The 72,089-nt window shown below is 39.6% G+C and overlaps 1 long non-coding RNA gene across 3 annotated transcripts; it reads right to left on the reverse strand.

Moving 5' to 3' along the window:
- Window positions 1–9,925: 9,925 nt before the first annotated feature.
- On the reverse strand, window positions 9,926–41,234 carry LOC114231655 (uncharacterized). 3 transcript variants are annotated; one of them, XR_008558364.1, is made up of 5 exons: window positions 41,146–41,218; window positions 31,309–31,451; window positions 30,522–30,701; window positions 25,008–25,110; window positions 9,926–10,225 (listed from the first exon to the last, which is right to left on the reverse strand). It is a non-coding gene; the product is annotated as an uncharacterized LOC114231655 (long non-coding RNA). The 3 variants fall into 3 exon arrangements; XR_008558365.1 differs by lacking the exon at window positions 31,309–31,451 and having other exon boundaries at window positions 41,146–41,227; XR_003617633.2 differs by lacking the exons at window positions 30,522–30,701; window positions 31,309–31,451 and having other exon boundaries at window positions 41,146–41,234.
- Window positions 41,235–72,089: the final 30,855 nt, after the last annotated feature.

Below are 72,089 nucleotides of genomic sequence, written 5' to 3' on the forward strand. Positions count from 1 at the left end.
TTCTTCACCCTCTTCTTAAAATAGTTGTATAATTATTTTTAGTCACCTTAATCATTACCTTTATAACTCAATGAACACACAAAAACTGTTTCTTATGCCATCCACTTTTTTGTCCCTTTTATTTCAAAGTAATTTAGATTTACAGAAAATTTGCAAAGATAGGATAGAGAGATTCCATATGCCCGTCACCCAACTTTCCCCAAGGTTAACATCTTATTTGAACTAGTTCATTTATCAAATGAAAGAAACTAACACTGGTACAATACTATCAACTAAATGAGAGACTGTATTTTTCTCAGTGTATTCTTTTTGTTTCATGATTCAACCCTGGATGCCACATTATATTTAGTCAACTTGTTTTCTGACTTTCCTCCAATCTATGAGAGTTTCCAGGTCTTCCTTCTCTTCTTTAATCTGAAAACTTTCAGAGTAATGGTCAGTTTTTTGTCTGTTTTATCATGATTATACTGAAGTTATGGATCTTAGGGAAGCATACCACAGATACCCTTCTCATCATATCAGGGGTACATAATATCAACATGATTTATTACTGTGGATGTGAACCTTGATCATTTGGATAAGGCCCCATCAGCCTGGCTCCTCCATTGTAAATGGCCATTTTTCCCTCCCATGTGCTGCTCATTAGAAGTGAGTCACCAAGTTCAGCCATTCTCAAGGGTAGAAGAATTAAGCTTCAACTCCTGCAGCCTTAAGTACCAAAAGCTTGTGGGTGTATGCTAAAATCACCACAAAAAATATCTGGTGGAAGATACTTTGAGATTATATGCAAATATGGCCTTGAGATTCTCCCGCTACTTTAAAAATTGTCTGTGGATCTTGCCTGCACTAATTATTACTGTGGTATTCTAATGGTGATTTTCTATTTCCTCAGTTCCTTCTATATTTATAAATTAGAACTCTTCTATAAGGGAGATTTGTTTCCTCTCTTCTATTTAGTCATTTTGTATGGGTAGATTTATCTAAACATTATTTATATCAGTATGGGCTCATGGATATTTATTATTTTTCTTTGGGTTATAATTGAATAATATAATTTATTTTCTCACTTAAATTGTTTCAGCATCAACTATTGGCAGCTCTTTCAGGTTAACTAGTATGTCCTTTTGACATGCCCCATCTTTTTTTAAGGACAAGATAGTTGAGACTCATGTTTCCTACTCTAGCCATAGAATCAGCAGTTCTATGAGGGTTCCCTGGTTCCTTGTATTAAAGAAGGGCATTTAGAAACAAATATCTGGGCAGTAGGTGTACTTATTGTGAATGGGGTAAAACTACTTGTAGCCTCTTTCAGTGGACAGAGCTAGAAAATAAATTATGTGTACTAACACATGCATATACAAATATCTATATTTATTTCTGTACCTATCTCTGAGTGTGTGTGTGCATATGTGCTTACATGAGTTCATACTAATATCTCAGACTCTAATCTGGCAACATATATTTCATGTTAGCATTTCCAACTTGCTTATTTGTAACTTTCTCCAACAGTGAAAGTGACTGGACTTTTATAATCTACAACATATTTACTTATTTACTGAATCCAGTGTACAGATGTAGTAGTTTAAGAATTACTAAATCATATTCCTGTAAGAAACAAATTTATAAGCGAGAATTTAGTGTTTGTGTACAGATCATTTTTATTTTGGCTTAGAAAATCTAACCTTACAGTGTTTCAAAGTTATTTAGCTTCTTCCTTCGCCATCCCCTTCAATGAGCTTATACCTTACAGCTACTGTAGAGTACTATGATTTGTGGCAAAGTCATGTATCCACCATCACAGTGCCATATAAAAGAATTACATTGCCCTAAAAATTGCCTGGCAACTCATTTGTAGTCTACCCCTCCCCATTCCTCATTCCTGCTGACCATTGATCTGTTTTCCACCCCTATAGTTTTGCCTTTTACAGAATTTTATATAAATTATATCAACAATATGCATATTTTGGATCTCACTTATTTCACTTCACAAAATACATTTATAATTCATCCATACTGTTGAGTAAATTAACAATTTGTTTTTGTAATTGCTGAGCAACATTCCATTGTGTGGATGCATCCAGTTTGTTTATCCATTCACTCATTGAAGAACTTCTGGATTGCTTCTACTTTTTGGCAATTATGAATACAAGTTTTTGTGTGAACATAAAACTATAATTCACTTGGGAGTGTGGCTGTTGGGTCATATGGTAAGTGTGTATACACAGCATAAGGAATTGCTAAACTTTTCTAAAAAAGCTGCACCATTTTGTATTTCCATCAGCAATGAACGAGTGTTTTCTCTCCCATGCTAGAATCACAACACACACACAAAAAATCAATAAATATTTTGGGGGAGTATACTTTGAGACTATGCAAATATTGCCTTAGAAATTATTGTTCCTCATTGTCTTTAGTGCTTAGTATTGTCAGGGTTGTGGGGTTTTATTTTTAATTTTAGCTGTTCTAAGAAACAGATTTTATTATAGTTTTACTTTCTATTTCCCTAAAGGAATAGCCAGTGAAGCTGCCTGGGTGTACAGTATTTCTTTGTGGAAGATTATTAATTATTTATTATGTTTATTTAACATACTAGAGGCTGGTTGCACAAAGATTCATGCAATAGGCCTTCCTTCCTCTGGCTGCCAGCATGGGTTTTCCTCTGGCGCCAGGACCTGGGCCACAGCAGAGCCAAGCCTTCAGCCTTCAGGCTTGGCTCCAGCCACAGCGGAGCCTTCAGTCTTCAGTCTTTGCTCCGTGCCTAGTATGCAAATTAACCCGCCATTTTTTGATTGGGTTAATTTGCATACTCACTCCTGATTGGCTGGTGGGTGTTGCGGAGGTATGGTCAATTTGCATCTTTTTCTTTTATTAGTGTAGAAGATATAGGACTGCTCAGGTTATCTATTTCCTCTTAAGCGAGTTTTCATAGTGGTTTGAAAGGAATTGGTTCATTTTAATTAGCTGTAGAATTTATGGACAGAGATGTATTCTTAGTAATCTCTTATTATCAGGCACTCTGACTGTCAGTTTGAGATCAGAGAACAAGAGGAAGAGACATGAGGAATGTATGGGGAGAGGTTTCTTTCCTGCTCTGTCATGCATGACAAATGCTTTCCTCTATAAGTGAAGTCCTAGTTCTGAGACTTCTTCTGCTGTTTCATATTTACCTGGCCTTTATTAACTCTATTTCCCCTTTAAACCTTTGAATGTAAAGAGGTAGTAACAATGTCCTCTGATGCTAGTCTCTGGGTGTCTCGCCATCCTTTTTTTCCCCCCTTAAGCCTGCCCATCCCTCTGTAACTAGAACCTCATTAGAGTCTCTTCATTTGAGTTACCTAGGTAAATTCTGTTTCTTCCTGGGTTGTGATTGATATAATCGGTGACATAATATCAATTAAAAGCAAGGTTCCAGCACTTTTCTCAAAGAAGAATGATGGAGAGAAAGACAGGGAAAGGGGTCTTTCTGTTTTTCTGGATAAAGGCATGGACCCTGAGATATTGTCAAAGACCAATAGTTTTTTTTGAGCACCATTCCAGCTCTCCTTTTCATTCCTGTCATTTAATCAGGTTTAGGTAATGAAGATTTTTTCCCTCTGTGTAATTAGGCAGATGGTAAAAGTGTCATGAGGTTGCTTTAGGTGAGATGGTTGCTACCTCTTTGACAATGTACCTCAGCCTTCCCTTGACACAAAGATCTGACATTTGCTCAACCTATGCAAGCCCTAGAAAACACCACTATCCTATTTTCATCTTTAAACTGATTGTCAAGTTGAAGCTCCTATGTAGAAATTTTTAGCTACCCTTACCATTATGTCTTCTCTGACCTACCCAAGATTAAGCGATGAAAATTTTACCTGTAACATCATTAGCAGGACCCTGGGACAGGTCATGTACCTGCCTGGTGTTGTAAATTAAGTACCTTCTACAAATACCAAAACTCAGATGTCAATAAAACTGACTGCTGACTTAGGCATGGTACAAAAAGAATTAAACAGAAGGCAACTTGCCTTCTATAAACTAAAGATATAACATGAAAACACAAATCAACAAATTGTCAATTAACTATTAGTGCAGTTACTGTTATTTGTCATTTGGTGGACAGAACAAACTGCTTGTTAAATATAATTACCACCAATCTCCTAAGAAGAAGCAGAAGCTTCTGAAAAAAACAAAAACAAACAAAAACAAAAACAAAAAAACCTGAGGTGTTCTTTGATCGAGAAAGAGGGAACTTACCAAACTGGGTGGAGAGATTCTTCAAGGCTAAAAGTACATGTGGGGGAAAACCTTGAGACTGACTTAAGATGAAGAGTCAATTTGTTTCAAACGGAAAGAGCAAAACAGAAATAGCATTTTTTAAAAGTAAACTGTAAGTAAACATAAGAAGTGATCCTGAACACTGATGTTTTAATGTTATAAAGAAAAAATTTAAAAGAATATGAAATACTTCCAAGTAACATAGTAAACTGTTTTTCTAAGTAGGGATGTTTATAATCCTGATTTCTATAGTATTTTAAAATGTAGTGACATCACTTTAACAGTAGTCAAGAGAGGACTACTACCCACTGCTTTTGATTATCTTTCCCCCTGTAGCTTATCCATAATTATATAAACTTTTATTATAAAACTCAACATGTGTAAGGAGGTAAAGTTTGATCCTTGAAACATTGCTCAAGGAAATACTGTAATGAAGACAAATTGGTAAATCTTAAAATGTAAAATAATATTTTTCAAACCTCATATTTTTGTTTTACTTACATATTTGTATATGTAGTTACTTTAATATTTCAGATAAATTTTAAAAGTTAAATGTATAGTATAAAAATTATTCCTTTCATCACTGCCCACATTTTATATACATTGATACTGTAGTATATTTTCTTGAATTTTTTAATAAAAGTAATAAACCATTACAGGAAAAATGAAGTTCATTAGTATTACCTCCTCAATCCTGTTGAACTTTCTCTCTCCACAAAGGTTATAGCCATCTTGAATCTGATGTCTGACCTTTCATGTTTATGCTTTGTTTGCTGTATTTTTTTTTCAGTTTTTGTATTTCTATATATATAAAAGCCAAGTGATCAGAATGCCAGAATGACTGGAATGATTGGAACGACCGGAACAACCTATCGCTATGATGTGCACTGCAGCTGGCCAACCTGTTTGATCAGGGGGTGGCCCCTCCCCCTGGCCAGCCCTGGCCGGACCTGGAGCAGGGCTGGCTGGCCAACCTCCTGCAGCCCCACCCCCCCCACCAGTCCAGCCCGATTGGCCCCCATTGGGGCGGGTTGGCCAGACCCCACCCATGTACAAATTTGTGCACCGGGTCTCTAGTTTACATATAAAAGTAAATAATAAATATAAATATTTTTCTTTTTAAAAATATGCATACTGTACATATCTTTCTGCAGATTTTTATGCATCATTTTTGAGAACTATTGATGTTGATACATATAAACTTTTTCATATAGTAATATACCATATAATTACATCCTATTTTATTTACTCATTCTTCTACTGCTGCTATGTGCAACTTTATACATATAGCATTGTTCATAGATGAAATAATCTCTTTTGGGTATTCATCTAGAAGGGAAATTATTGGGGCATGTTATGTAATTTTTAGTTTTGCTAGAAACTGCCAGGTTGTCCCACAAAGTGGTTGTAGGAGTGAACATACTCTCCATCAGAATATGAGAACTTCAGAGTTACCACATTCTCTCCAAACCTTGACATTGGAAAGCTATATTTTTGCCAAGCTTGTGTGAAAGGCAAATCTCATAGTTATGTCATTTCTTGATTTCTAGTGAAGTTGAGTATATTGTCACATGTGTATTTCCTATGTGCTTTTGTATCTATGAATTGTCATTTCATGTTTGTCCCTTTCTAATTTATTAGTAAACTTTTTCTATGTTTTTCTGGATACTTATCTGTTTTCCCATAATCTACATTACAAATGTCTTGCTGTAATCCTTTAGCATTAACTCTGGTTCCTTTTGCCCTGCATATGTTTTAAATTTTTATAATCATTTCTATCAGTTTTGCATTCAAGATTAATGGCTTACATATATTGCATAAGAAATTATTTTCTATCTTTTGGTTGTGAGGTTTAGTTCCCAATAATTTAATTTTCCAATTTAGGTCTTTATTCCACCAGGAATCAATTTTCATATGTGAGGTGACAAAGAAATCTGATTTTTCCCCTTTCATATAGAAAGCAACATGTCCTAATTCCAGTTATGGACAGGACCTACCTTCTCCCTATTTTGAAGTGCTGCTACCATCACCTAAGGATTTTTAAATATCCCTGGGTATTTGGGGGCTCTTTCTTTTTTCTTATTGATCTAAATCAACAGTAAATGACACGGTATCCTGTGTGTTTTTGTATTATCTTAATAGTATTGCTTTTTTAAAAGTTTTTTTGTTTTTTGTTAATAAAAAAAAGGCCTTAGCTATTTGGGGGCTTGCACACTTACACATGAATTTAGGCATTGGTTTTTCAACTTTGTCAAAACAATTCTGTTGGGATTTGAATTTGATTAAAATTTAAAGATTAGTTTGGGTTCTTCCCATATTTAAAATCTGTTCTAAACATCTCCACAAATTCAGGAGAGTACTAGAGGTTAGCCAACCCATAGATAAACTGTAATTAAATTATAAATTTAAATTTATTTTAGCCATGATATGTTGAAGAGAAAGGGAGGAGTGGAATCTTTTTAGTGTATAATAAATTCATGCAGTTATTTTACCAATTTGGCTAAATCATACATGTGATCTTCAATATTTCCATCATCCCAGACCTGTCAGTGAGCTGTAAACAGAGTCAGAATAATTGTATAATCAATATTTAGAAGAAAATAATTATTAAGCAGTATATGCTTATTGAACAGCTACTTTATTCTCAGCACTGAGCCCAAATGTACAATACACAGAATGTTAATTTCAGAATTGCTAGCCTATGCCACTATCAAAAAATGAAACTACCAAATCAATAAAATACACTTTTACATTTCTTTTTGTTTGTGGGCTGAGAATTTAGGGTCAAAGCAGTGTGCTTAAAAATGGATTTTTTCCCTCCTTTGATGTAGTTATGCTATGCATAGGAACTATAGTTAAATGTTTGTTTTTTGGTTTGTATTCCACTTTATGTTTTCTTTTTCCTCATCCTTATTGATCGAGGTTTTTGATTGTTTGTTTTGTCTTGAGTATGTAAAACATTAAAATGATTTCAAAACTTAATACTCTACCAAAAGTTATATACAGGAAATGTCACCCCATATCCTTTAACCTCATGCCTACCATCCTCTTCTAACAATCACATTAGTTTCTGCTTCCATCTGCTTCTTTTTGCAAAAATAAGTAAATAGATGGTTACTTGTTTCATAGACAAAAAGGAAGCATACTATATATCTCTTTAATTTTGTCACTTACCAATATATCCAAAAAATTATTCTATTTGAATTCAGAGAGACCTTCTTTGTTATTTTTTTATTGCTTAATATTACTCAATTTTATAGATAAAGCATAGCTTATTCAAATAATCTTCAATGTTAGGTATTTAAGGTGGTCCCACTAATTTGCAATTATAAGCAACACTGCAATGAATAACCTTGCACATATGTTTTTTGTGTTGTTGAAGAGCTATCTTCAGGGCAAATTCATAGGAATTGATTGCTGGTTCAAAAAGTAAACATATATGTAGTTTCTTTAGTATTTGCCAAATTTCCCTTCAAATTACATTTCTATCAGCAATGTATGGGGATCCATTGAAGGGTCATAGCATGAGAGACCAGTCAGATTGGTGATTCAGAAAGACCATTTTGTATAGCGAATGTATTACAGGGGGACAAAATTTGGTTAAAGATGCCAGAGAGAGAGAGAGAAAGAGAGAGAGAGAGAGAGAGAGAGAGAGAGAGAGAGAGAGAGAGAGCATGTGCAAGCGAGCACAGTCAAATTACAAAGCATGATTTCTAGCCATCTTACTATAGCTGGCAAAGAGTCTTAGGTTAACTCTGAATAAAGTGGTTAAAATCAGAAGTTTTCTAAACCAGAATAAGGGACATCATGTGTTGGAGGGGGATTGGGATGGTTTATTATTATACCTTTATAGACATGCAAAAGTTTATGTTATTACTAGAGGCTCAATGCATGAAATTTGTGCAAGAGTAGGCCTTCCTTCCCCCAGCTGCCAGCACCAGCTTCCCTCTGGCACCCAGGACCCGGGCTTCCCTCATAGCCTCGACTTCGTCTGGAAGGTCCTCCGGAAGGACATCTGGTCTAATTAGCATATTACATTTTTATTATTATAGATCCTATTTTTATGAAGGGCATACCAACAAAAGGGAGAAATCAAATACATTTTGAGTCAAATATAAGGTTACTAAAACTATTATTCTGATCACCAAAACACTCAAAATAACAGGTTACAATGGAAAAAGGAAAATTTCAGAATCTACATTCATTAAAGGAATCTTCCAAAAGACAACCATCTCATTGCAATGTGGACTTAAATCAACCGATCTGTCAAATGGTGTGAATTTATAATTAAGGTCAAATGTATATTCTCAAGATAAGTGGAGGATTTCAGCCATTATCCAGTTATTTGAGGAAACTAGCTTCTTTTCTTGAAAACCTTTAGTTGATCATGATAAAAACACCGAGTTTATAACTTGCAGTACCTGATAATTGCCTCACTTGCCTCTTTCATTTAGTATTTGCCAATATGACCTCAAAGTCCTTCATAAAACTCAAAAGTTAATAACATCAAAGGCTTTTCCTGAGAACTCACTGCTGCTGTTTTCACTAGTACAAGCATAGCCCACTTATCAGTTCTTCTGAAGGAGAACAAGGAGGGGGAGCTTACTGTCCTCAGAAGCTGACTGATGCTTGTAGTGTCTCCAAGGGGCAATTTGACGAAAAATAAAAATAAAAAGCGCAAATGTTTCTCATCCTGAGCACTGTAGATAATTAATCATTTCCATTTCCCAAGTAGTCAACCCTCCCTAACTCCTTTACCCTTTAATCTGCTGCAGTGTAACAGAAATGGCTGGTAGATGTCAACCCATATCACTTAGCGGAATTGCTCCTGAAGCACATATGAAAGGGAGAATTGTTACTGTACACGGTGTTAGGAAACTCTGGTTTCCTCTTTTGTTATCCAAAGTTTAATCGTTCTAAAAACCAATAGAGATAGTTATTGTTTTTATAAACGAGTACACACTTTTTCCATTAATAAGGTAACTGAGGTTTCCATTAATAAGGTAGCTGAGGCAGCGTGCCAATAAAGTTAGGGGCCAGAAATTCTTGTCCGGTGTTCTCCAAGGTCAAAACAATACATCGAAATGCTTAGCATCCAGTTTCAGGGATAACATATTAGTTGGGATGAAACTTTAAAACTGCACTTCTAATTATATAAGTTATCATTTCACAGCTGTTTTATGCACAGAGCGTTTGGACTGTTTCAAATACCTTTCTCTTTTGTGAGTTTCCAAGAATTTGTGTTGGAGGAGGGTGAAAAGAGGTTGGAATGATTTCTTGGTATTCTAGAGACCACAATAGGTGATTCCTCTGATTTTTAAAAAATATATTTTATTGATTTTTTACAGAGAGGAAGGAAGAGGGATAGAGTTAGAAACATCGATGAGAGAGAAACATCGATCAGCTGCCTCCTGCACACCCCCTACTGGGGATGTGCCCGCAACCAAGGTACATGCCCTTGACCGGAATCGAACCTGGGACCTTTCAGTCTGCAGGCCGACGCTCTATCCACTGAGCCAAACCGGTTTCGGCGATTCCTCTGATTTTATCATGCTGGGAGATTTTATCAATGGCTTGCATACCACCTACAAATAAAGAATTTACAAACATGCCTTTACTTTTTCTAAATATTATATTTTATTAGTCAATTGACTGATAATAGGTTTGAATCAGCAACTGATTGTTTGATTCACAATAGTAATTCAATTCCAACCAGAAGTTCTTTAGTAAATTCCCACTTAGATGTTCGATGACTTTACATATGACTGAATCCTGTTTCAAAGTTACAATTGGATTGGTCAATCCCCCCTAAAGCGTGAGCATCAAATGTAATATCAAATACCCCTGTGCTGCTCTACAGGTCCCAGCCCCTCTTGCAGGTAGATTGCAGCAGGGTGATTGTGCTGAAGCCAGTGGTTGGGAGTGACATTTTTCTCATCAGTCAGGGTAAGTAAAAGGGTTCATGTCTCTGTAATTCAAGAAAAGAGTAATAGATATTAGCTATTAAGTAGAATTGATTCAAAAGATGAAAAACAAAGCAATATAACATGGATTTTTGTGCTCTGCAAGATAGAATTGATATCCATGTAGAGATATTTACCTAGGAAGAAATATTTACCAATCTATAATATTTAAAAAAATCTCTGAATATAAAGGCTTTTTATTTACAGGCCACCAATGTGAGGATTTATGTAAAATGTACAGAGTTGGCTAATCCACAGAGACAGACAGTAGATTAGTGGGTTTCAGGAGATGGGGACAGGTAATGGGAAATGACTGCTAACAGATATGGGGGTTTTTATGGGGAGCATAATAAAAATGTTCTGAAATTAGATAGGTATGAAGATTGCACTACCTCGTGAATATTAAAACAAATACTACTCAGTTATACATTTTTGATGGTGAATTTCATACTATGTGAATTATATCTAAAGACAAAAAGGGAATTGAAGCACAAAATAGAAGGTGATAAATAAACAATGCAAGTTTTAAATGTCATTCTAAAATAGTTTTATGTGTAAAAATGGAAACATCCCAGTTAATATCAGATACTAAAATGCTCTCTGGGAACCACTCTAATAGTTAAGCAAGTTTTAGCAAACCCTGGATTATTTGCTATAATATTATAATCTAGCTTCACCATTGGACTTTTCAATTACCAGTATATCTGGTCTTCAAAAATGGATACTTGGAGGAAATCTGCACATCATCTATAATAATAAAGGCATAATATGCTAATTAGAACGGGAAGCTGAACAACCTTCCGGATGTCCTTCCGGACAAATTTCGTGCATCAGGCCTCTAGTATCTTATAATTGTTTATTTTTCATATAGATGTTAGTTAGTTCTCCTTTAACCTAAACTTTTTCTCCTATCCTGCCTTTCAACCATTGAGAATTGCTTTCTTAGAAAGAAAAGGATTTTGTGGTATCTTCCTTAATTTTCTCTTCTTCTTGGGATATTAAGTTTTAAAAAATGTATTTTTGCTATACAATGTTGAGCACAATCATTTCAGCTGAGATTCAAAACTCTATGAAATCTCCAGTCATTCACAATGTGAGAGGCCTCTGGCTGTGACCCTTTTATTAAACATCCTTATTATCCCTTGGGAAAAACTTAGTTCCCCTTTTCCTTTAAACCTATGGAACCTGGAGTCACAAATGGGAATTCTACCAGCAAAATGTTGTGAAAACGTAACATAACATCAAACTTGAAATATACCTCAAGAGGAAGATGGGAGCTCAGGTAGTGAATTTCACCAAATGTTCCCATTAAAAGAGACTAAGGAATTAGGAGGGCAAAAGAATAACTCAATAACTACATCTAAAACAAAATTCAGTGGTAAAGTACCCCCATGAACCCCTAAATATGAGTTTCATTTGACATTATGGTTTCTCTGCAACTGGAGCCCATGCCCCTATTGAAACATCCCTGAAGCTTCTGTAAAAGATAAATCAGAGTGCTCTGACACAGTTCCAAATGAATGGCACATAGTGAGCTTGATGGAATCATTATTTATCTGCCAAACAATTATGCTTTGAGTCTATTTTAGTGCTCGTTTCTCAAGGAATTCCCAGAACACTAGCCAACATTTTATCTCATTAATCCTTCCAATGACTTTGTGAGCAAGAAACAGAACTCAAGTTATTATCCCCATTTCACCTGCAGAAAAACTGACTCTTAAAGAAAGTGAGTGGCTTCCTGAAGGATCCCCAAACGACTCCCTCATGAGATGTTATTTCTTCTAGTACTTGTCATTCTCTGTAAGTAATTAAGGTTCCTAGGCTCAGGGACACCTCAGCAATACTTTAAAAAGCAATTTGCTTTCTTTGGCACCTAACTATTCATGAAGATGGAACTTGGATGCTCAGTGTAATGAGTCAAACTCAAACTGGACTCAGACATCTGAGAATTAAGGGGCAGCTTATATTCCTAGGCCTCTCAGGATTTCATGGCACAACACATAGACTACTAGTCAAATAGATGGATAGATAGATAGATAGATAGATAGATAGATAGATAGATAGATAGAATTTATTTAGCAAAGAGATGTTTAGGCATAGCAACACACATACTACAGTAATTGCATTTTTTTCTTTCAAGAATTACAAAAAAGGTAGGAGGATTATTTTAGGTGGGGTATGAGATGGGAGATTGGAAATGTAATAATAAGAATCTCTCTCCAAATGACAAATTTCAGGTCCTCCCCAGTGATTTAGATTCATAGCAAGATTTATGCCTGGGGCACCTTCCTCCACTAGAGAGATTGAGACAAGACCAGAGGCCATCATGAAGTCAAAGGCATGAAATAGTAATTAGCTACAAGTAGCCCAAGGAGACTTGAAAGTGCTGTCAAAGTCCAAAATTTGCAAAGCCAGCTGCAGCTTCACTTGGCTTTACGGAAGGTCATTGGAGTTACCTACCAAAAGCCTAAAGCAACTTAAAGCAAACATCTCACCGATGGGTTTGCCCTTGTGAGAGGAGGGAAAACTCCCCTTGGCCTCATCTCTTTTTTTAAACCAGAGTTTCCTCTCAATAAGAGGTAGGCTGAGGCAGATTCTGATGGATGTTGTGGGGGGGAAGGGCAGGGAAGAGGAGAAGGAGAGGGAGATAAGTCCATGAAATTGGGGTAGCATCTCCTGTGTTTAAAATAGAGAACACCTCCAAGAAGAGAGGCCCTGGCTAGACTTTATTCACTTAATAGACTTTAAGTGCCTGAGGACACAGTACAAACTTGTATCACATTATCAGACAGGCCCCCTCACGGCATCAGTGTCGGCAGAGGCTCATGAATATGTAAATACTATATGTATCTTGGAAACATGCTTGACAAGAGAATAGCTAAAATGAACTGATTCTAGTTATAAGCCCATCAGCCTGCCATTCTTTATGTTTGAACAGGCAGGCTATTGCTAGGTGACAGATCATTAAGGCTATCTACTCAGTCAGCGGAAATGAAGAAATAATTTGTTCCTAATAACCTTCAGATGACCTCCCAGGCAAAAGGGAGTCTTTAAAGTGCTGTCTCTGCCGATATATGTCAGGCGGCGCGTGGGGTTCTTCTGGCCCCACAGTCAGAGCAGGACGGCTGGTGAAACAGATTAATAAACACCTACTGACAGGGACATATCGGGAAAAGATCTCATCACCTGCCATTATCAGGTTGATGAATAATTCAGAGCCTTCCATCAGAGCTGGGAATTTCAGGCAGCACTGAGCTCTACACTCCCGGGGATGGAGAGGGGGCATGAAGTGGCTCACTGCCAGGATTAAACTTGGGTGTCAGAGTTATACTTCTGTTCCAGACTAAGCAGGCATCAAGGTGGGGGTAGGGGTGGCGGGGGGAGATAGAAAGGTATGAAAGAAAGAGTTGCCTCTTCAGAAGGTGATCAGCAAGGTTAAGGGCCAAAGAACCAGCAGGAACAGACTCCTGAGTGCTGTGAAAAGTTTGGTGCCCATGGCAGGTCCCCAGCACTTACTCATCTAGCATGGTTCTTGGTGAAGGAGGCCCAGCTTTTGTTTCCTCACCTTGCAGGTGGATTTCAGAGGAACAGATAGGTCAGTCTTTCCCATGTGCCCCTCACTCCTTGCGTATTTTAATCTTGCCCCCACTTCTACTCTCTTCCTGTCTATCAGGAAATATTTGCACCACAAATGTCATCACTGTAACAGCTTTGGGGGTGGACAGGCTTCTATGAGGAACTCAGGAGAGTCTCTATAGTCTCTACCAACTGCGTGATCCTGACCATGCAACATGAAATCTCTGGGACTCAGTTCTCCAACCTGTAAAATGGGCTTAATAAAATCTGATTCAGACAGCTATTGTGAGTTTTAAAACAAGCATGCATGGAGACATCCTAGCAGAGGCCTGGCACCAAGCAGATGAACACTTCATACTGGAGACAAATGGCTGCCTCCATCTCCCCACCTGTTTTTTTATCAAGGACAGAGCAGGAAACAGATTGCCCAGCCAAATTCGGTCATTCAAGGAGAGTTAAATAAAGGACCATTTCCACAGGTGCTGGCAGGGTTTGGCAAGCCAACAAGGGATAGCAATGTGCTCCAGGACTACTAACAGCCGGAATCCCTCAGTCCCTCTAGGCCAGTGGTTCTCAACCTTTCTAATGCCGCGACCCTTTAATACAGTTCCTCATGTTGTGGTGAGCCCCAACCATAAAATTATTTTCGTTGCTACTTCATCACTGTAAATTTGCTACTGTTAATGAATCATAATGTAAATATCTGTGTTTTCCGATGGTCTTAGGCAACCCTGCTAGCGGTTCTCAACCTGTGGGTCATAACCCACAGGTTGAGAACCGCTGCTGTGGAGCCTAAGACCATCAGAAAACACAGATATTTACATTACAATTCATTAAGAGTAGCAAAATTACAGTGATGAAGTATCAACGAAAATAATTTTATGGTTGGGGCTCACCACAACATGAGGAACTGTATCAAAGGGTCGCAGCATTAGAAAGGTTGAGAACCACTGCTCTAGGCCTTAAGGACAAAAGAGGATTTTCTGCCTGGCAGAAGCCTTCCATAAAGGGTCCCAGCCTACTGTGGTGACCTGGCAGTTTGGGAGCACAGGGCAAATATCCCCACTGCACTCTTCTCCTGCTTCCAAGCTTCTGCCAGGGACCCCCTTTCACTGAAGCCAACTGGATGCCAAGCAAAAAACCTGTTGATGGGTTCTTGAAGGTCAGCTGCCTGGGGCATAAATCAAGGTGGAGAAATGCGTAAATTGAACCAAACAGAGACAAACAGAAGAGATCCAGCATATCACCTGACTAATCTGATTGTCAGCACTTCTCCACCTATGGTGACTCTTACTGTGTGTGTGGAATGAATTCCAAACAAAGCAAAAGAAAGGGCACATCTATGCATTTCAGCAGCTTATAGACTAGATTAGTTGGGGGTGGGATAAAGAAAGAGAAAGAGTGAGAGAGAGAGGGAAGAGAGAGAGAAGAGAGAAAAATTTAATAGCATAATGGAGTCAAGAAAATTTGGGTCATCACTCAAATCATTGCAGATTCTTTACTCAGCCACTTCTTCAAATTTCTGGTTCTGTCACCCATAAAATGAAAACTTCGGACTATCTGATGTCACAGACCTTTCCTAGCATGGAATTAATGACCTAAATAAAGCATGATAAGCCCCTGAAGTAGGCATGCAAGACAAAGACTGCCATTCCTTGGAACTCAGAGTCATACAATATCTCTTCCTAAACTTGAACTTGACATAGAGCTCAGCATGCTAAAACACTTTTGATGAAATGTATACATCATTAAGTGCCTCATCATTCCATGTGTACAACCCAATTTGAACTTTACTGAACTAGAGCTGTTTCACTTTGGTTGAGAGGCAGAAGGAAAGGGTGATGTGCTTATCCTAAAGCATAAGCATAGAAAAGCCTCTGGCCAGAAAGCTAGAAAGACTACATCTTTTTGAGAGTCAGTCAGTTCTAATGAGGCAACACTTTAAATAATCTTGTTAGGTGGCTTAGAGATGAAGTCATGTTGTAAATGAAGAATACAACATGCTAGAGAAGGAAGTAAATGTTGTAAATGAAGAATACAACACGCTAGAGAAGGAAGACTTCTAATCGGTCTCAAACAGTTTTAAAGAATAAGCTTTGGTCATTTAATTCCAGAACTAATAGGTAATTCATTCATTCCCTCACTCATTCATTCATTCTTTTTTTTTTTCTTCAAAAATATTTATTGAGGACCTGTTCAACTCCAGGAAGTCTTCTGGACATATATTCATAACTTGAATTCTGGGTAAGTCTCTGAGTTTCATATGATAAATAATAGCCAGTCATGAGAGGATCAACAGAGAGAAAACCAAAGCAAAATCCCTGGAAGTCTGAGCAAATTTGGCATGTGTGATCAGTATGAAGAAGGGTGGTGTGGCTGGAGGGTGTTTTGTCCAGATAGCAAAGCCTGAGACTGCTCAGGAAGGAAGGGAACAGGCCACAGGACCTTGTGCGGTACTCAGGACTACAACTTCAGACTCCAAATAATGAGAAAAAGCACAATGCAATGGGAGTTCCAAATCTTCTTGAGTTCAGTCTTCACATGTTAATCTTGCATTCTAATTTAGCTGATGGAAACCACAAAGCAAGCACATTCAATGATACTCAGATGCCTTGGGCAAACTGTTAAGCCACAGTGAAGCTGCCCAGGATACATCTCCTCTGCTATCCTCTTTTTGTTATCCAATATATTTGCATTTCTTCCTACAGTTTTGATATGTAAAGGTCTAAAGGGCCATGTTTTGCCAACATATTCTCTTGAGGCTTTACTATAGGATGGGCAGTTCAAATTTCAAAAAAAGGACACAGCAGCTCCCTTGTTCAGGAATAGAGAAGCATCCTGAGATCTAAACTATTTACATGGACTCTTTCTTTTACATGGCCTATTTTTACCCTTGTTTTGAAATTTGAACAGAAGACCAAAATATGTTTTCTGGACCTCTAGCTTTACTCCCAAAATAAGGTTTCTCTTCTGGACACAGACAAGGGGAGGGCCAGTCTCCTTTAGACACTTGTCTGAATATGGACAAGCCTGTGTATTATTTCCAGAGAAGTTCCACTGATCATTTCTGTTCCAGTTTTGGCTATGCTTTCCTCTACGTTTCTTGTTATCTGAAAGTATCTGATATGGTTTTTTTTGTGTGTGTTTGTGTGTGTGTGTGTGTGTGTTGTTGTTGTTGTTGTTGTTGTTTGTTTTTTTGCCTCAGGGCTCTGCCATGCAATGAAAACTTTTTTCAAATGCATGCTCAGTAGCCATCACTGGTAACTTTTTCAAATGCATGCTCAGTAGCCATTGCTGCTCTAATCAAAGCAGTTACTGAAGTAAGTAGCTAAACTTGTAAGTGGCGAACAAAGACACTAAGCCAAAGAAAGCAGGGAGAGAAAAGAATAAAAGTGAAGATGATTTATAAAGAATGTCAAAAGGGAAGAGAGTGCTTTATTGTTTCTTTCTTCCTTCCCTATGCCTTTAGAGAGAATGCTGAAGAGCTTCTTACACCAAGGATTAAGATGTCCGCTAGGAAAGAAAATGACACCAGGAACAGTGTCAGGGAAAGTAAATCCTAATTAAGGTGACCATATGTTCTGGTTTGCCCGGGAAAGTCCTAGCTTCCACCTGTTCTTCTGGCATAGTTACTAACAGTGTTCTCCCTACACTTTCAGAAGAGTCCTTTTGGGATAATAAATTACATGGTGGCCCTGCCCTAACCCTGCTTCTTCTGCTGAACAGATACATGTGTCTGCATAAATTCCTCACCACTCTGGACCACTGTTTCTCTAGGGTTTGGATGGGATTTTAACTAAGGTGCTCCTTATTCTGATATTCTATGGTCCCATTAAGGATACAAGAAGAAAAGGTAGAGTTATTAAATGTATATGCTTCAAATTAAAGAGTAGCTCTTATTTCTGAGGGCCACATTTGTCTCCTAGGTTAGTACAATTGCCTTTGATTTACCTAACAGTGCTTGTTAGTGATGGTACAAAGATTACTCTATGTTGACACTACACTAAAGATCTTATTCCTAACAAAACTATTATGGTTTCTATTTTATATGAACTCATAGTCACTTAAAACCATCTTTCAAAAGTAATTCTGACTGTGGCATACAATGCTCTTCACCACAATGCACATCTAGGATCTAAGATGCTTTGAGAGAAAAAAAAGTACTTAATATATCTGTTAGGATAAGCTAAGGTATGCTGCAGTAACAAGCAACCCACATTTTACTGGCTCAAAACGTTTACTTTCCAATCATGTTACATATTTTTCGGGGTTATCTGGAGGCACTGCTTTATGCTATTCTCTTTCCATGACTTGAACTGGTGAAGCAGCCATGTGTACTGGGGCCCCAGTACATTGGTGCAAGAAAAGAAACAGTATAGCAGATTGCACACTGATTCCTTTTTTAAATTTTATTTTATTTTATTGATTTTTTACAGAGAGGAAGGGAGAGGGATAGAGAGTTAGAAACATCAATGAGAGAGAAACATTGATCAGCTGCCTCCTGCACACCCACTACTGGGGATGTACCTGCAACCAAGGTACATGCCCTTGACCGGAATTGAACGTGGGACTCTTCAGTCCACAGGCCGACACTCTATCCACCGAGCCAAACTGGTTAGGGCATGCACACTGAATCTTAAAGCTTCATCCAGAAGAGACTACAGCACATCTGTTCACATTTCATTGGCCAATTCAAGTCATATGACTACACCTAATTCCAAGAGGACAGGAAATAAAATCCTACAACAAACCAGAAAGGAGAACAGTAGGAATATTTGGTGAAAACCACTAGTGACTAACCACACAAGGTATTCATACAACAAAATATCTAAAGTCTCTCTCACAACTTTTAAATTCTCTTGAGTTCTAATTACTTTGAAGAGAAATTTCATAGAACTAGGTGTTCATTTTAATTCTATTTCTTTAATGCTTCATCTAAGGACACAAACTATTCTTAATGTACTTATGTCCCTCCTCTCTATTGGAAGGTCTTAGCTGTATCAACTATACAACTAAGAGATGACAGTTCAATGAAGGAAAAGGTGTGTTTACCTCAGGAAAGAGTGTCTTTATGACACTGATCTGCTCTGATGAATCCACTAATGTGAAATTTCTGACCCAATAGGCAGTGATTGCACAGCTCTGAGACTCCACTCATTATTCATGAAATATGTGCTGTGCAGTGTCAGTGTTCTCTCTGCCGACTCGCTGCCAAGCAATTACTCATTTCCATCACTTAGCTTTTTTATTATTATTATTTTTCAGTGGGTGTCTATATATTCAGCACACTTCAAGAAGCAAAGCGCAGTCCCAGAATGAAAATGATGCTTGTCTTGTTTGATTTTAAATAGAAAAGCACTTTCAGGTCCTTAAAAATTGATGTTGTTTTAAACTTTACAGCAAGCAAGAGGGGAAACTGGGAGCTGCCGAAATAAATGGAGAGCAATCAGGAGCTTTTCCATGGCTACACATATTTGCTATCCAAGAGCTGCTGGAGGGACTATCTTATATGTCCTGATTTATTTCTCTGACTTCCCTTTTGCCGGAGGCAGAAGTGCCCATGTGCAGTGGTCCATTACAAAGGGGCAAGCTCCAGGAAGCATGACCCCATTCTCATCACAATGTTTATTTAAGTCCTTGAAGATAGGAAGTCTAACGTAAAAGGATGACTGTCTTTTGCATCTACTGATGTAATCTGTACAGAGTATTTGTATCCCTGTAGACATCACAATTGAGGACCATTCCAATCCCAGAAGTTGTGCCAACAGAGATTTGGAAGTGATTAAAGTTTATTAAACAGAGTCCTGAGTCCTTGGCTCCAATCGTCCTGTGTGAGCAAAATCTTCTCATCCTCTGAGGTCAATCACAGTGGTGGCTCCAAGCCTTCACAGTCCCTGCATCTAACCTTTCTCCTATAAATTTGCTGCCCTAATTTAAAAGGCAGAGTATCTTGCTCCATTTCTTGAATGTGAGCTGATCTTATGACATCACTGGCCAATAGGATGTGTAGAGTGATGGCTGACAAGTTTTAAGCCTATGCATATGATTCCTTTATATGTTGCTCCTTAACCTCTCTTGCACACTTACTATCACTGTGGAATGTGCCTGGGCTAGACTGCTAAAAGATGAGAAACATGGAATGGCTCTAGGATACCCTAGTTGTCCTAATAAAGGCCAGACAGAATAGATGACTGCCAGTTGACCCTCCAGACCCAGGAGTGAGCCTAGCCAAGATTAGCAGAGACACCTAGCCAAAACCAAGCTGACCACACGTTCATAGGTAATACATGTGTATTGCTTATTATTATAAGGTTTTGTGACTGTTAAATAAGTCACATAACTGGCTCATTTTCTGTCAGGAAATTACGACTTTATTTTTTCCCCTCTCACACACTTCACTAAGATATGTTTTATTTACCATTCTATTTTCTTCAGTTCCTTTACTTTATTCCACATATTATTATTAAGTACATATCATTGTGCTGGACAATGATATGAATAACCATGTCATGGTTATTCAGGGCCTAGTAAACAAGAGAACTTTCTCATTCTAACACGACAGTTCTCAATAATTTTATCTTGACTAACTAAATGGATGGCACTAATATATGCAAGACATCCTCAAGAGCAAAGTTGGAGAGAGTTGTAAACAATTCCTGGTACAATTTGTTTTCTCTTCCCATGTCTCCTATACCCATGAAATTGTACTTGAATGCTAGTGAGTCAAAGCAGCATTAAAAAGTTTGAAACATATCAGAGATGTCACCCTGAATCATTTGCCTATTGTTATTTTAACTACCATAAGTCATAAATTACAACACACTTCACTGCTGATTGCTACATCCTGGGTTTTGATGTCCCAGAAGAGAACTGACCCAGTGAAAGGAGAATGCTGGCATCCCAACTATTAACTGTGATCCAGGCAGACTGAAAGAAGGACTCAGCGGAAGTACAAGCAACAGACTGTTGGGGGCACTCAGAAAGGCACAGCACATTCCACTGGGGCACAGAGGGAGGTTTTCCAGAAGAGTTGACATCTGATCTAAACCCAGGGTTTTGACAGAGATTAAATCACTTCATTAGTAAGAGAGGACTCTGTCTCATCTCCTCCAAATGCAGATGTCCCCCAATCCTTCTGACTGGGTTCAGTGGAGGCTGAAATTTCAATTGAGCAAAGAAGTTGCACGTCATTGCCACACCTTCCTGAGTTGTCGGGGAGGGTAACACCTCAGAACCTGGAGCTTTGAGTCCAGCTTCACTGACTGTTGTTATATCCAAAAGGATGTTCAAGAAATCAGCATCTCTCACTTGCATTTACAGACAAAATAAATACAAGTCAGGCCAGATTCTCCAGTGCTCTATCATCTGATTAACACAGAGCTGGGACAAACATGGCTTTCTTCTCCCTAATGTTCTTTCCACTTTATTGAGTGTTGGATGATCTTTAGAAGTTCATTCTTACCTTGGCTTCTGATTATGTTTTCTTGTGTGGCAGGGCTTCCAGTCTAAAGCCAGGATTTATAGACACCATCCCTTCCGCTCCTGCTTTTTGAGGCCCAAACCACAGGCGTCAAAGCTGCTCTTCACAGCCAGAGGCCTTGGGGATGCTAGAGGACTCTATTTTAAGAAAAAATCTTTTTGCATTTTCTCCTCCCATGTCTATCCCAGCAAAGTGTGATCTTTCAGCTTCACTCTGCTGCGCGATTTTCCCAGGTGGTTGCTCCATTATGTGACAGCACAAGAATGGGAAACCGCTCCCGCTAGACGTAGGTGTCACAATGACAGCAATGAAGTTCCACAGAACAGTATTGCCAACAGCAGAAGGCTTGGGAAAGTATGTTCTTTCGTGTAGTTTGAAGAGAGGGAGCTTCCCTGGCAGTTGGGGAAGGTTTATGGTGCTTTGGCTCCCTTCTAGGGCTTTTAAGGTTTAAGAGCAAAGCTGGGCCATCCTCTGCAGTGAGCAATTCTTTTGAGAAAGCTGCTGGCTTGCTGCTCGGCCCTGATAGAGACTGAATGCTTGATGATAGGGTGCAATCCAGAGACTTACAGAATGTCTTGTTAGCAGTGTGTCATTCCACAAAGCAGTGCTTCTGACCAGGGACTTCAGGAGCAGTGTGAGTCTGATACACTGAGCCTTAAAATTGGGCGGCACAGCAGAGCTCCATCCTCCAGTGGAAATGCTACACTTGAGACTCTCCATGAGCACATGGCTCAGATTTTCATGGTCCCTACCTTTGCTACATTCCTTCCTTCCTCTCAACCTACCCCTAAGGATTCAGTGGCAGTTCCCTATGACTAGCTGACCAAGAAAGAAAAAAAAAATCTAGGCTTGCTTTATAGATGGATTGTTCTGCGTGATAAGCTGGCAGTATCTTAAAGTAGATGATTATCATACCACAGCCTCGCTTAGGGGTGGCCCGAAACACCGTGGTGAGAGGATATCCTGCCAGCAGGCAGAACTTTTCGGCAGTGCACCTGCTTATTCATTTTTGCCTGGAAGGAGAGAGAGCATGCTAGGGAACTATATCAATTCAAGGTTAGTGACTAACGGTTTGGTTGGATGGTCAGGGACTTGGAGGAAGACCAGTTACAAGTTGATGGCAATGAGCTCAAGGGAGACATCTATGGGTAGATCTCTCAAAATAGGCAAAATATGAAAGAGAAGCTTAATAATCAGGGGGGCCAGATGACCTAGTCTGTGGCTGTTGGTCAGCCTCTTCTCTGAGCTACCCCTGTCCTTGCCCATGAGGCTAATTAGTAAGCACAGTGGCTATGTCAGCAGGATGGAGGTTATGCATGGAATCAGCAACATGAACTTCCACTCATCAAAGCTGCTCCAGGCCCGCCTCCCAGTGCTGGCTGTGCACCCACAGAGGCAGTAGCTACACAGAGACAGTTTTCTATGGACATCTCCATAAGCTTCCCTTTTGTTGTCCTAATTTGGTGGTAGGATATGCGGGCTTCTTATATTTCTCTTCAAGTTATGACTTCAGGAGCTTGCCAAAAAGATGAATTGATAATTCTTTCTCAGATATTTCAACTTTCACTTCCAGATCTTCACTTCCCCAGCACAGGGCTATATTTGTATAAGGTCTAATTTCCATAACAAATCCTCTACTCCCACAATATTCATGGGGGCATTGCTTCCTTGACTGAACCTGTGCTGGTAAAAGGAATTAGAGGCTGGGCATGTAGACTGTGCATTTCATCTAATTGAGGCCCATTAGGATTATTAGCTTCTCAGGACATGACCTGTATGTGTAGCTTGTCCCTAGTATGGAAGGTGAGGAGTAGCATAGAGTGGGATTTCTTTGCATAGAAAGAAAGAAAAGACTGGAAGGAAATACCCCAAATCCAAAGTAATATTGAGAACTTTCTTTTGGTGGTGAGACTATGTAAGATTTATGTTTTCCTCTTTTCTACTACAATATAATTTCTATTTTTCATAATAAATATACTTAACCTATTACTTAATTAGTGAAAAAAATAATAAACTTTGTTTTAAATAAAATCAGGGAATTTAAAAAATATAGATAACTTTGTGATTTGTATACACAGATTAGAGCATAATGCAAAATCCATTTTTTAATAGAATTGAGTTAATCAGTTTGCACCCAGTGTATGTCCATTATGAGGTTACTAGTTCCAAAAATCCTCTGGCTTTCAGTACCTCAAACAGTAAGTAAGACTAAATGGGTGTGCTAGTAAGGCTCCTTCGGCCACAAGAAGAGGCTTTTAAGGCTCAATGCATGGTGGCTCATTGTGAGAACACATGAGACATTAAAATTCCTGGAATTTTAAATTGCCCCAAACTTAAAGAGGCACAGAGCCTGGGCCTGAATTGAGATTCATATGGCTCTGAAACAACTCTTGGGAACTTGGGAGAAAGTTATGGTCTTTACTAAATACTTTGCTAATAATGATTCAGTTTCTTCTGTTCTTCTTCTCCTCCACCTCCTCCTCTTCCTCCTCCTCCTCCTCCTTCTTCTAATCCTCTCTTGAGGATATTTTTCCCATTGATTTTTAGAGAGAGTGGAGAGATAGAAACATGGATGTGAGAGAGACACATCAATCGGTTGCCTCCCGCACACCCCTGACCAGGGCCGGGCAGGAGCCTGCAACCCAGTTATGTGCCCTTGACCCAAATCGAACCTGGGACTCTTCACTCTATCTCGCAAGCCAACACTCTATCCACTGAGCCAAAATGGCTAGGGTTGATTTAGCTTCTTATGCCTGTCATTGTGTGTGTGCGATTGCTAATAAAGAAAATTAGATGACTCATAAGCAAAAATGAAAAATCTATCTCATTCTTTGTATAAGTGTATTATCTTATAGGCAATGGGAAGCTGCAGTGGAGTTTGAAGCAGGAATGTAAACTGTTGAAGTCTGAGGTTGAAGTTAATATAAAACACCCTAGAAACGGGGTGAAAGTAGGAAAGTTGGAAGCAGAGAAGCCAACTAGGACATGTGTAGCAATCTAGGCAAGAAATAATACTGAACAGACTCAAGAAACCAGCAAGAAAAAACAAAAATTGTGTTGGAGAAACTAATAAAAGTATCACACTAGCATAGTTAGAAACCTATTTGTTTAACTTGAATAAAAAGCCACATTTTTATAGACAAAGAACAACAACAACAAAAATTTATCTTGCTTTTAGCCAAATATGATGTGGGATTTACAATCCTAATGATTTGTTTTGTTTTGTTTTTAAGCAACAGCCATCTATTTGGCTCATGTATCTGTAGATCAACTGCACTGTTCTGGTCTGAGCTGCCTTGCATGTTTTCTGCTGGGTTTTCTCATGAATCTGTGGTGGGCTGGCAGGTCAGCTGGGTGATCTTAGATGACCTCATTCACATGTGTGTGTAGTGGTTGGCAGGTTGGCATCCTGGGCAATAAAGGCAACTGGGCCACATGTCTCTAAACATTGAACAGGCTAGTCCAGGCTTCTTCACAAGGTGGCCGATACAGGGTTTCAAAATGAACAAGAGAAGGCAAGCCCCAATGCACAAACACTATTCAAGTTTCTGCTTGCATTGTGTTTGCTAATATCTCACTGGTTAATAAGAGATTTCTTCCTATATGTCTGAAAGAGCAACCTGTGATTGCAACATCTGGATGGGGAAAAATAATGATTACCATAGACTAGGTTGTGCTGCTGTAACAAGTAACCCCAAATTCTCAGTGGCTTAAAACCACACATCACTCACATTACATGTCCACCAATGGTCAGATGAGGGCACTGTTCCATAGCATTCTGGCTCTGGTGTCAGGCTTAGACAGCAGCCACCCTCTGCCACCATTTATCTTCCACTGTGTAGAAGGAAAGAGAAAGTGGCCAATCATATACCAGCTTTTAGAGTGTGTTTAAAAATTTCACTTCATGACACTTTATTGGCCAGAGTAAATCAAATGGCCCCACCCAATTTCCAGGGAGTAGAGTAGTGCAATCTTACCACATGCCCAGTTAGAATCAAACATCCTTCTGTGGACAATGCTAATGTCTACCCCATTGGTCATGGCTTCATCATTAGCAGTGTTATCTTGGCTGCCTTGAATCTCATGAACTACCCAGAGATCAGGAAGCATGTTCCAAAGTGAGACCCCCACCTGCAGCAGCAAGATTTGGTGCTATTAATTCTCACAAGCTAGTTAGGAACTCCTAAGGTCTTAGCTATTTATACACCCAAGACATTTCCTGACAGATTATGGATGTGCAGTACAGGAATCGTCTTAGTAGAATTTCCGTTCTGGTTTCTATCTTGTCAGGAATGTTCCCTGCAGTCTACCTAGGGCCTCCCAAGCCATGCCCAGAGCTTGTTCTCCCCTTCTGCCCTGCTGTGCACAGTGACTATGAAACAGCTGTCCTCTCCCAATGCGGGGAGGGCTGTGCGTCCACGAGGCATTGTTAGTGCAGCAGCATATGCTGGTGGAGCACCTGGGAAGCAGGCTGGATGGAAAGCAGAGGGACTTAATTGAATTAGAAGCACACATTCTGAATATTCTAACCTGCGATTTTTACAGCCCTGCCTCTGTTTGCCAGAGAAAAAGCTGTCTACTTTCACATGATCTGCCGGCATTTGGGATTTATTCTCTGCACCTTCTACTAAATCCAGTATCCATCTCTCATCCTCTTGTATCCTCACATTCTAGAAAACAAAGAAAGGACGCTCTTTAGCAATAGTTTTGTATTTCTTGCCAGAAGTAGGTTAAAAGTGGAGTGCTGAGAATGAATAATGGTCATAGGACATCCGGCACACTGGGCTCCACCTTGCTTTGCACCTGCCAGACTTCTAGGCAAGGGTCCCCACACATTCATGATGATAAGAAGCAAAGTACAGATTACCCGGCCTATCCTGGGGAAGATAGGAATCAGAAGTCTGTATAGAGCCTAGAAATCTGATGTTTAAAACACTTGGAAAATACTGGCCAGTGTTGTTTCTCCCTAAAGATATAACATACCTAAGGTCAAGTGCATCTACTTTTTTTGTCGTTCTCTTTTCTCATTCTCTACCTACTACTATCTATCTATTATCTATCTATCTATCTATCTATCTATCTATCTATCTATCATCTATCTATCTACCTATCTACCTACTTACCTATCATCTATTCATCCATCCATCCATCCATCCATTCATCCATCTATCTACCTCTCCATTAGAATGTAAACTCCATGAGACCATGGTGCTTGCCTCTTCTGCAGCATCTACAACTGTGCCCAACATATAGTAGGTCCTCCAAATAAAGGAAACTTAGCTTGTGGGTAAAATTAAAAAGGAAATTTGAACAAGTCTGAGACATCTCAAGTGCTATAGATTGCTTGACATCTCACAAGGCTTCATCAATATAATCATTCCCTTCTTTCCTCCTTTTTGTCTTCTTTCCAGCTCCTGCTTTTTTCCACCGTCTAGATCAGTGGTCGGCAAACTGCGGCTCATGAGCCACGGCTCTTTGGCCCCTTGAGTGTGGCTCTTCCACAAAATACCATGGCCTGGGTGAGTCTATTTTGAAGAAGTGGCATTAGAAGAAGTTTAAGTTTAAAAAATTTGGCTCTCAAAAGAAATTTCAATCGTTGTACTGTTGATATTTGGCTCTGTTGACTAATGAGTTTGCCGACCACTGGTCTAGATTCTCCTAAAAAGCATTGGCCTAAGTTAATGGATAGAGGCCAAGAGCTGAATACAAGTGGTATAAAGTTTTTATTTTTGCTTGCCCACCATCTATTCCTCTTCATTTTGTAACAGAAGCCTGATTTTCCTTCAGGAAACCATCTCAGTCTCTGTATTGGGGTGAGATTGAGCCAGACCTGACCAATCAGTATGTTTCCTTGCCCCAAGGCTTGTTTCAGGAGCAACTATATGACTCCTTTTTGCTGGGACTTTGAGAAACCCTGCCTCTTGTACTGCTGAGATTATTGGAATAGCTTAGAGTTTGGGTGGCTCCCATATAAAAGGACCTACTTGAGACTGAAACCAACACAGAGAACAGGACAAAGTGCTGACCAGAGAAGGAGACAGGCATGGAGAGAATTGTGGATCCCTGGGAATAGGCCAGGACACACTTGCTCTTTGACCTCCTGCAGGCGTCCTGCACACTGACCGCTTATAAGGTACAACCATGTAGCCAGGGCAGGTGGGTAAAGAAGGAAGCTTTCTTTGCACGGAGCATGCTGCCCAGGGGCTCCCTCTCACACACATGTGGCCAGGCTAACCACTTGTCATCCTTTGCAAATATCATTATGAGGCTTTCTTAAACACCCTTCCCTTCTCTTTTTTTTCCCAATTATTTTTTCAATTACAGTTTATATTCAATATTATTTTATATTAGTTTCATGTGTATGGCATAGTGGTTAGACAATCATATACTTTACAAAGGGTTTCCCCCAAAATTTTCAATACCAACCTGGCACCATACATAGTTATTACAATATTATTGACTATATTTCCTATGCTGTACATCGCCATGACTATTTGGTAACTACCAACATGTGCTTCTCAATCCCTTCACATATACTCTGCATGCAAGTTATCATGCTCTCTGAAAATAGATGTGTTTCTACTCTAGTCTAAGAGCTTCAACTTGAGGGTCAGGGCTGGATTTTCTACACGTTGGACCAACACACCTAGCACAGTGCCTGGAGATGCTCCATGCTCAATGCATGCTAGTTACACAATTCAGGTTGTGCCTATAGCAGATTACAGAGTTCAACTCTGAGTTTCCTGACCTGAAGAGACAAGGGACATGCCTCCACCAAAAAGTAGAGCTACTAAGGAAAAAATGTTTCTTGCTTTCGAAACATTGCTGGGCAGAGAACAGTCAATTATGAACTGAAGTTGGTGGCCCCCCTCCCTCTCTGCACAGACAACAGCCTCTGGCCAGTGAGGAAATGTGCTGCTGAGAGGAAGACAGCAGCCTGAGCTCCTGCCAGCGGGGCCTTTCCTCCACAGGCCCCTAAGGGGCTGGGAGAGATGGGGCATGACAGAGAGCCAGGCCTGCTGCTCCGCTCACTGGAGGATGCCTGCGGCAGCCAGAATGACCCATTGCACACTGTGGGAAATAGCAGGAGAGCATTGTAGCCCCAAAGGGAGAGGACAGGAGGGAAAGAGAGAGAGAGCAAGCAAAAATGTGGGGTTTTGTTTTTGGTTTTTAGCATCTAACCCAAGGAAACTGACAGTAGCCATCTCTCTGTGAGTATCTGGATCTCACTACTTGGAAATGTAGGCTGAGGCCCTGTGCCTGGCTCTAGTTTTCATTTCTTTTCTCATGTAATAACTTTCCTCCAATTCTTGCAAAAGGTTGGTAAAAACTGCTGTTTTCATTTGAGAAGCATTTTGAAGAAGCCAATCAAAAGGCCACTTTTCCATGTATCTTGGCCACTGTGAATGATGCTGCAATGAACCTGGGAGCACAGATATCTCCTTGGGATATTGATTTTATTTACTTGGGGGGGTATCTACCCAGAAATTAGACTGACTGATCATATGGTAGTTCTATTTTTAATTTTTTGAGGAACCTATACTAGTATACTGTGTTTTATAGTGGCTACACCAACTTACATTCCCACCAACACCATGTAAGGGTTCCCTTTGTATTCACTGATGGATGAATAACACACACACACACACACACACACACACACACACACACACACACACTTACACACATTGAAATATCATTCAGTGTTTTTTTTTTTCAATTCAATCTTAATAAAGGAGTAGATAATGCCATTTGCAACAACATGGATGAACCTGGAGGACATTACACTAAGTGAAATAGCCAGACACTGAAATAAAACTGCATGTTCTCACTTATATTTGGAATTTAAACAATTTGAACTCATAAAACCAGAGTAAAGAATAGTAGTTAAAACAGTTCAAAACCTTTCCCGCTACTGTGTGGCTCTGATTAATCTATTTAACTTTTTTTGTACCTTAGTCTTTTCATTTATAAAATGGGAGTACAGAGGACTACCTGACTCGTAAGATTTTTGTGAAGATTAAGTTAGATGATGTATGTAAAGTATTCAGTTCAGCATGGCTAAAGCCAAATTATACAGCGTTAAAGAAAGAGATACCTGGGCAAAGACAGCCGGTGATAAACTCCTCTAATTCAACTCTTGAGGAAAGGAAGGTGAATAGATTTCATATCACGTGTGCCCAGCAGTTAAAGACCCTAGTGTCTTATTCTCTTTCCTGGAAAAGACGCTTACAGAATGCAAGCAAATCTCCAAGGGGCACTCTCATGCACTTTATGAATGTTAACAATTTTCTAATCACCGATAGGATGTTCAAATAATAGTTTCTATTAACACAACAAGTTTTGCAACAGTGCCCTACATTTGTTTGGTGCCCCTTGGTATTTCCATCTCATGACAGTGATTCAAAAGAATCTCCTATCTTTCTTGATATTTTGAGGTAATTATTACCAGTTGCTATAATACAAACTGAATTGGCTCCAATGGAAATCCCATTAGTAGTGACAACCTGATATTTGCTACCATTTGATGTCAGGAACAAGAATATTGCTTTATATGTCTACTATTATACACTTTATATGTAAACGTTTAGTAAACAGTTTACAAAGTGGCATTGACAATTAAGTTGTGTATTCCAGAGACACATAGATCTAAACTAGGTGTGACCTCTGAAACAAATGGCCTGTGTAAGGTAATACACTCAAGTCTCTCAACTGACTGAGTAGAAAACCATATAAGGCATTGCTATTGTTGTTATTAAGTATCATTTATATCTTCTTTTCCCTCTTCTACAGAATTTTTCATCAAATATTTTAGCAAGTAGCATTGGCTATAATTTGTTCATTACAATCTAACAAATGCAGATATCAATGATAACCTGCATATTTATCCTATTTTATATCATTTTCTACTTTTAGCTTTCCTTTGGTATTGTGATATAATAACAGTTTTAGGCAATTATACATAATAACACTAATCCTCAGAAAACAGGATTGAGTATATATCAATGTAATAGATGAGTGCATAGAAAGAAGGTTTAGGAAAAGGTTGCCAACAGGGATGTGCTGGAGCTGACTTGCACCAACCTGCGAGAGCTAACTTCACACATCTCTCCCAACTTTTATTCAGTGACATCACGTGGTAGTTTGAAATTGGCCACCATGAAAGCGTTTACACGGTGGAAATTAGCAAATGCTACAAATCAGTGTATCTCCCTTCCCTCAAAACTTATTTTTTAAATATTTACCTGTGCACCTGTAAAGTGAGTAGCTGAGTTGAGATCTAAACTCTGTTTTGTCTGACTCCAAGATGGGTGGAAACCTTTGGCCAAAACATTCAGGAGAACCTTGTTGTAGTTGTAGCCTTGTCATAGAATTGTATGTCCTTAAGCAAATCCCTTTGTCTACAGCATGCAGCTCTTGAATCTCTAAATAATGAATGGAAGTATGAAAGGCACTCTGAGTATATTCTTATTTGGAAAGAACAAGAACTCTGAGCTCTGATAATCTTTCACCACCATGCTCATTCAGTCGAATTGAACAGAGGGCATTCCTCCTCCTCATCCCTACTTCTCTAATCCCTCCTGCCTGGCCCTTTGGTAAGGTTCTCCCAGAAGTCGACTGTAAACAAGGATTCCTGTGCAACAGATTTATTATGGAAGTGCACCTCAACAAACCACAGGAAGCAGGGTAAGGATGGGGAAGAAGCAAAGCAAAGGTGTGATTTCAGGAGAAATCCCATAGAACCTCACAGACACACATGACATCATAGTTTGGCCTCAAATCAAGGGAGCTGGGCTTTTGTGTCCCCTTTTCCACTACTACATCGCTATTGCCTACGGGGGAGGGGAGTTAACAAATCCCAAGCCTTTTGATCTCTGCACTCTGGGGTTGGCTCCAGTGCCCACCTCTCAAAGTCACAGGTGTCAGTCATTAGAAGCAAAGACTAGGTGCACAGAGCTGACAGAAAGGATGCACCTGTATATATCAATGTAATAGATGAGTGCATAGGAAGATAGTGACTACTGTACTTACACAAACTGTGTTTTACTGAGAACCCTGCTTCATCCAGGTTGGCCAAAGGTAACATAGCTTTTCTCAAAAAACTCAGCATGATTTTTCTATTTGCCTCCTGGCTTAAATGGAAGCATATTAGGGAACTAGAGCACTCTGGAAATCTGGAAAATAAGAAAATCAAACCTCTGGGTAAAGACATGCAGCCCTATTTCAGAGACAGAGACAGAGACAGAAGCAGAGAATGGTCACGCATGGTGGGCACTACTAGTATGTGTGTTCCCCCACTGCAGGGAGCCTTTGAAGATAGAACTTGCTATGACAAGTCATGGTGGTTCATAGTTTTCTTCCCCACCCTAAGTAAGAATAGATAGTACATGGCCAGTACACTTGAGTACGGATGCTTATACCACTCTAAGTTTCTTCAGCAAAGAGCTTACACCAGGTTCCTGGATGGGCATTTAGGCTAAGTACAATGCAAAGCTATCCATTTAATCACATAAGGTGTTCTTACCACAGGAAATAGTGATACATGGAGAAATCTCTTTCTACTCCTGCATAATTGCCTTAAAATCTTAATGTGCTACAGAACTCAAAGAATTTCCCCTTCTGCAAAACATCAACAAATAATGTAGTAATTATTGCCTCATTGTATCCACTGGGAAATTGAGGTAGCAATTAAGTGGCAAGCCCATTAGAGGAGCTCTATAAAACCTCGCTGTATGGAGACAAGTGTTAAATATGAATAGTTTGAAACATTACTTAGTTTTGCATCTAAACAACCACACCCCACACAGTGCTCACCAGCTTTTTGGGTTTTTATCTCCTTTATCATGTAAGCCTGTATTTTTAAAAATTATTTTCCTATGTCTCCTTTTATTTTAAAATGTAATCCTAGTTATTTCAGGGAACAGAAAATCCTAGTGTGAAATAGTTAATAACAGTTTTTAATAATCATTACTCATAAAATCTCAAGTGGCTTTGGTGGGCATCTGGTCGTCATTAAGAGGATTGAATTTATCAGACAAGTCATTTTGCTTAATTAGGTGGCTAACTGGCTGGGCCTTTCTTACTGAAAAAACATTAAAATCATCAGCAAAAGCCTCAAGAAGTCCTTGATTGGACTGTTTTGTCATTGTTTTACTAAGTATAATTAAATTCCCACTTGCAAACCCTAGGAGTTAATTTGAGTTCCAGGACCCTGCACAAAGCTCATATTACCAGCTAGCCAACTCAAATTGAGGGCAACTTAACTGAAAATAATAAAGTGAATCAAGAGCTCAGGTCCTACTTTATACATAGAGGAAGTCATACTATAGCGTGATCCTTGCTTTAGGTATGTTCAGTTCCTTACATCTGCAAGTCTAAATCTTAGAACAAGCGTGACCTACCAATATAAAAGTGCCCAATTAGCAAGCTCCAAGTCATCCTTAGGTAGAGGAGGGAGTTTCAGAAATTACAACAGATGTTTTAATTGGACAAACACCAACTGTTCTTTCATGCTGGAACTAATAAGCTGCAATTCAGTGCTATATTCATTTTTCATATATACAAAGAGAAAAAGATAGTAACATTATAGTCTCAGAGTTAAAAATAAAAGCCATCTAAGCTTTTTAAAAGGGGATTAACCCTATAGTTAAATGAGCAAGGTGAATGATTAGTTTAAGTGGAAAACGCTAGGGGAAAATCTGGAGTGCAATGTCTCACTTCACCAATTCTGGGGGTTCTGACACTTTAATAGGCAGTTCAAGCCTTTCTCTTCTCATCATGTCCTTTCACCTCATCCCTGGATAGGAAGCTGAATTCTAGTCTTTGAATTCAAATATTCTCCAAGAATCCTGTGGAGGCCGCCCACAGCTCATAGGTTTAACAACTCTATCAGGGAGGAAAAAACAGTGATAATTGGATCCCATGAGCTTCTACTTGCAATAGTCAGGGAATGGAAGATAAACTGATTGAGCTGTGTGCCCAGGCAACCAGCCTTGGGAACACCATTTGGCAGAAAACAACCAGAGAAACAAGAAGGAGAGTCAGCCCCAGGAACCCACTGATGCACAGAAGTTGCTATGAGTGTGTGTGTATGAATGTGCGTGTGTGTGTGTGTGTGTGTGTGTGTGTGTGTGTGTATGCGTGAGCTCACTATCCAGGAAGGAGAAATTCCACACAGAGATTTTCCAACCCACTAATGCTGCTTACAGCGAAGATCTGTGCTATAACCTGCACCTTAGACAGATTCATTCTTAAAATCTGAAGTCATAGACCAACTGCTCTATCCTCACATAACACTGTCTTATATAAGGTACCTTGTCCTCTAAATAAGCTGAATTTTTTTTAATTTCAATATTTTCCTCATCATCTTTTTTCCCTTTCCACAAACAACATTGACTGGAATCTTACAGATATCAAATTTTAAAGCCTTCTTATATAATTAGTTTATATGAAAAAGCAATGATTCTGATAAGATGGAAGATTTTCATAGATTTTATCAATTCATAAGTTGATCTATTTTTAAATAGCAGGTAGATTAGATAATGGGCTAGGCTTTTGTCACGTGATAATTTTATTAACAGAAAAGGAACCACACAACTCTTGGGTCTTGGTTCAAATGTCTTCTGTGTCTTAGTCCTTAATCAGCAGATCCCAATAGGGTGGGCTAAGAGCCCTAGTCTTTCCTTCATACTGCCACCAACTACTGTGTACTTGGGCAGGCGGGAAGTTTGTGGTCTTCAGGTTTCCTAACCTATAAAATGTGGGGGTTGGAATCCAAAAGGATTTATTCTATTTTTTATTGACCAGAGTCTGTAATAAACTAGAAAGTTTCCTATAGCTAGAGGTGATTTTGTTTAACTGAGAACTTCAAAAGAGAAATTTGGTAGCAAAGTTAAACACCAACCACATAAAGGTGATTATGGAGTGTGATGAAGAGAAATCATCATCATAAACACCATTTACTGAGCACCTCCTACAGGCCACAGGATGCACCTAGGCTTCCATGGACTTTATTGGTGTATGGAGCCAGCCGACTATTATTTAAAACCCAGATCAACTCTCACTACTTCTACCTTCTTAGAGGAGTGGCTTAATTCATACCATGGGTGGGTGGATGAATCTGTCTACTCTTGCTTTTCTCTTTCAGAAACTAGTAGAGAAAGAGACATGAGAAGATTAAGATTTTAGTTTCTTCCAGAGTCGCAAAGGCAAGACTTGTCTAAAGGTATTAATGAATCACTAAAAGAAGTTTACTAGACCTCCATTCAAATGGAAAGAACAATAATAAGTTAAGATGAAGTGTCTTCCCAGAGGATCCAAGTTTTAGGAGCTCAGAAAAAAGTGGAAAGAGTAATATAAGGCACATATAGAGCCAGAGCATTTACCACATCATATAGATATGTAAAGCCCCCTCATCTTCCCAAACTGTGAGCTGAATGGCTCAAGTTCTACAACTTGATAATGTTGTCAAGTGATAATGGAGTGATAATAAAGTCAGTTTAGAGGACAGTGTGGAGGACATGAGAAATCAATGGGATTCAGCAGGAGCTGAACCCCAGACACAGAACTGACATAGGACAGTGGTACCCCACGGAGTTCCCAAGAATCTTGAAGAAAGCTTTGCCCTTCCTTACAAGGAGTGGAAGCATAACGCTTGTTTGTAGATCTAAACATACAAGAATACCTCAATCTGGAGGTACTTCATCCCCAAATCTTACCACAATCCTATAAAGTGTATATTATCATTCCCACCTTACATTCTTCTATTCTACAGTGCTCCAAGTAGGAGACCAACACTGTAGTTCAGGAAGAAAAACAAAGAGAGTTTGGAGCTCTTAATTACTTTACATGGTGTCAACAAAAAGCCATAGTTTTGAGTAAACAGATCTAGGTTTAATATTTGGAAGAGAGGTGACATAATGGCAGTGCCCACCTCTGAGTGCCCAAATTTAGGGAGGTTAATAGAAGCAGGATAAGATGCTCTGTCTTTACCTATACGGGAATTAAAGAGTAGAATTTCAGATTACTATTTCTAAGGTGTTTTTCACTCCTATGACTTCAAACTGAGCAACGCAATTCCATCTGTGGTAACTGGGTGCAGTCAGGGTACCTGTGGCTACCTTTTGGTTGTGCCAGGGCTCCCACAAACATCTAGAGAAGGGAGTTTTTCGTTGGTTATAAACAAAAAACAATACTCAAAGAAAGGAGCTTTCCTCCAAAGTTTTCTAAGTAATCTTTTTTTTACTGCTTTTGTAAAATGTAAAATAAATAAATAAATAAATAAATAAATAAATAAATAAATAAAGTAAATTAACCCTTTTAGGGGATTCATGATCCCATCAGAAAGCAAATTTTCCCTTCCATGGCACCAGTACTAAATGTCATGTCATCTTATTACCTTTAAATTTATTATATATCAGATGGAGGATCAAAGCAAACCTTCCAATTAGTCACTCAGGGTGGTTCTGCATCAATAATAGCATCTAAGTTTTTGTGCTTCTAAAACTCTACATTAATTTAGGGATGAACATGCTGACAAAATGGGATAAGATTTGTCTAGGCCTTTATATATTTTTACTTTTCCCCCTTGTTTGAAGTATCAGGTCAGAATTCAGGATAAATTCTGCTTCCATGGCCTGGAAAAAAACTAATCAGTCTATTATGAACTCAAAGCCAGCCTAAATGACCCTTATCTAATGGGCTAACAGCTTTCTAAGACCTAAGAACATGTGATGAGGCAGAGTTGATGAATAAAACTACTTACCCTATGAAAAGAAATAGGTAAAATGAAACTAGTTTTATTTACGCTAGAGTCCTAGGGTTATAGATAAAATAAAGATATTTTTTTTTAATCATAAAAGTTTTAGAAGCTCATCATAGGAAATTTGAGAAGCAAAGTTGTTTTTTTAAATTTAAAATGATCTATTTTTACAATAACATTATGGTGTATTTTTCTATGTGTTTTTCATATATTTGAGACTATGGTTTATTTATTGAGGCAATATTGGTTTATAACATTATATAAGTTTCAGGTGTACTGGTAATTCAACATCTGTTGACACTATAGCATGGTCACCTCCCAAAGTCTAGTTTCCATCCTCATCATACATTTGACCTTCTTACCCATTTTACCCTCCCTCCATGTCCCTCCCCTCTGTTAGCGACCCGTTTGTTGTCCTTATCTATGAGTCCCCTCCCCTCCCCTCCCCTCCTCCTTCTCCTTCCTTCCTTCCTTCCTTCCTTCCTTCCTTCCTTCCTTCCTTCCTTCCTTCCTTCCTTCCTTCCTTCCTTCCTTCCTTCCTTCCTTCTTTCCTACCTTTCATTTGTTTTATATTCCACATATGAGTGAAGTCATAAGGTTTTTGTCCTTTTCTGTCTGACTTATTTCACTTAGCATAATATCTTCAAGATCCATCTTTGTGGTTGCAAATGGCTGTATTTCATCTTTTTTATGTCCAAGTAGTATTTCATTGTCTGTATGTACCACATCTTCTTTATCCATTCAACTGTCAATGACACTTAGGGTGTTTCCATATACACAACTGAGTATACTTCCTTTTTAACATAGCATTTATAAGCTCTCTCTAAAGATAATTTTAAGTGACAAAGCAAATTCCTTATTGTGTAGGAAAACTATGGTTTATGTGGATGATCTACATTGAGTATTTAAGCAATTTTAATTATTTTTTTATTAAGTAAAACTGTGATAGCATGGGGTAACACTTAATAGTACTAGGTGTAAACTGAATGTTTCTTTTTAACATGGTCATAAAATTAATGCAGTTAATTTTGTGCACTTCCCACAAATATATTGGGAGGAAAGCAGTCACAAATGATGCTATTTTGGAGGCCTCGTAATTGCACTTTTTGAATACGCATGTCTGCGCTTCGTACATGACCCTGGTCAGAACAAGCAAAATAAAAATTGTGTTCCTTCTGCTAAAAACAATAGAGTTGACTCAGGAGTCAGAAGAGGCTGCAGCTCCAACAAAGCACGGCTGTTTCCGGCCTCTGCTCATAGTCTCTTTTTCTGTTGTGGCCCTTCTACACTTGACTATTCCCAACTAGATTCCAGCACAGTCACTATGGCTATGGTCCAGATATTTGTGTTTCTTTTGGCTTGCCCAGTTCCTGTTAAAAGGTCACCTTGGGGGCTGTGGGAGTTAATTTTGTTTTTCTTATATACTAGAAAATCTTTTTCAGGTTTTATTTTTCCTTTCTCCCTTACATTTCCCCATGCAACTTTCTGTTTGATGGTTCATTTCTCACCCAACCCTCTCAACATAGTTTCAGGGTGTTTCATTTTCTTCCTCTCAGATCTTGTTGTTGATCTTTTAATGGACTAACTATGAAGGAAGGTTTTTTCCTTGCTACTGCTTCCACCAGGTCTCAGAAGTCTCCCTAAGTCACAGAAGGGAACCCAGACAGAACCGAGAAGGCCAGCAATTCAAATAGGCATGAGGCCAAAAGCCTTGCCCTGGTGTTCTGCTAATGTGTATCTCATGCCTAGTATTTCTTATTAATAAGGCACTAAATAAGGCCATCCAGTGTTTCCATTGCCAAAAGAAAACGTCTCTCTTTAATTAATCAATGTAATGGGCTTTTACTGGAAAATAGAAGGGAAATGTTTCTAGAACTCAGGATATAATATTACATCAGGGAATACTATGCCCTCTTTTTATTTCAAAGTGGAACATTTTTTAAGCTGCAGAGACGCTAGGTCTGGACTGGCTGAGGAAGAGTTCACAAATTATTGAGAAACAGGTACTTTTTTGTAAACGCAGGGTTTTATTTCTCAGTTCACTGTCGCTACAACTCATTTGCATTAAGCAAATTATTTGGATGGAGCAATTTATGAAATAAGACATAACTTACCATCAAACTCCACTTTTTCCTTATTTTTATTTATTTTTCCCTCATGGACCAGAGCAATTATTGCTCAACCAGGGACCAACATAAATATTGATCAAAACAGGACCACCCCAAAATTACTGCTTGGCTTAGCTTGACTTCAACTTCCTTTTCCTCAGTGCCGTTCCTGGTGTAAAGGTTAACTCTTCTTTCTTTTCTCAGTTCCTTTGTGCTTCAGTTTTTCTCTCAAGACAATCTAATTTCAAAGAGATCCGATTTGATTGATCCAAAGCCACCTCATTTCCCCTCTAATGTCACAAAATCTATTGTTTAATGTAGACATTAACACTATTATGCACTATGTCAACCAGTGGTTCTCAACCTTTCTAATGCCGCGACCCTTTAATACAGTTCCTCATGTTGTGGTGAGCCCCAACCATAAAATTATTTTCGTTGCTACTTCATCACTGTAATTTTGCTACTGTTATGAATCATAATGTAAATATCTGTGTTTTCCGGTGGTCTTAGGCTCTACAGCAGCAGTTCTCAACCTGTGGGTCATGACCCACAGGTTGAGAACCACTGATGTAAACCAAAGAAACTCACTTAATTAGGAAAATCAGAAGTTAATATTTCAAAATGCAGACTGAATGCATGCCTTTGTCTCCTCTTTTCTCTAACAGCAACTCCTACAAGTGACAGAAGCCAAAATGGAGATGTCTGCAGATGAGAGACGGAAGAAATTCCTGAAGTAGAGACCTCCAGAAATGTCAGTCTGATTGGCATCAGATTTCCCATCAGAATAAATATATGCTAAAGGCAGTGATTGCATCCTTCAAACTTTGGAAGTAAAATGATTTAGAACCTGTAATTCTAAACCTGAACTATTTTTCAATTGATTGTGAGAGACAAAATGAAGTTCTTTTCAGTAAAACATCTTTTAAATAATATTTTTAGTTTTTAATTACAGTTGACATACAATATTATATTAGTGTCAGGTGCACAGCATGGCATGTCAACTGTTATTGAAAAAAATTTAACTAAAAAAACAGAAAAATAGAACATTATAGTTAATGCACAGGGCTTGTCTTGACACAGATATACTTGCTTTTTTCGTGTCTAGTTTAACACACACACACCACATACACCACACACACACACACACACACACACACACACACACACAAATACACACACAATACAATTAAATGAACCAAAACCATAATTGCCGGTTAAGTATTTATCTCCTAACGTAAATGGATCTCTTTCCAAATGGAAATACCTGTTTAAGAATAGTCTGGCCATTAACCCACAAAATAGGCATGAACATTTACTAGGAAAACAAAGTAGTCTTAGATTAATCCCAGCCTGAGATGCAGAGCATCAAAACTGAACTCAGAAGAGCTTTTACAGCCCAATGATACAGCCCTGAAAATGCAGTTTTCCACTGGTAATGCCAAGAGACCTTTGAGTACAGAACCAGGCGATGCGGTGATAAACATCTGACATTTTCATTTGCAAGTATTCATGTTTCATTTCAGATAATGTTCCCCCTATTTACTTCTTTGGCAGCAATGCATCAAATATCCTACAGTGTAATCCTTCTCTCAGCACTTATCAATGAACTATGAAATAGTATTAAATAGAATTAATTAGAAGTTTTAATGAATCATGTCTGTCCTCATTTATTATACAATGTAATTTTCAAGGAATGATTAATTGTGAGTTACAGATGAGTGAGTGGTTAATGTAGTTTGTTAACCTTACTAAGGAGTGACTGTACACAGCAAGCTGTTTTTTCTCTGTTTATCAGCATGTGGCTCTGTACCACCATCATTTTAAGTGAATGGAAAGGTTTTAGTGACTTTGCGATTAACATGCACTGTCAGCTAATATTTTACTTTCTTAATTTTCTGTCCTGTAAATCACATTGAGATTCAAAAGTAGAGCTTAGCCATCCTCATTTTGGAGTGTTTTCTGTATTTCTATAAAGCTATTATTTTGCCCATATCATGTCCACCTGAGCTGCATGATTATTTTAAGTAAATCCCATTTAATACAAGGTGGCTTGTTTGAAATGAGTTTCCCTGCACATTTCCTTGAAGAATATACCAATTTACCATATCATTACTGTCATTATCTAAAAAGTGGTAGCTGGTTGCCCTTCATTTTCAATTTTCTTACATGCACCTTTCAGAAGCTGAATAATGCCCAAGCTCACAAAATATAGTGGGAAAATACAAAGTAATTTTGTGGACAGGAAGTTACTGAGACTGGCCTATGGGAATACCAATAGGGTTTTTATCCTCCCAACGGATACACTCATCAAAGACCACGGCATCCTTGTGGATGAGTCACCATTTTACAACTTCCTAGTCTGTTTCTTCTTTAAAGGACTCACTGTATATGGTTATACAGAGGTGGAAAACCCTCATAGCATGCCTCCCACAACACTTGCATTTGCTGGCTGAAGTATAAAGAGCAAGCACCTCATTTTTTAGTAGGCACAACAGAAACAAGAGTGTTCTGCTCTCAAGCTAGTTCGATAGCTCTTTGGAGGCCCAGCTAACCTCAATAAGAAAAATAACAATACTTACTTATATTAGGGTGATATTTAATTATTATTATTTTCACTAGTATTATCTTATTAAATCTAGGTAAAAGTGCCATGAATGAAGAACTACGATTAAAAGTTGTTAACTGATTTACCCCGGGTCATATGAGCAGTGAATAAATGAGCAAAAGATTAATTCAACCGATATTTATTAAGCACCTAATATGAAATATCTACAGTTAGCATAGGCAGCTAGGAGTTAACAAAGGAGAAAGAAGCTAAATTGGCTGGGCCTGATGGAGTCTGGACATTATACTTAATCAGGCTTAAGTCTGGAAGTTACCGTTTCAGGCTTAAATCTCATTAAGCCAGAGGATAGCCAAATCCCTGCTACGGGGATTGACATCCCTGTTTCCCCCACTCCCACCCCCCATGTAAGGAGGAAAGACAACAGGTCCACTCACCTGGACTATGGGGGGAAGAATAAACAATAAAGAAGAAATTCCTTTGCTAGGCATATGCGCAGCAGAAATCAAGATGGTGCAGGACTGGGGTGGGGGAGGGGTAAACGCATGCGCAGTAAAAACCAGATGATGAGGCAAAACTTTGAGGCATGCGCGTTAGGAGCCAAAATGCAACATAAAGGGCCAAAGTTTACCTTGGAAAAACCTGGGGGAAAGACCAGATTGAATGTGAAGAGTGCCCAGCACAAGCCTGTGAAGCTCCAGGAAAGAGATTGGTTAGTTTGAATGAAAGTCTGCTCTTTCCCAATCTGAGGTAATATAATCAAAGCTTAACAAAGGCCCTTCTGGGTAGCATGTGTGCATTTGCCCACTCCTTCTCATGCATGCAGCTCCAGAATGCAACCAGGAGCAGAGACTATGCTGAACTACTAGAGCCCAGGGTGATGGCATTGCAGTTCTGGATCCTGGCCCTCCTGGTGGGCAGCTCACTAGACCCAGGGCTTCTTCCACAGTGAGTCAGCTAAAGGTCGTGGATGAGACATCAGCACCTAGGAGCAATTCTTTATTTTTGCTCCAATAAATCTTACCACTACACCTCATCCTCCTATGCATGGGTCCCCAAATGTTTTTCTCATGATTCCTATTTCCACCAGCAACACTACTACTCTTTGTGGACTGGATAAAATAAAGTCCTTTCTATCATGTATCTGAGATACCATAGTGGAGATAAGAAATGAATAAAGAAGTGGTAAGTCCTATGAAGAAAATAAAAAAGGAAAGACGCTAGAGGGAAACTGAGCATGACAAGGGTTATTTATAGACAAGTGGTCAGGAGAGCTCCCGGGAAGAGATGTCATATCAGAACAGAACTGACTGACAAAAAGGAGTCAGTTCTATGAAGAGAACATTCCAGGCAGAAAGAACAGCAAATGCAAAGGCTATGAGCCATTTCGTATGTTTGGGGAAATTCGAGAGGACTAGAGAGAAATGTAGCAAGGCAGAGACGAAGTTAGGGAAGAGATCTTCTGGTTAGTTCCCTTGTCAGTATTGGCAAAGACTTTGGATTTAAACTTGAAACATAATGGATGCTGAAAGGACTTTTCCAGTCCAATTCTGCACAGAATTTTAGAACATGAGAAATGGTAGATAATGTGCTAAAACATCAGTATTTTAGTTTTCATTTCTTATTATAAAGAAGAAAAGTATAAGAGTTTCCCCTGGAACTTTGAATTTGAAGCTATTAGTATAGAATTACACTGGTAATGTCCTATCTTCATTAGAGGACTCAACCTTCAGACTAGCAATGCTCTTGAAAGTCAAGGACTATGTGTTACACACTCTTTATTCTGTACTGCACACAAATCAATGTCTTGTATTTCCAATCAGTGCTCTCTGAAATGAACTGAATGGCCTGATATCCATTGTTCTGTTCAGCCCAAGTCTGAGGAATCCTGATAGGAGATGCCATGGTATTTGAAATCACTGTAACAGAACAAAAGGATCCAGAAAGCAGTCCTTACTTAGCACTTGGCTTCACAGTGTGCGTGCTGTCCACTCAGGCATCCATTATAGTGAGGGATTGCTAACCCCTGAAGCAAGTATATAACAGGTAACAATGTACTTATTTTGCAAAGCCTTTATCTTTGCTAAAAATCTACATTTTTCTCACCTACTCCCTCAAGTAAAACTACAGAATGTTAATTCTCTAAGGAATGCTTTGGAAAATTTATTCCTATTTCCACTCTACACAGACTCTGAGAGGTGATGAGCTCAGATAAAGGAGCAACAAACACCATTTTATGTTATAGCCATAGGATTTTACCCAGGAATCTCAATACCATAGGCTGCTAAGGCCAAAATTTTTTATTAAGAAATTTTTTAAATGACCTATTTTAAAGTACATGCCTTTATAATTATAAAAGCAAGAGTAAGAGAGGAAAAACCTTTTTCTGCTCCTCTCTTGGTTTCAATGACTGGGGCCTGTGAAGTTTATTACCTTAATGTGGTGATGAGATACTCTATTCTAATAGCAGATTAGAAGGTAAATTGCAATGTAATAAGCACAATATATGAACACAGGCATATGAAACAAGGTTCCAGCCTTTGCACGTTTCTATTGCATAGTAGTTGGCAAGACTAAAAGGAAAGACATCATTTTTAAACTAGAGGCCTGGTGCATGAAATTCGTGCATGGGGGCGGGGGGGGGTGTCCCTCAGCCCAGCCTGCACCCTCTCCAATCTGGGACCCCTCAAGGGATGTCTGACTGCCAGTTTACAGGGATGTCCTACTAAATGGTCAGTCGGACATCCCTCTCACAATCCAGGACTGCTGGCTCCCAACTGCTCGCCTGCCTGCCTTCCTGATTGCCCCTAACCGCTTCTGCCTGCCAGCCTGATCACCCCCTAACCACTCCCATGCCAGCCTGATTGATGTCTAACTGCTCCCCTGCCAGCCTGTTTGCCCCCAACTTCCCTCCTCTGTCGGCTTGGTCACCCCTAACTGCCCTCCCCTGCAGGGTTGATCGCCTCCAACTGCCCTCCCTTGCAGGCCTGGTCCCTCTCAACTGCCCTCCCTTGCAGGCCTGGTCCCTCTCAACTGCCCTCCCTTGCAGGCCTGGTGCCTCCCAACTGCCCTCCCCTGCTGGCCATCTTGTCGTGGCCATCTTGTGTCCACATGGGGGCAGCTATATTGTGTGTTGGAGTGATGGTCAATCTGCATATTAATCTTTTATTAGATAGGATAGAGGCCTGGTGCAAAGGTGGGGGCCAGCTGGTTTTTCCTGAAGGGTGTCCCGGATCAGGGTGGGGGTTCCCTTGGGGCATGGGGCGGCCTGAGCGAGGGGCCTGTGGTGGTTTGCAGGCCAGCCAGGCCCCCCTGGCGACCCAAGCGGAGGCCCTGGTATCTGGAATTTATTTACCTTCTACAATTGAAACTTTGTATCCTGGAGTGGAGCCAAGCCTCCTGCTCACTCTGTGGCTGGTAGCCATTTCTGTTTGGATTTGTTTACCTTCTATAATTGAAACTTTGTAGCCTTGAGTGGAGGCTTAGGCTGGCCAGGGCAGGCAGAAAGCTTGGCTTCTCTATCGCCTTGGAAACCCAAGTCTCCCTCCTACTTTCTCCGTGGCTGTAGCCATCTTGGTTGGGTTAATTTGCATACTCACTCTGATTGGCTGGTGGGCGTGGCTGGTGGGCATGGCTTGTGGGTGTAGCAGAGTTAGGGTCAATTTGCATATTACTTTTATTAGATAGGATTATAAGATATTATGCAAATGTTCAACTATATGCTGCATTATGCAAAACATATACTAAGTTTCTCAGAAGAGATATAAGTTAGAATGAAAGTTTGAGGAGAAAATCCACTGGTCAGTTCGTAATTTAGTTGTTTTAATAAACATTCATTTTAGAGCACTGTCACCACAAAGTTAAGCAGAAAGTACAGATTCCCCGTGCCCCCATGCCACCCCTTGCACACACAATCCCACTCCCACTAACAATATGACACACCAGAGTGAGACATTGGTTACTCTGATGAACCCAGCAGGTGAACCTATATTGAAACCTAATTATCACCCTAAGTTCATAATTTACATTAGGTTCACTCTTGGTGTTGATAATTGTCTCCATTATTATAATACTAGCATTCCTGTTGCAGGAAAAATCCTGCAATAGGGTTTCCTGCTGCACTCTACCACGCCCCACCTCCGCTCCTCCCTTGTCCCCTGGCACGCCTTCTCCGCCAGCCCGTCCCGCTCTCCTTCCTTCGCCCCCGGCCCCGCCTCCGCTCTGCCCTTCTCCTCCCCCCAGCTTGCTTGCTTCTCCACAGCTTTGCTCCCTTCAGCATCTCTTGGCTTCTTTCTAGGCTGTCTTGATATGCAAATTATCCGCCATCTTTGTTGGGGTGATTTGCATACTCGTCCTGATTGGTTGGTGGGCGTGGCTTGGTTGGTGGGCATGGCTTTGGTGTAGCGAAGGTGCGGTCAATTTGCATATTTGTCTATTATAAGGTAGGATCATAGAGAATAGTTTCACCACCCTACACATCCTCTGTGCTCTGCCTATTCACCCCTCTTTATCTCCATCTGCTGATCTTTTTACTTTCTTCATATAAATCTACTTTTTCAACAATAAACTTTATGAAGTCTAACTAATGACTGTCAAATCTCAGAGAGAAGGTGGAGATGGGTAGGTGGGTGGGTAGGAAGAGATCAACCAAGAAACTTGTATGCATATATGCATAACACATGGACACAGACAGACAATAGGGTGATGAAGGCCTAAGGCAGGGGGCAGGGGTGGGCTAGACAGGGTCAATGGGGGGAAATGGGGGACATATGTAATACTTTCAACAATAAATACTTTTTAAAAATAAAAACAAATCAAGAATTTTGATGAAAATTTAGCATTCAATTTGAGATGTGTTTTAAGAGTAAAATAAAGACTATATTTTGAAGGTGGTAGAAAAAAATGTAAAATGTCTCAAGAATTTTTTAGTTTTGAGTATATGTGGAAATGATAACAGTTTGGCTGTATGGAATGAATTAAAACATGTTCTTAAAATTAATTCTATCTACTTATTTTTTAAATTTTTTAAAAAAACATGTTTAATCCATTATGCTAAAAGTAAAAACTGGGTTATTTTAATAGAAAATTATACTTTCAAAGAGATTCATAAGAAGAGGTAATCCAATATATGCAGTAAAAAATAAAATAAAAAGATTATATAAAGGTATATCTAATTATACATGTATATACTCAGAATTGAGTTGTCTGCTTTTATACATTTTTTCTTAATGTCTTCTCTATTTTATTTATTTATTTATTTATTTATTTATTTTAATTTTTTTTAAATTTTTTTTATTGTCTAAAGTGTTACATATGTCTCCTTTTTCCCCATTGACCCCCTTCTTCCCCAGCCATTCCCACCCCGGGCAAGCCCCCACTACCCTAGTGTCTGTGTCCATTGGTTATGCTAATGTGCATGCATACAAGTCTTTTGGTTGCTCTCTAACCCCCTCTCCCCCCACCCTGCCGTTTGTCTCTGGATCTATTCTTATTCATCATAAGATGATCATTATATCCCAAATATTGATCATTATATCCCAAATATGAGTGAGATCATGTGATATTTATCTTTCTCCGACTGGCTTATTTCGATTAGCATAATGCTTTCCAGTTCTATCCATGCTGCTGAAAATGGTAAAAGTCCCTTCTTTATTATAGCGGCATAATATTCCATTGTGTAGATGTACCACAGTTTTTTAATCCACTCATCCGCTGATGGGCACTTAGGTTGTTTCTAAATCTTAGCTATTGTGAATTGTGCTGCTATAAACAGAGGGGTGCATATATCCTTTCTGATTGGTGTTTCTGGTTTCATGGGATATATTCCTAGAAGTGGGATCACTGGGTCAAATGGGAGTTCCATTTTTAACTTTTTGAGGAAACTCCATACTGTTCTCACCAGTGGCTGCACCAGTCTGCATTCCCACCAGCAGTGCATGAGGGTTCCTTTTTCTCCACATCCTTGCCAGCACTTGTCATTTCTATCTATTTATTTTTACATTTTTCATGTGGCCACAAAATTTTAAATTGCATATGTTGCTCACATATTACTGGACAGTGTTGCTTTAAACTTACGTTAGCTGAACTCCAGAAATAGCATTAATGGGGAGATCAGCACTTCGCAGACATTATGAATACACTGCCTCCCACTCTATTTCATTAAGTTAATATTAGATGAAAATTTAAGAAATTTGCCTGAATAAATACAATTAACTATTGAATAAGATTAAATGATCATAGGTTCTTATACGAATTTAGTGAAGCAGTATCTAGGAGTTAAACATTTTAACCATAAACATAACTTAAGTCCCTGTTTTTATATGACATCCATGTGTCATAACCACATTACCCCATTTTGCACATTAACTTCACTCCTCACAGTCCTCTCAGCTCTTTGGTTTATGCATCTTTCTCCGTTTGGATCTTCAATCTAATAAAAAATGCTAGCCTGGCCGGCGTAGCTCAGTGGCTGAGCTTTGACCTATGAATCAGGAGGTTACAGTTTGATTCCTGGTCAGGGCAAATGCCCGGGTTGCAGTCTCAATCCCCTGTGTAGGACATGCAGGAGGCAGCCAATCAATGAGTCTCTCTCATAGTTGAATCTCTCCCTCCCTCTTCATTCCTCCCTGAAATCAATAAAAAGTATATTTTTTAAAATCCAGAATTTTCCCAAGAAAATGGAAATAGGCAGATAAAACTAGCCTATTTTTATTCTGAGCTGACAGCCTTTTCTCTTCTTTCTACCTCTTCATACATTAAATATGAAATCAGAAGGAAGGAAGGAGAAGAAAGCACCACAGACAGTTTTTGGAGAGAGAAAAAGTGGAATGTTACACAGCTGCACTCTCCTTTTCTTAGCTCTCGGATTCACTGATGCTTAAAGGGGGAAACAACACTTAGTGCTACATTGCGACTCATGCTCATTCCACAATTCTTCTCTCTCATCTGTGATTCTACAACCCTGGCCTACAGGAGGGGGAGTGGGGGGACAGGCAGGAAGAGAGTCTAAGAGTGTTCTGTTCATGCTCATTCAGCTCTTTCAGTTCTTGGAGGCCACGTAGACCTGCAGAAGGACATGAAGGACATGAAACGCTTCCACTGAATTTTAATGGCAAATCATTGTTTCTGCTCCAGCACACATTCTTAGAGCAGCTTTGTTTGGCCTCTAAGTCAGATGATTTTCATGTATTTAGATTATTCTACAATAAAATTGTCAACACATGTGTTAAGTGAATGCAAGGTGTGACTGTCCATAAAAGGGGAGCTATGATGTGTACCTCACTGTATTTGGAAGAGCTGAGAGGAATGTCTGACAGGTATTTAATATTTATCACTGCCTTTCATATCTGAGCAGAAAGATGGCATGTTTTTGTTTTTATCTGCTGGTTTTTTAACTTGCAAGTTCTGTATTAAAGACATTAGAACTGAAGAATAGTGAAGAACACTTGAAAAATGAAGTAAGTGTACCTCTGATTTTACAGTTCCATCAGGTTAAGAATTCACTTCCTGTTCATCCACTGCACCGTGCTAGTTCTCACTTCATAAGGGTTCTGTCTGTCTGGCACCCCCTTCCCTTTCCACACCTATGACTCCTCACCCACCTCCTCTTTACCCTTCACATCTCAGTTTAAATGCAATGTTCTGAGGGAGGCTGTTTATAGTATGGTATAAAGTTAAAATTAAAATAATGATTGGGATTCTTCTCATATCTTAAAACCAGTGAAAGCAGTAAGATGCTGGGAGAGAGTGATAAAGGTATAATCATCTAAAAATAGCCTGACCTTCAGGGTAACTTGAAAGTACCCCTTTATCACGCTTGCAAATCACCCTACACTGCTACATAACCCTCAGCACAATTATCATTACCTGTCCAATACCTGTCTCAGTCGCTGGACTACAGATAAAAACAAAGAAGCTGTCAGCTCAGAAAATAAGCTCCATGAAGGAAACCATTGGTCTGGCCTTTATTCCTAATACCTAGCCTAGTTCCTGACATATGATAGGCACCGAATGAAGATTATTGAGTGAATGAATAAATAAATTCAAGAATGAAGAGATTACATTTCATGTTCATCAGTAATGCTTTACTGGAAAGGACATTTAGGGAAATAGACCACAAGCCCATACATACGGAATGATAGAAATGATAGACATCAATGAATAGAGTATCTCTCCCTCACTATTCAGTGTGAGGTACTTCAATATTAAGTATGTGAAGGGTGAAGAGGAAGTGGGTGAGGAGTCATAGGCGTGGAGAGGGAAGAGGATGCCAGGCAGACGGAACCCTTATGAAGTGAGAACTAACATGGTGCAGTGGATGAACAGGAAGTGAATTCTTAACCTGATGGAACTGTAAAATCAGAGGTACACTTACTTCATTCTTTAAGTGTTCTTCACTATTCTTCAGTTATAATTTCTTTAACATAGAACTTGCAAGTTAAAAAACAATATTAAAAAGCTGTTCATGTTTTTTAACTAACTTCTGCGGTGTGATATTATAAGTGAACTAAATTATTATCTATGTAGCAGGATAATAAGTCTAAAGTTAGTAAATCAATCGCATGTGTATATTTAGGATATACTGTTAACATCTAAAGAAAGAAAGAACAGAAATGCTGTAAAGTAACTCACTCTGGGGAGTGGATCCTGGGGTGCTTTATGTGACTATTTCTTTGTAAATACTTCTGTATTATTTTACATGTCCACATATCTTTGATGAAAAAAACAAAAATCTCTTTATCCATTTGCTAATAACTCAGCCTCAGTAGTCAGTCACTCATTTCCTACTTAGCATCCTTTGCTTTATAATACTAAGTATCATGGTTTTAAAATTAAATTACAATTTTCTTGACACCACACTCATGTCATATATATCTTTATGCTCCTCATGATATATGATACAATATGTTCTACAAAGTATATTAATATCTGTTGACTGATTAATGAAGATTGAGGTTATCATTTTTAAGTGAAATCAGTTATATTTCTAATTTAATTTTATTCATTTTTCATACTCTGTAAAGAAGCCCAATATTATAACAAACTTTCAACAATGGGTATTATACCTATTTTTAATTATTTTACGAACATATCATGAGGATACAGGAGTTAATATATAATCTTCCATGTGGGGATAGCCTCAACATATTACTATTCCAGGCCAGCAACATGATGATGTTTTCAGGTGAACATCTAATAATCCTACACCATAATAACCCAATGCCAATAATAATAATAATCCTATATAATAAAAGCCTAATATGCTAAGTGTCCGGTCATCAGGTCAGCCATTCAACCAATCAAAGTGTAATATGCTAATGATATGCTATGATGAGCACTGACCACCAGAGGGCAGATAGTCGACCGGTCGACCAGGTGCTATGACGTGCACTGACCACCAGGGGGCAGACGCACAGACCGGTAGGTTAGCTTGCTGCTGGGGTCCGGCCAATTGGGACTAAGCGAGATGGGCTGGGCATGACCTGGAGTCCTCCCATTATCCCTCCCCAGCTGGCCAACCTCCTACATCCCTCCATGGACCTGATTGTGCACCAGTGGGGTCCCTCCACCTTGCCTGCACCCTTTAGCAATCAGGGTTGAGGGATACCCCCCTCGACCCTCGCTGAGTGCCCATATTTTGTGCACGGGGCCTCTAGTAATAATAATAATAATGATAATGGTTATTAAACTTTTGAGGCTTTTTCAAATCATTATCTGTAGAGTAGTATAAAGTCAAAATACAATTATGACTGCAATTCTTGTCATTAAAAAAAAAACTAGTGAAAGCAACAAGAGGCTGAGAGAGAATGATAAAGTTTTAATCACCTATAAATTCAAAGAAATGTCCATGTGATCCGGAAAACATTGGTCTGGGCTTTATTAGAATCATAGGATCAATTAATCATATAATTCTGGGGCTAAAGAGGACAGAAATGGCTATTTTTCCAATTTTCCATTCTGTGATTCTTAAATTTTTGCTAAAACATACCAATAAACAGTCATCCTGCATGGTTAAACATTCTTTCCCAAGGAGACTCATGGTGACTTAACATGTTCTAACTTTTAGAAAAATTTCCCTGATACTGAGGCAAAAAAAATATCTATGTGTAACTTGAATGGGTTGGTGTGACGCATTAAAGGCATCAGAATAAATCCAATGCTCATTTCCTGTGAGAAGCTTTCAGACATTTGAGGAGCAGTTTTTGCGTTTCAAGTCTTCTCTTTCCTCTTCACCTAGATAGGGTGTGCATCTCCTCTCAGTGCTGAAGCCTGCCCTGAGAAACCACTTTCCCCAGTGTTTATTCCCATAATTATCATGGCATTGCTGTTTGGGGGAATCTCTGGGTTAAATTTTAGAGAGAAACATGGAAAGACCTGGAAAATATAACAGAAAGATCCTGGTAATAGGAGGAAGCCTAGGACAGTGGTCGGCAAACTGCGGCTCATGAGCCACATGCGGCTCTTTGGCCCCTTGAGTGTGGCTCTTCCACAAAATACCACGTGCAGGCGCACACATACAGTGCGATTGAAACTTCGTGGCCCATGCGCAGAAGTCGGTTTTCGGCCTGGGCGAGTCTATTTTGAAGAAGTGGCGTTAGAACACCAAAGAGCCGCATGTGGCGCCGTTTGCCGACCACTGGCCTAGGAGAAAGACATCTAATCATCTGTTCCTGGAAGAAAGTCCCAAGGTGAGACAATGATTTTCAAGGTCAAGAGTTTGGAAGAAACCCATGAAAATTTTTACCCTTCTTCCACCTTCCACAGTGTGCCTGGAGGAGGGAGTTAATTTTTAGGACCTACATGACAGCAGCTCTAATTGCTCGTCAGAGCTATCAGGACCTGCAGCAGCAGGAAGCAGGACAGACAGGATCTGTGTACACTTTTTGAAATAATCTATGCCATTTTAATAGCTTAATATATGTTTCGCCTACTTCAAACTTAGTTCTGAGGTACCACATAGTCCTGCTCATTTTTATTCTGCATGGATATAATTGTTGACCTTTGAGTCTGTTCTCTAGGCTTTGAATGGCAATGACCCTGTCAGCAACACCACCTTTGCCCCCTTGTCAGACACCTTTGCAAATGCACTGGGCCAGGAGTCTTATTAATAAGTTCTCCTTCCATTATTTCATTAAGCTGGCTTTTATTAAACTACTCTTATCACTTCAAGGCAAAAGGATTTCTCATTGAAATAAGAACAATATTTTGAGAGCTCATAGAAAACTGAGTTTCAGAGTTCCATGCAATTACATTTCTTTTTATTCAGCTCATATCATTATTCTTACCCTGAAGGTAATCAGTGTGAAAACTGTCAAAATCTTTGCTTTTTCAACTTCTAGCTTTCCAAAATGATGGTCTGCCATTGAGGACATTGTAAAGCAAGGGATTAAAATCTGGAATCTTATAGCTTTAGGCAATGCAGAGGATTACATGGAAAAGTCAATTATTCTTCGGACTTCCATTTCTTATTTGTTGGGAGCATCTCAGATATCCTCTCAGAACTGAAAGCATGCAACTCATTAAAATGGGTAAAGAAGAATATGTGAGCACTCATAGAAACCGTGGGCTCAACCAAATGTGGGAGTCAAATTGAAAAGTGACATTGACATCTTCCTTGCTAAATTAAGCTCTAAAATTTTATTATTCCCAAGTCATCAGCTGTTCACGTCCATTCTATTACCATCATATTCTAGATAATTGTCAAATTACAATTTGGTTTAATTTTTAAGCTGGAGGAAAGTTATATCAAATTTCAACCCAATAGAAGGTACTTGGGAAAGGCATAGCCGTCTTTGCCTATTGATAAGGAGAAAAGTGTGGAGAGTTTAGAAACACTTTCACACTGTTCAGTCATGTGACAGCAAGCAGTGCTGACCATCAGGAAAGTCATCACAAATCTTAGTCTACTTCTCAGAATGTGGCCCAAAGTGTCTACACCCTTTTTACTGAGCAGCTTGTTAAAAATTGAAGATGTCTAGGTCCACTCAGATATGTCTGAGAAGGAAGCCATAAAAAACAAAACAGAGCCTTCAAATGTGTGTCACACATGCACAATTTCACCATGAAATCCCAGTCATATAATGTCCTTTACAGATTTGGTCATCTACTAAATTTTTCCTTCTCTGAATTTTAATTCCAATAATTCAGGAAATGATTCATCCCCCTTCCCCTCACATACACATGTTTCAAAGTCCCCATGAAGGTTGCTATGCAGATAACAATGCAGATGTCAGTGGCTTCCCTTAAAGGATCTCAGAATGCAATCTATCAAAAGGCACATGCCCTGGGTTTTAGAGAGGGTGATTCATTTCATGGGGATGAGACCATATACTGTAATAACTTGATCCGCATTAATAACACAAAGTCCATGATCTATTATTCCTTCCTATACTCATCTTCTGTGAGTTCAAGTGTTTTCCACTTACTTTGCAATCTCTAATCCATAGCATCTTACTATTGTTGGTTTCTTTCTGTGTGTTTTTTTTTTATAAAAAAGTTCCCATAAAGTAGAGATTTACTGACTGATTTCCACCATCAGTATCATAATTCTGATTTGTGACTCATCACTACTGTGTAAGAGTCACTTCTATCAGTTTGAGTTCCCAGGAATTCATAAAATATCCAGAAAACATTACATCTACAGATCTGCATGGTGCCTGAAATTGTGCTTTTGCAGACTGATCAAAAAGAACTAAACCTGCCTAGCTGGTGTAGACCAGTGGTTGAGTATTGACCCATGAACCAGGAGGTCACAGTTCTATTCCCAGTCAAGGTACATGCCCAGGTTGATGGCTTGATCCCCAGTAGGGAGTGTACAAAGAGGCAGCCTATCAATGATTCTTTCTCATCATTGGTGTTTCTATCTCTCTCTCCTCTCTCCCTTCCTCTCTGAAATGAATAAAAATATGTATTTTTAAAAAGAGCTAAACCTCACCACTTTCCCAGGCCCCAGACATCCTACCTGCAACTCCAAGTCTGCTCTGCATATAAGTAGTGAAGTCAAGATTTGCTCAAAAATGTCTGCCCAGGAGCCTGATACCACCTTTCAGAGGCATTCCTTGGAAATAATAAATTATCATAATTTATTCAGGTTTCTATTGCACTGCATATAAGAGAAGAGATGGCACAGAAGGTCACTCATATGTTAGCATGTAATCAGATTAGCTTGTCACCTTGAGATACAGAGGAAGGGAGGCAGAGGACTGGTCAGTTTTAATAGAGTGCCAAGCCACAGAGCAGCAGTTTATAAACTCTTTGAAGAAGTGAGCACTTCTCTTTGAAATTACCAACATATATAGCATGCCATTGATCTTTATATTTGTGCTTAGTGCAGAGAGCAGCAAGAAGTGAATTATTTAATAAAATTATTTAATGTGCTTGCTGAAGGCTGGCTCTTCTTACCTTCAAGTCTGCTGCTTAAATTCAGTTACCTTTGACCTCAGTTTACTGTCATTCTCTGTGTGGGTCTTTTGTCGTGACATTTCTCCTCTCTGTGTTCTACTTGGGTGAGTTTAGATTTCCCAAAGTTTTGTTTCTGACCATCCTATCCTGGAGATGAGGAAAAAAGAGCAGATATCAGCATCTGTGTTTGTGACTGGTATTAGGAAGGGGGAAGTTCTAGAAATATTATTTATGACCACCTGACCTTGAAAGCTCTCTCAGGCACAGGTGGCCTTCCTCAATCATGGACTGCAGTTGGGGGCTGTGATCCTAGAGCCATCACTAGGGCCACTGTTGTTCTAAGTCCTTGGCTCTCTTATGAGGGCTACTACCTGGGTGTGTTATTTCTATAATATTGTGTTGAGAGCCCTTTCTGAGAGGCTTCATCTGGAGCCTACTTTCTCCGGCCCAACCACAATTTCATAAGCACCTAAGTCCTGGTATTAAATTATTTACTGCTTAAAACAGCTAGAATAGTACTGACCCAATCCCCTTGGCAGCCTTTCCTGGCAGCTTTGTTGCTGTGGTCATTTTGTTCTCTAGTCAACATCTTCTCCCTCCCTGGCTCCCCTTCTCCCTGCAACCCTACCTATGTTATCCTGGAAACTGAATTAATAATGCTGTCTTTATCCAGATAGCAGTTAGAGTCCAAGCCATACATCTTGGCTTTCCATTTTTTTTACCCAAGGTTATATAACCCACCCTGCTCAGTTTGCTTTCCAGCCCAAAGGTTTAGCTTCTCATTAGGAAGGATACTGCCCTTTACAAGTTATTTTCAGACACTCAATGAAGTTCAATGAATAACTTAGCCCAGTGAGGGCTTCTGGATCCACTCGCTTTGAAAAAAAAACAAAAAACTTTCCTTTTCTCTTAGTGTCAAATAGTTTCACCCACTACAGATCCCACAGAGAAGACTACCCCAAAGGACATTCCAAGAAGACAAACTCAATAACATGAGAATTAGTCCAAGTAAAACTACAGGATGGCTATAGGATAGAGCCCCAGCTTTCACAGGTCACAAAGTGTTTATCTATGAACACCAAAACCAAGAGCTTGTGCTTCCTCCTTATATTTTATTTCTTTCACCCCTTTCTTAAGAGAGGAAGTTTACCCTCTTATGCTAAGATCACATTTTAAAAATGTGAAGAGTTTACACATTCAAGTTGTGAGCACTGAAAATGAGAACACCCATTTTTCCATCCCCAGCACCTAGCATTGGCCCTGGCCCACAGTCACCATATGCATTTCAGCAACAATTCCAAGACACCAACTGGATGTCCAACCATTCAATTAAATTGTGACACTATCTGCCCAGAGTTAGCACAATCCCCACAGGTTCAGGGCTCTGATCCAGAAGATTGCCCTCTCTCAGATGTTAGCCCACAAGTCTCTGGTGTCCCCGGGCTACCTACCTGCACCTCTGCCCAGCTGGATACAAAGTCAGGTGTTCTCACAACACCCTTCAGAATTGGTAATTTACCAGAATGCCTTACAGTACTCACTGAAAGCACTATACTTACAATTAACATTTTAATATAAAGGACACAGCTTAAGAACAGCCAAATGCAAGAAATAAATGCTCTGGGGAAGAGGAGTGCAGAGCATCCATTTCTGTGAACTCGGGTTGTGCCACGCTCCCATCACATTATACAGTATGTTCAACCTAGAAGCTCTCTGGGTCTCATTGTTCAGAGTTTTTACTGAAGTTTCACTAGACTGGCATGACTGAATCACTGGCCACAGGTCTGAATTCAAGCTCTAGCTCCCCTTCTTCGGCACTCCTAGAGGTTGGGAGGCTGGAAGGTGGGGGCAACGCTCCAGCCCTCTAATCATGTGCTTGGTCTTTCTGGCCCCTCCTTTGAAACCATGTAGGGACCCACCACGAGTCACCTTGTTAGCATAAACTGAGATATGGTGGAAAGGGACTTGTTATGAATAACGAAAGACACTCCTATCATGAAAATTCCAGGAGTTTATGAAACTCTATGCCAGGAACCAGGAATAAAGACCAGTTTTATTCCTTAGCACACCATTTGAGATACATTTGCCAAATTGATTTGAGTTGGCTACCGTCAAATTCCTATTAGTCACTTTATAACAAATAATGAAAGGGTCTTCAATTCTAGGATCAAAATGCTCCCACTGGAAGTAATGGTCTTTAAGCTCTTCCTTGAACATTCATTTAAAGCACAGCTTAAATAATTCCCAACTGAAAGCCTGAATTTAAGTCCCTTTTTAACTACAGATGATAGGAAATGAATTCTGCCACCCGAGATGGGCAGTTAAAGCTTTAGTATATTTACTACTAACATTTTATATCACCTTTGAAGTTGATATGTAGGGATACCAAATACCTTTATGGTCCAGACTCTGGGTGAATATACTGCCCTTCCTGCCACAGTACATATCATGCACTTTGAATTTTATCAAGATAAGCACACCATAGAATAAAACATCTCTTTGTGTATCTGACCAGTGTTGTTTTTAACTATGAAAATGGAATAAGAGGATAGAGATGTACAGCTGTTATGCTTCAGGGCTTACATTACTTTGATTAGAAGAAAGACAAGCTGCCAAGAAAGGTTTGCTTTTGAGTGGAAAAAAATTTTTAGATAGATGATAAAGATTTACATTTTTGTGTACACACATGTGCAAATATATGAATGCATGTATTTGAATATACAGGAAGTCAGTGAGCCTTTTTTCTGCAGAGGTACAAATAGTAAACATTTTAGGTTTTCTAGGCCATATTGCCTCTGTCACAATTACTCAACTCTGCCACTGTAATGCTAAAGCATTCGTAGACATTACATAAAGGAATAGTCATGGCTAGTCTCTGATAAAACTTTATTTATGGACACCGACTTTTGAATTTTATGCTAATTTTTATGTCACAAAATAATATTCTTCTTTTGATTTTTCAGCTATGTAAATATGTAGAAACCATTTTTGCTGCCAGGCCATACAAAAAGAGGCAACAGGCCATAGGCTGCTGGCCCTTGTAGACAGCAAAGGTTAATCTAGTGATGATGTCTCTTGGCCCAGGTTGAATAATCTGAGTGAAGCTGCATTAGCTGGGGACTCTAACAAGTGAGTTATTTGAATTCCACTGGATGTTAAAGGTGTCCTCATAAATAGTATTATCTCTCAAACTGTCCAGCCCACTCTCCCACCCTGCTCCCCTCTCTCCGCCTTTTGTCTCTATCTCATTCTTGAAAGATAAGAGGGGTTTAATGGCAAATGTGCCCCAGATACATCCAACATTGACTGTTCATGCTATTAATATCAAGGTAACATAGCTGATGACAGCTTCTTTCATTGATTCATAATTCATGTCCCTGTTAAAGGCTATCTGATCCAATGAGTTGTACATATTTCACTCTGAATATGCTAACATTGTCAGTTTATATCAAAAGAAAACCACAACTTATTTCTTTCTTAACTTGGGAATTAAGGGGTGAAATGCCTCTGTTGGGTGCTGAGGGTAGGGGTTTGGAAATTCCAAGACCAGGAAAATATCTCTGACTCTGAAAGATTAAATCCTGTTCAAATCTCAATCAAACTGCCTCTTAGAGATTCTGCCCAAGTCAATGGTGGGTGTCCTATGGCAACATGGCCGGGTTTTTTATGTACTAGCTTCAGAATTTCAAGAGACAGCTTTTCTTTACAAATATATTTCAGGAAGCAGTTGTATATTTTAAAGCAATTTCTAAAACTCTGTTTAAGTGACTAGGTTCATCAATCAGAAAGCCTGAAGGCAAGTGGGAAAAAAAAGGCAAAGTCTTTTTTTATTATTGTTATTGTTATTAAAGCAGGAGAAATATCTGAGCCCCGAGGCTCAATTTGTGAAGAGCATGATCCACGGGACTCCTGTTCAAGGTAGGCAGCTGCTGAGACACTTCAAAAGATCATCTTTATTGCAGAACAATTGCATGACCCAGTTTCCTGGTCAGCCACACGCTTTTGTAGAAACTTCAGGAACTGATGAAAGAGCTCAGCAAAGTTAGCATGTGCACTTTCATCTGGGGCTATCAGGAGGGGAAATATGAAAAGGTTCCCAGGTCCCTTGCATTTAGCACTACCAGGTCTACTGGCACAGAAGCAAAGAATGAAACAAAAGATATGAGCATGTTTGAAAAGGCAGTGTCTGACATTTGGCAAATGTGCTTGCTTTTAAGGTTGCTATAACACAGGCACCTCTCTGCATACATAGTCTGTCTTTTGCCTATCAAAATATTTTGATATCATAATAAAATTCTTCTGCAAAGTACATTTTGGCCATGAGTAAGGATTCACTGCTTTGGCATAAAAGATATTCTTCCACCCAGTCGTATGTCTCCTTGAGAAACAAAACTTGTTGGTGCATGAGCATCTAAACAACATTTAATTTGGAATTCCGACATGCATCATAAAACTAACATAAAGAGCAACAATGTATGTTTTAATGATTTCGAAGGGAAAAGCACATTTCCATAAACAGCTCTAAGTTAAGTTCCATTCATTGCATGCTGGAAAATATGACATCTTTAAGCAAAGAAGTCTTCAGCTTTTTATTTTAAGCATCTGTGTACTTACATTTATTCATAAAAAGAATCTTTCAAAAGCGCTACTTGGTTTTAGAATTTCCTCTCCCAGTTTTTTTTCTCTCTAGGTTAATTTTGGAGAACATCATCTGAATTCACTTTTACCTCTACTTCCTGTGTAAGTTTCCAAGGGCTGATCTAACAAAGAACCAAGAACTAAGTGGCTTAAAACAATGGAGATCTATAGTTTTGCCATCCTAGAGCCTAGAAACCAAAATCAAATAGTCCATAGGGCCACGTTCTCTCTGAGGGCTATAGGGAAATCCTTCCTGGGGTCTTCTAGCTGCTGGTGTTTTTCAACAACCCTTGGTATTTCTAGACTTGTACATAGATCACTACAGTACATGGTCATCTTCTCCCCGTGTATCTTCACATGGTCTCCCCTCTGTGCATGTTGGTCTCTGTGTTCAAATTTCCATTTTTTTTTAGAAGGACACTAGTCACATTGAATTAGGGCCCATCCTAATGAGCTCATTTTTACTTGATTACCTCTGTAAACACCCTATTTCCAAATAAGGTGGTATTTAGGACTTCAACACATCTTTTGATGTTGTATAAAAATCCAATTTTAATACATGTGCATGGGGGAATTCACAATCAAACCATGACACTTGTAATATTTACAGTGTGACTGAAAAAAAACCTCAACAGCAGCAAAGAAGGTACTAAAGTTTCTAAATTATTTCCAGTTGCCTTAGGCCTTCACAAGTTGGGGTGACTGCCCATAAATGTAGCTTGGTCCATTTGTAGGCTGGCTGGACTAAGGCTTGGTCTAGCAAACTGCAGTGCGGGACAGGTCTGTATCTATTTTTTGCAAAACATTTTCTTCAGGTCCCTAATAAAATATCTGGGCACTTATTCTGACCTTCTGTTAGAATTTACTTCAAGGCCCTACAGGTCCCAACAGCCACAATGACTACAAATGAGCCAGCACCAATGGAGCAGAGAAGTCCAAACTGCACTACTCTATAAACCCTCTGATGTAACATCACTCCTGGCTGACACTGTGGCATTGAGAAACACAATGGTTCACAGACCCATAAAGCCTTTGGCATGTACAAGCCAAGAAGAGAAGCCTTAAAAGAAAGGAGACCTGCCAACACCTTGATTTTGGACTTCCAGCCTCCAGAACTGTGAGAATATTAATTTCTGTTGTTTAACAGTCAGTGGTAGTATGGTATAGTAGCCCTGGAAAACTAAATGTATCTAGAAAATAGGCCGATAGATCAATAGTGTGGGGCTTAAAAAGTTAATAATTTCCCTTCCACCTTCTAAATTCTTCCTGCTGGCCTAATAATCAAATTAACAGACAGATTAATAAGATAAAAATCAAATTTTAATACATTTGCATGGGGAATTCACATAAACATTAAAATTCCAAAGACAGTGAGACAACATCCTATCTAATAATAGACAAATATGCAAATTGACCATACCTCCGACACATCCACAAGCCACGCCCACAAGCCACGCCTAACATCCAATCAGAGCGAGTATGGAAATTAACCCAAACCAAGATGGCTACAGCCAGAGAGCAAGGTTTCCTAGGTAACAGAGGAAGCCAAGCTTTCCACATGCCCTTGCCAGGCCTAAGCCTCCACTCAAGCTACAAAGTTTCAATTATAGAAGGTAAACAAATTCAAAAAAATGGCGGCAGAATGGAGCTTGAGAGAGCAGGCCAGGGTTGCCGCCAGCAACAGGGGAAGCAAAGCTTTCTGCACACCCTGGCCAGGCCCACCTGCTTAAGGCAACAAAGTTTCAATTATAACCCCAACACAAGTGGCTGCCGGCCTCGGAGGGAGCCCCAGGCTTGGCTCCGCTCCAGGCTACAAAGTTTCAATTGTAGAAGAAAAATAAATTCCAGATACCAGGGCCTCTGCTTGGGTAGCCAGGGGGCGTGGCCCGCCTGCAAACCACCACAGGCCCCTCGCTCAGGCTGCCCCACACCCCAAGGGAACCCCCACCTGATCCAGGACACCCTTCAGGGCAAACCAGCTGGCCCCCACCCCTGTACCAGGCCTCTATCCTATCTAATAAAAGAATAATATGCAGATTGGTCATCACTGCAACACACAATATAGCTGCCCCCATGTGGTCAAAGTTCCTGCCCCCATGTGGACACAAGATGGCCACCACAAGATGGCCAGCAGGAGAGGGCAGTTGGGAGGCACCTGGCCTGCAAGGGAGGGCAGTTGAGAGGGACCAGGCTGCAAGGGAGGGCAGTTGAGAAGGACCAGGCCTGCAAGGGAGGGCAGTTGGAGGTGATCAACCCTGCAGGAGAGGGCAGTTAGGGGTGACCAGGCCGACAGAGGAGGGAAGTTGGGGGCAAACAGGCTGGCAGCAGAGTGGTTAGGGGGTGATAAGGCTGGCAGGCAGAAGCGGTTAGGGGCAATCAGGAAGGGAGGCAGGCAAGCAGTTGGGAGCCAGCAGTCCTGGATTGTGAGAGGGATGTCCAACTGACCATTTAGTCGGACATCCCTGTAAACTGCCATATTGGAGAGGGTACAGGCTGGGCTGAGGGACAACCCCCCTTCGTGCACGAATTTCATGCACCGGGCCTCTAGTTGATATATATGACATTTTGGACAAAGGGTAACTGTGGAGTGGGAATGGAGTCTGAGATTTCAGATGTGAGAATGGGTGATTTACTGGAAGAGGAAGAGCAGAACACACATGGGCAGGAAAATTCTTACTAGACAACTCAGAAACAATGGGACACATGGTATATGTAGCTGACAGGCTGTTGGCTGAAGCCCTCCTATTTACCACACTTAATTCAAATTAAGCTAAAGAGAACATCCTAAGATTCTTTTCTTAAAGCAGGTTTTTCTACCTGAATCTCTTGGGTAAGAAGTGAGGTGGGTAAAGTTTCTTTCTGAGTTTTATTTCATAACAAACAGCTTAAAGTCAATATTCCAAAAAGGTAGCTTCAGGATGAAAATTTCAGTTCACTTAAATAGATAGATAAAAGATAGATAGATAGATAGATAGATAGATAGATAGATAGATAGATAGATAGATGATAGATAGTTAGATAGATTTTATATGGAGGAAGTAGTGATTGGTGTACCGCTCAGGATGTAAATTTCCATTGGGTTAGATGGGAGTACAATCCTCAGTGTACTCAGCAATTATCTCTACATGACAAACAATCATAAATATTCCAGCAGCATGGGGGGAAAAAAGGAGACATATGTAGTACTATTTGTAATACTTTAAACAATAAAAAAAAAAATCCAGCAGCATCCTATATAATAAAGAGGTAATATGCAAATTGACCCTCATGCCCTCTCATCACAAGATGGCCACCCCCACGTTGTCACAAGATGGCTGCCCCCATGTTGTCACAAGATGGCCGGCCCCATGTTGTCTCAAGATGGCCACCCCCATGGCATCACAAGATGGCTGCCCCTACATTGTCACAAGATGGCTGACAGGAGAGGGCAGTTTGGGGTGACCAGGCCTGCAGGGGAGGGCAGTTGGGGGTGATCGGGTCAGCAGGGGAGCAGTTAGGTATCAATCAGGCTAGCAGTGGAGCAGTTAGGGGCAATCAGGCAGCCAGGCAGGCAAGTGGTTAGGAGCCAGCAGTCCTGGATTGTGAGAGGGATGTCCGACTGCCTGTTTAGGCCAGACATCCCCTGAGGGGTCAGTCCTGGATTGCAAGAGGACACATACCGGGCTGAGGGACACCCTCACCCCCCATCTCCATGCATGAATTTTATGTACCGGGCCTCTAGTCTAAAATAATTGTCTCTGAAAAATTTTTGTGAAGCAGTCATTTCTCATTGCTGAGCCTATTTCCACAAAAAGATAAAAGTCTTTTAACTAGAATTAAAATTATAATACAACAGCCACAGAGCCCACATAGTGTTTTGTTTATTTGTTTAGTTCATTGCAAATATTTAAAAGGATTTCACATTAAAATTCAGTTTCTTCTAATAAACTCAGAAATAAGACAATACTGAGCATCAAGGCAACAATCACCAGAAAGGAAGTTGCATCTGCTTCTTTAGATTCTGCTCTCTCCTGATGCCACGGTTCCCACCAGGTGACTTCTCTTATTTAGACATTGTGCTTGTCTCCTACTGGTATTTGAGTTTAGACCACCAATATAGACCATCCAGCTACAACATTCTGAGATCCTAAATTGAGAGAGGATATACTCCCAAGACAAACTCATTTCCAGTGTTGCTCTTCAAACAGTCTCTTGTTTGACAATGTTCAAGTTTGAAGGGAGTTTCTAATTACAACTCTTGCCTTGCACATAACGTATAGTCTTCTCACTCCTTATTCACAATCATAAGGAAATGCCTTCTGAGGCACAATACTCTAGGTTTCCATGTAGGGCTGTTCTCTTAAAGGTGATGCTAAAGGCATCCTGCTCTGGGACTGGTTGGGAGCTCATCCTGCATAGAAACACAGATAGAGATATTTTCAGTGTTCTTTCCTTCCCATATAGCTTCTCCAATCCATTGGCAGTCCTATCAAAAGAACCATATCCAACTAGCTGCCCAGCCTTTGAAGTCAGCCTGTTTTTGGGACCAGCTGCGGTGATGAGTGGGCTTTCAGATGTGCTCTGCTACCCAACACTTCATCCACAAGGTGAACACAGCTCTAGGAGTGGTATCTCTCACACTAAACCTCAGAGAAAAGATGTCGGAACATGGAAATAAAATCACAGACAGGAAGGCAAGAGTTAAGTGATTTAAAGATAGTTGGTTTTGTTATTGTTTATTGATTTGGGCTGGGTAGCTTCCCCAGTAAAGAGAAAAGAGAGAAAGAAGACAGCATTATCTGAGAGAGACCAGGAAAGCCAGAAGTACTATGAAAAGCAAGTTGAAGAAAGAGATTGAGTCCTTTCCTTCATTGAACCATTTGCACACTGATTAGAATCCTATGTAAAGGTACCCTTCCTGGAGCTGGAAATAACATATCCAAGACTTTTGTAATTAAATTTATTTATGTTTTTTTTCTCATTTAATCTTTTTAAATGTCTGATCTTATTTATTTGTTACCCTTACTAAATCATATTTTGACTGGCCTGAGACTTAGAGGTAGGTCTCAGAAAGACAGCCTCTGTCTCTAGGCTCAGTTTCTGGCATTTTTCTTTGCCCTGCTTCATTCTCTTGGCTGAAGAGTTATAATAATCTGTAGTCTTGTCCTTATTTTTCTTAGTATACTGTTTCTTCAGAGCAATACACTGACATTTGTGTTGAAGGACACATGGGATAACAAAACTACTGAACCTTGAGCATTTGACCCTGGGTTTCTTACCTTCTTTGTTCAAGGGCATTACCCTCTTTAGAGAGATTGAAAACTTGCAGATTCTGATAGCTCTTTAGGGCCCCCCGCTACAAGGCACAGTGGTTATCAGTCAGTCAGGAATATCCTGGTCCCTTTCTTTTTTCCTTTCTTTCTTTCTTTCTTCCTTTCTTTCTTTCTTTCTTTCTTTCTTTCTTTCTTTCTTTCTTTCTTTCTTTCTTTCTTTCTTTCTTCCTTCCTTCCTTCCTTCCTTCCTTTCCTCCTTTCTCCCTCCCTCCCTCCCTCTCCCTTCTTCCCTCCCTTTTCTTTCTTTCTTTCTTTCTTTCTTTCTTTCTTTCTTTCTTTCTTTCTTTCTTTCTTTTTACAATAACCAAGTTGAGAACACTCAGATTGGCATCTACAGTGCTGCCTTGAACAGATTTGTGCTTTCTTTCTCCTGTTTTCTTTGGTCTATAACAGGAATGCCCCTTACCCAGTGGTAGACAGACACAGTGATAGGTTAAGATAGCCCATTTCATGGGGAAACTTTGTGGTTCCCTTCACTGATCTGAAGCCCACAATCTTTCCACTCTTCACCCAGAACATCTGCAGCAATTTCTGTGTCCATACCCTTCCCATAAAGTAATGAAGTTTGCATTCATCACCCAGTCAGATGAGTTTCTGGCAGGCAGTGGCTGGGAAGGAATGTTCAACTTCATCCTGAAGCAGCTGATCACCACCAAGATGCCACGAAAAAGAGCTTACCTCATTTAATCTTCACCACAATCCTTTACTGTGCATCATTATCCCATTTTATGTATGAGAAACATAAGCTCAAAGATATTTCTAAAAGTTGTTTATTCCATAAATGGTAGAGGCAAGATTTGAAAGTATGTCTCAGCTGCCCTGGACTCTGTTCCTTCCACTTCAGGAAACCTGTCATCTTTAGATAAATAGGTGGGGTTGGAACTAAGTAATAAAACTGTTAAAACACTTCTCCAAATTCACACAGCTACTAAGTAACAAAGCCAGGATTTGAAACCACTCATTCTGACTTCATGTCTTAAATTCTTAAGCACTTTGATGACTAGGATTTTTAAATATTCCCATATAAGTAGGTATGATTCCAGAGCATATAACTATTGAGAGAAAATAAAGGAAGAATTATTTACCTTTCAAATTAAAATGAATAATTCTGGCATACATGACCCTAGTATTCAGGTACAGATTAGGGAAAGAGCCAGGAACCTCTGTGATAGCTCTAGCCATGTGTGTGTGTGTGTGTGTGTGTGTGTGTGTGTGTGTGTTGGGTGTGTAGAGTTGAGCTGTCTGATGGAGGCAGTGATCCTGAGGTCAGGAGACATACCTGCATCTGCTACCTGGTAGATGAATATAGGCAGGTCCCACCAGTGCAGTAGAGTGGCAGGTCTAGGGTTCACAGGATCAGAAACCAAGAATTAAAGTAAAAAAGAAAGCAGAGGTGATGACAGTATCCAAAGTTGGAGAGAATGCTCTACACATTATTCTTTAAACATTATGTCTCCTACTTTGTGTTTGAAGAAATTGGGGTTAAGATAATTTAGAGTCAGAATGTGGCAGAACCAAGAGTCAAACCCCAAAATGCCTGGGTCCTAAAGTAGCAAGATGAGGGAAAAGAGCTTCTGAGAGCAGGAGGATTCAGATTAATCTAGGCTTAGGAAATTTACCTAGGCTCAGTGAAAATAGAAGGCCAATTGTCCTTAGCATGGCCTTATACCTGGTAAAGGAAGTATCCCACAGTCACATTCTGGGAGGTGACAGAACACTTGTCACTTGTTTTTAAAGAAAACCAATTAAACTTTATGATGTAAAGACAAAGAAAAAAGCAGTAAATTAAACACTTCACTATCCTGGGGGAAACACTAAAATAAACTGTTTTTGGCAAAAGAAAGAAGGAAGGGAGGAAGGGAGGAAGGGAGGGAGGGAGGGAGGAAGAAAGGGAGGGAGGGAGAGAGGGAAGGAGATGTAGTGGGATGTAGGGCAGAGAAAGGGAAATGAGTGAGAGATGAAAGGGAGGATAAAAGAGGAAAAGTGAAAGAAGGATGGAAAAGGTGGAGGGAGGGAGAAATGGAAGGATGGAGAAAGAAAGGAATGAAAAAAGAGAGAATTTTAAAGAACGTGGGATTCGTCACTAGTCAGAACCCTCAGCAGTAAATCTACAGACAGCTGTCACTAAATGTTATTTTCAGATAACAAATTTAAGTACACCCTTTTGTCATCTGTGCCCATGTAGATCATGAGTTCTGGAGATCATTGTCTATAATACATACATAATTTTGATAATTCTCCAAGGACTTAGAACATTACTGTGCATACAGTGGGTGTTGAATAAATAAAAGGTTGACATTGATTGATAGTCTCTTCCCTAAAGGAAATTGATCTCCAATTCAAATCTTCAACATAACACTGAGCAAGGTTAATCTTCATATCCCCACAGATGGAGACTAATGGGATAAGCCTAAGTAGGCAGAAATGCATCAGGAAACCAAATTGGGAAATGATAGCTATTGTCACCTAGGGAATTGCTAAAAGTGCATGTCACTCATGGCCCCTGGCTCCAATGTCTGAATATTTTCATTTTTCCCCAAAAAGACATCATAGACTGGTAAAAGAACCCTGATAGAAGCGAAAAATCCATACAAATAAAATTTTTAAAAATTATTGAAAACTGGCATTAGCAAGTTGATCATGAACAACTCTTAGTTACTTGCTTTTGAAAAATGGTAGCTGCTGAAATGCTGTAGGTAGATGAAAGACAGCTCCTCCCCTTCACCCTCATACCAAGTTGAAGACAAAACACTGTCATAGACACAGACAAGTATTAAAGCAACATACCTCAGCCAAAGGGGCCCAGGGTACTCTGTAAACAAACATCCATCAGCAGCTGACACTAAGTAGTTCCTACAACCTGCTCTGCATATTTGAAGAAGTCCGGACTCTGTCCTTTCAGGTGCTCCTGAATATTTTAGCCAGTCCATGTACCTTTCTTTTAACATTTTTATTGAATTTACTGGGATGACATTGGTTGCTGGGAACCAATTCCAGCATGTCATAATTACAAGAGTTTCACCAAAAGGTTGGTGAAGGTTGGGGAGCTCAACAAGGGTTGAGTCAAATGTAATTACCTGTTGGACCGGCTAAACAGCACTTCCCCCAAACCTGAATAGGATTGTCTGCTGCCAGACAGCTCAGGGCATTTTATTGCCTCCTATTGGCCAAACACCTGAACAGCTGTAGGCTATTCCTCCACTCTGACGATGCTTCTGTAAACCTTACCCTTTGAAGTGTATATCTCCACCTTGCCTTAAGACAAATTGTGTTAATAAAAGCAAGGGTCCTAGACAAGGAAGTAGTCTTTTAGCTCCTTTAGCTGAAGATCCTCTGACCTCCAATGCCTTTCAAAATTATCTTTCGTCTTTGGACTCCTTCTTGAATCTACACATCAGCCCCTTTCTCCAGATTGCTGAACCCTTTGTAAAGCTGGGACAAGAACCCCGGCAATTGGTTAATAAAATTATATAGATTTCAGGTGTACAATTCTATAATATCTACATGATTCTGAGTCATTTACATAAGACAAGGGTCATTTCTTCATTCTTCTAATGGCATGAAACATTATTATTTTTCCTACTTCTAGTTTTTTGATATATGACCTTTCATCAATTTTCTGGAGAAGAAAATATGGCTTTATTTACTACATGATGGAGATCTTACTCTTCCAGAGATGACTTTTCTCATTTCAGTCAACTCTCCAAAGATGAAAAAGTGACCCTGTGAGATTATAAAAATAATCCTTAGATATGTTTATATTCCCCCTGAGGTCTGAAATGTAAGGTGACAGAGAAAGAAACTGGTATATTTATTACCAATAAACTTCTCATGTTTGTTCCCTTTATTATTATAAAAAAAGATAAATCCGGGGTCCATTTACCTATCCAAATGCAAATTAGAGAAATATAGGCCCTAGTATCTTCTGAAGCCTGACAGAGTACTGCAGAAACCAGACAGCTTTACTTAGCCCCAGAAGCCTGGACAAGCATGTTTGCTTCCAGAGCAGTCCTGTCCAGCCCACGGGAAAAGTTTGGGTAGTGTGGGCTGCCAATAACTGCATTTATGACCAGTTAGGAATATATGGTTTGTGAAGGATAAGCAGCAGTGAAATAGCAAATCCATAGGAACGGTACTTCTCAAACTTCAATTGTAAGGGAATTACCTGAGCTTATGAAAATACAGTTTCTGACTCAGCAGGCCTAGCGTGGGGTTGAGAGTCTGCATTTCCAATGAGTTCCTAGGTGATGTCAATGCCGATGGCTCAAGACAAGGAGCAAGACATTAGGGACAAGTGGTAGTTCTTACAATGGTCTCTGGAGGACATTCTAAATACAAGATATTTTGAGTTTCAGGTCAATGTACTATGGACCTCAAAAGTATATATATATCTTTTAAATGTCTGGATAAAGTCATACTGTTTTAATTATTTTTGGTAGAAAAAAATAGCATACATAAAATATAAGCAAATCATCCTTCATGGATTTTTCACAAAACCATTTAACCACCAACCACACCAAGAAAGAGAATATTACCAGCACCCCAGAAGCCTCTGCACACCCACCTCTGAATCACTCCTTACTGCCCCTGCCTTCCCAAAGGCACCCCCATCCTGACTCCTAGAAGCAGAGAGTAGTTTGTTGCAAACTTTTTATAACTAAAGTTGTGCAGTAAGTACTCTTTTGTTTCTGGCTTCATTCACCATATGTTTGTGATATTCATCCACATGAGTATGCAGTTTGTTGTTTTTCATTCTTCTATACCAGGGTCAACAAAGTTTTTTCTCTAAAGGGCCAGATAGTAAACATTTTCAGCTTTGGCTGCCTTAAGGACTCTTTCACAACTTCTCAACTCTAGCGTGACATAGCCCTGGACAATCCATAAACAAATAGACCTGGCTCTGCTCCAATTAAACATTAGTTACAAAGGCAACCACACGTCAAATTTGACCTGTGGGTCATAGTGCACTGACCCCTGCTCTATCATAGTCTATTTGTAAGGCTTAATCACAATTTATTTCTCCATTTCTGCTTTTCTTTTATTTTTTAAGCACGTGTTGACTATTTTTTAATCACCACTCAATTTTCTTCTTAATGAGTATATTAGCTTTTTATTGAAATTACTACAAATTTAGCAACTTAAAACAATATAGATTTTTTTTATCTCTCAGTTCTGCAGGTCAGAAGTATGGGTGGGCTCAAGTAGTTCCTCTCCTCTAGGTCTCACAAGACTGAAATCAAAGTGTTGGTTGGCCTGGGATCTTATCCAGAGGCTCTGGGACAGAAATTGCTTCCTAGCTTATTCTGGTACTTTGTAGAGGTTGGTTCCTTGCAGTTATAGGACTAAGAATCCTGTGTTCTTGCTGGCTGTCCACTGGATGTTGCCTTTAGCTTCTGGAGGTCTCTCTTTAGTCCTTGCACATAGGCTCCTCCATCTCAGAGCAATACACCAAATCCTCCTCACACTTGAAATCACTCTTCTAGAAGTTTTATTGTTTTATGTTTTACATTTAAATGCGCAACCTTGCCCAGCTGGCATGGCTCAGTGATTGAGCATTGACCTATGAACCAGGAGGTCATAGTTCTATTCCCGGTCAGGCCACATTCCCAGGTTGCAGGCTCAATCCCCAGTCTGGGGTGTGCAGGAGGCAGCAAATCAATGATTCCCTCATCATTGATGTTTCTATCTCTCTCTCTCTCCCTTCATCCCTGAAATCAATCAAAATCTATTTTAAAAAATAAATACATAAATAAATGTGCTACCTTCCTCAATTGATTTAGGGTACAGTATGCGGGAGTGAAGAATCATTCTTTTTTCCATGTGGATATCCACTTGAACCAGCACTATTTATTGGTAAGATTATCTTGTCTCCACTGCTCTGCAGTGCCAAATCAATCAGTGGGCATGGATATGTGAGTTTATGTTTGGACTACTTGTTCCACTGGTCTAATTCCCTATCCTTACACTACTATGTGCCTCCTGGTAGGGAGGTTGAAAGGATGGCATCTAACCAGTGAAACTACCAATGTTCACTATGAAGAGCCTAGGATTCACTGTATTAATTAATTGGCTATGGTCAGTTTGCTATGCAATGATAGGTAATGTTGAACTTTATCCTGAAGGCAAAAAGGAGGTTGTAAAACCATTTAAACAAGCAATTAGCTTTTTTATTGCTTTTCAATAAAACTGTTAGGTGGGAACAATATAGATGAGTTTCACAGTTAAATTGTGTTTTAAACAAATATACTAACAATTATAGAGAAGATGGGTCATGAATCTGGAGTTTATTGAAGTGGTCAAGACTAGAGATGACAGGGTCCTGAGATGGGCTTGTGACAATGATGGTGTAAATATGAAAGATTTAATGGATGCTACTTAGAGACTAATTATACCTGGAGTGTTGACTTCAATGATGAGGAGATGGTACCTAGCAATGCTGCTAATATAGAATTCAGGAGAAGTTATGAGTTGAGGACTGAGTATGTTGAGTTAAGTTGTTGACAACATATCTAAATGTAAATATTTTCCAGAGAGAAAGAGAGGCTGGTGCTCAGCAGATGAATCAAAGCTGGAAATAGATATGGGGGGAGGGAGTATTCTGCATTTAGATAATTGGAGCCATGATTGAATCAGATCATCTAGGGAATGTGTACAAAGCAAGAAGAAAAGCCTACTGTGGATAGACTTTTGGTGAATTTCACCATCCACGGGGCATTCTAGGAGAGAGAGGGGGAGAAACTGATTTGTTGTAAAGTAGAAAGGGAATCAGGAACAAATAATAATCTCTTTTATATCCACCTCATGTTACAGCTTACTCTGCAATTATAGTCATCTTAAAATAACTGCTCTACTTAAAACATATAATGTTGCACAGAAAAAATATTGACCTTGTCTTTGTCCTTTTCTATAAGAATCAATTAAAATAATGTTTTCTATAATAGAAGCATTACCTATAATGTTAATCTAAGTATATGACCACACCAGAGATCAAATTGATGAGAAAGACATTCATAAATGATAATAATAACTTTCATGATGCAGTGAGGTAGCCTCATTTTATTTTAATTAAAAACAGACAAGTGGAATAGAAAAAGTCTCAGCTGGAATCTCATGCTCAGGATTGCAAAGAATAAATGAAACGTTCCTTGGAGCATGGAGATGGTTAAGGTGAGATGGTTAGGCTGAGAGGGAATTGGTGTTCGGATCACAATGCAGGGTTCCATTTGCATGCCCTGGTGGATGTTGGGCACTTCCAGCTTTTGATGATGAGGTTGGGAGTTCCTAGTGATCTCCCTGCAATTTCCTAGCAGGGTCTATACAATGAAATGCCTGCAATGTAGATAAAAGTGAAAAGCAAGGCATGCTGGGAGAGGAAAGCAAAGCCACTCAGCCAGCTCAGCTGTCCTCAACCTGTGAAGAGTCTGTTGCCCTCCAGGCTCTTGAACACAACAACCAAAAGCCATCAGTTCAGGGGTCCATGTTCATTTCATGCAGTGAAGTTGTTGCTTCATCCACCGGGCAGCAAAACAATATAAAACTAGAGGAGGGAATCGAATCAATAGCCGGTCCAGCAGGAGACAGTGTGTGTTCTCCTCTGAGCTGTTAGCAGGTGCACTGGGTGAATACAGATACGTTGATAAATGGCTGATTCGATAGAGTGGTAGCAAACACATGCTTTGCCAGAGATGACTTTTTAAGTCACCATGCATCAAACAGACATTGTCAGCCTTTGAGGATAAACCTGTGAAGCCTTGTTGTGCTCTTTGAACTACCTCTGAGACCTGGAGTCTGAAAAGGGCCTGAGTGCTCCTCTGAATCCATTGGGAGGATTGAAAGCTTCAAAGAGGAGCGCCATCCTATCCAAGGGGAAATGCACTGATTGAAGGAGCCAGTGTGAAATAGTCTTTAATAATTACCAGAAAGCTGGAATCGACTGGTGTTTTGCTGAGCTATATTTTATCTTTATTGGATTAACTGTGACACAGTAGGTTATGTCAAAGGGAATCTGCATGAATATTAAAAGTAAATGT

Source organism: Eptesicus fuscus, chromosome 15 (genome assembly GCF_027574615.1).
Source record: "Eptesicus fuscus isolate TK198812 chromosome 15, DD_ASM_mEF_20220401, whole genome shotgun sequence".
In the NCBI taxonomy this organism is placed as follows: Eukaryota; Metazoa; Chordata; class Mammalia; order Chiroptera; family Vespertilionidae; genus Eptesicus; species Eptesicus fuscus.